General features: G+C 41.5%; 1 protein-coding gene across 1 annotated transcript; it reads right to left on the bottom strand.

Moving 5' to 3' along the window:
* Positions 1-45529: 45529 nt before the first annotated feature.
* PDCL3 (phosducin like 3) lies at positions 45530-71714 on the bottom strand. The gene is made up of 6 exons (XM_070751008.1): positions 71470-71714; positions 67232-67364; positions 53505-53595; positions 49972-50115; positions 48461-48669; positions 45530-46480 (listed from the first exon to the last, which is right to left on the bottom strand). The coding sequence occupies exons 1-6, from the start codon at positions 71473-71475 to the stop codon at positions 46335-46337; spliced, it is 729 nt and encodes a 242-aa protein (XP_070607109.1). The 5' UTR covers positions 71476-71714; the 3' UTR covers positions 45530-46334.
* Positions 71715-72089: the final 375 nt, after the last annotated feature.

Raw genomic sequence — 72089 nt, 5'->3', positions numbered from 1 at the left:
TGCCATCTAGTGGTCATTGGAACAGTAACGCTCCATCTCAGATATGCTATATCTAAACACCATACTTTCCTTCTGGAATTTATTTTTTTCTACCAACCGTCTAAGATTTTTCTTTCTTTCACGTTTCATATTGTTTTGATCCTGATGGTTTATTTTTAGTGTTCTGACTAATTCAGTGAAACACTGAGTTGGAACATGGTTGCTGGCAAGAGACTAAAGAATTGCTCCACTTTCTCCTATCTGTCCTGCTCCAGATTGTTTTCCCCAATGTGATTAACAGCAAAAAAAGAACATGTTAATTCCTAACAACCAACTGCAGACTAAAAATTGGCCAACTGGGAAAAGTAAATGGGACTTTTGGGATTCTGTAGGCTTCAGAAAGAGGAGATGACTGCTGCAGATTAGTCGCTTGTGATTGGCAGGCTGCAATACTCTACACACGCATTCAAAATTAAGTCCCATTGAGACCCACTGTGTGATTTTGTATTGAGTGAATGTTCTTACCGCTGTACTATAAATATTACAGGACTTAGTAGGACTCAAACTACTGCAGTCATCCATGTTTGTGACAGAAGATTACGGTTATTATTAATCTTATCAGGGAAGAAACCTAGAGGTCAAGGCATCAGTCCAGAAAGCAGAGGACCATGAGTTCTAGTCCTACCTTAGGCACAAACCCAGCTAGGTGACCTTGAACCAGTCACTCTCAGACCTAGGAAGAAGCAGGCAATGGCAACTCATGGTAAAATTTTAGCAAGAAAACTGCTTTGTCCAGGCAATTGCCAGGAGTCAACATTGACTCAAAGACATTCCCCTCCAAAATCTTCTTAGTCCTGGAGCAAAAGAAGACAATAAATATACAGTAGTCCCTCGCTATACCGCGCTTCACTTCATCGCGGGTTTCTGAGGAAGTCGATCGGCAGATTTAAACAGCCCGCTGAACTCGATTGGCAGGTTTTTCAAAAAAAAAAATCTAAAATTGTAAATACTGTATTTAAATACTGTATCTAAAATAAATACTGTGTGGGAAGGGTTTATAAACACTTAAAACAATGAAAACTTACCAAACAATTACAATATAAATACTTTAATAAGTACTATCAGTCGATAAATTCCCCATCGCGGATTTCACCTATCGCGGTCAGGTCTGGAACGTAACACCAGCGATAGGTGAGGGACTACTGTATTCTGTACAAAAGGGATATTAAAGTATGAACAAACCATTGCCAAAATGCAACCAGCCCTTCAAAGAGTTCCTAAAACAGCTGTAGATTTTTCAACTGATTTAGAAGTGCTTCAAACTTTGTGCAGGCAGCAAACTCTTTTAATGCTCATTAAATCACCAGCATCTTTTTTCAGGTTGACATAAAGACTTGGTTACTTTATTACTATTATTAATTTTATTGAGGGAGTTTTGAACAAAATCAAATCAATTGAATTGCTTTTGAATTGAAGAGAAAAAGAAGAGAGAAAAGTAGTAAGAAAATGAAAAAGATACTAAGTAAAAGAAATAGAAAAGAAAAAAGTAATAAAGAAGTGGCTTTTAATCTTAACAGCAATTATAAATACAGTACATTTATAGTTTACTTTATAAATACAGTATATTTATAGTTTACTTTCTCTAGTGCTAATATACAGTTATAATTTTTCAACTGATTTACGGTAGTCTACTTTAACTGATTTAATCTACTTTTTCTAATCATCAAATCCACCAGTTTATTTATTTAGTTTCAGCAAAAAGTCCATAGACATTTCCAGTTATTAATAAATTCAGTCATTGATTTTTCATTGAAGAAACTAATTTTGCCATCTCTGCTTGTTCATTTACAATATCTTCATCCTGTGGATATTTCAAATCTTCTCATTTTTGTCCATGTACTGATTATGTAAAAAATAATAATCTTTTATAATTGTCTGTTCATTCGTCCCAGCAAAAAGGATTCAGTTTCTAATATTCAACTGAATATCAGTTGCATCTTTGAAATACTTTGTACTGCATGTGTTTCAACAACAAGAAAAAAATTCTGGGATTTTTTAAAGTCCTCCAGGCATGGTTAAATAATTCTTAATTTGTCAAAACTCCCATCATAAATTAGAAGTTCCTTAGTAACAGTCTAGAATATTTTCCTGGAGTCTTATATTAATGGTACATAATTTTATTAAAAATCATTTTAAATTATAACGTAGGTAAATGTCAACAGTGTTTTCCCACTGTTCCAATAATATGTTATTACCATCCTTAGACCGTTTATCATATACTCTTTCACTTGTTCTTCTGTTTCAAATTTCAGCAACAGTTTATAAATTTCAGCAATTACAGGTTCACCATCTGCACATAACTGAACTTCAAATTTTATCTTCTGCTACTTGGTTCCAAATTTTCTATCATGATTAAATATAATTAAATCTGTCTTTTAATGTTGTGCACAAAAAACCTTGAAAACTAAATCTAGAATTGTTTTATCAAATTTTATCTTCTGCTACTTGGTTCCAAATTTTCTATCATGATTAAATATAATTAAATCTGTCTTTTAATGTTGTGCACAAAAAACCTTGAAAACTAAATCTAGAATTGTTTTATTTTTTACAAGCATCCACTGTTTCATCCAAACCAAACACTGGTAGCAGGCTGCAAAATACTTCCACTCAAGTAATCCTAATTCTCCTCATTTCTTTGCAACTTGGATGATGTATTATTTACCCTTTGGCTTTTTGCCTTGCCACACTAACCTAGATAAATAGCTGTTCTGCAGGCATGTTTCAACTGCCTGTAATTACAGGGTAATTAGTCCAGGAAGACACACACCACATGATAAAAGGAAAACCCAAAAGTTTTTATAAACAGAAAAACAGAAACAGCTCCCTTTTTAAATGTCAAAGGGATTTTCTGGTACACACAAGGCACAGGTTAAATGCAATCCAATTGCTCACCCAATAACTGGGAAATTGAGTCCAATTCTAAAGTCCAGAGAGTCCACACACAATCTTGAACAGCACAAAATCCACGATCTTGATGAAACAATGAATCAGATAAACTGCCATGAGGCTAAAACACCAGGTTGCACTTTTATCTGTAGCACTAATTACAGCAGCCCCACCCAACCACAGGTGGCCTCATTTTCTCTTGTAATAATCCTTCAGTTGTTGTCTCCTATGCATCACTCTACACATGCATGGATGTGTCATTAATTCTTGTTCAGAATCCAAGGATGATACAGATGATTGATATCCTCCTGGGCTGTCTGCCAAACTCCCCTCTTCCCTGTTATTCACGTTTCCTTGGTCAGAGGAGGCTTTGTCGGCAGATTCCACCAAAACAGGCCTGCGGCATGTGGATGTTTCCCCACATCCACCTACACATTCCTTGGGGCAGGAGCTGGGCCAGAGTTAACCACAACGAATAGGTAGTCCTCAGCTTACAATGATGACTGAGCCCAAAATTTCTGTTGCTAAATGAGACATTTATTAAGTGAGTTTTACCCCAATTTTACAACCTTTCTTGACACAGTTGTGAATCACTGCAGGTGATAAGTTAATAACATAGTTGTTAAGTGATTTTGGCTTACCCTTTGACTTACTTTGTCAGAAGGTTGCAAAAGGTGATCACATGACCTTGAGACATAGCAACAAATATAAATATGAAGCAATTGCCAAGCATCTGAACGTTGATCACCTGATCCCAGGAATACTTCAAAGTTTGTAACTGTGAAAAATGGCCATATGTCACATTTTTCAGTGCCACTGTAATTTTGAATGGTCACTGAATGAACTGTTGTAAGTCTGGGATTACCTGTACAATATCTTTCTGCTGTTCTTTAAATGATGCATCAGTTTTTATTTTATTTATTTATTTATTTGTTTGTTTGTTTGTTTTTTATTTATTTAATCAAACAAGTATGGTATTACAGTATTACAGTATGTATTAACATAACATAAGTAGAAAAAGCATAAAAAGACAGTAGGGCAGGGATGGTAGGCACCAAGGTGTGCTTATACCCACCCCTTACAGATCTCTTAGAAAAGGGAAGAGGTAAATTGTAGACAGGGATGGGCCTCTGCCCGGATGGGGGGAACACAGAGGGATAGCGAAAATGGAGCTCCACCCCAGAGCACCCAATTTGCAGTGAAAGATGAAAGAAAATGCAGGGCATCCTGCATAAGCCACACCTACAGTGTGGTAGTAAAAATTTTGGTAGCCCTTCACTGATTGTAGATAATGTAAGGTTGAAGATTTTGGGGTTAGGGTAAGAAACAACAGAGTCAGGTAATGAATTCCAGGTGGTGACCACTCTATTGCTGAAATCGTATTTTCTGCAGTCTAGTCTGGAGCGATTTACATTTAGTTTGTATCTATTACGTGCTCTTGTGTTGTTGTTGTTAAAGATGAAGTAGTCCGTAACAGGGAGTACATTATGATGTGTTCTGTCGAGCTCTCGGGCAGAATCCTCCTGAAAATTCAGATACAAATTTCAGACACACACACGTATGAAAATTCAAAACAATGTTCTTTATAATGAAAATTCACTTAAACTAAGCCCTGGACATCGTGAGTGGGGTGTAGTTTGAAATATTTGGCAGATTCTTTGGAAAACTAGGCTAGACTTTGTCTATTGAAGCATTTCATCTCTCCCTTTGAACATCTCTTCTGATGCATCTATAAATGTATTCATATAATATAAAGTACAGTACTACAAAACCTCAGTGCCAGTTCTCCAAAAGAAACCAAATCTTATACTTCAGAATAAGTGAATGAACACTTATAATAAAAAACCATGCATTTTTTTCAGCAGAACCTTGAGCAAAAGAAGTTCATTCCAATACAAATTTAATATGGGGCTATCATGGGGGGGAGGGGGATACGTACATGGTGTTTCCAGTTAATTTCATTTGGTGGGTTTTAGCTGCATAATCTCAGTTAGTCCCCTGGGAAACAGCCGAGTTTTTGAAGTTAAAGCAAGATACATTAATTTTATTGTAATGAGGGGAAAAAGCAGGACTTAATTTTCTAGGGCACAGGATTGTTGCTATCATCTGTAGCTTTACAATTCAATGAAATAATAATTACTAAGTAGACAGCTGTTGGCTCACCCTTCAGAGGTATTTTTTTTTACCTAAACAGAAAAACAGAATGATCAAGGGCAGGTTGCTATTGTTTTGATTGTAAAGTTGAAGAAGAAAACATCATTTAATCAAACAAGAAAAATGTGTGGCAAGACAAATATAGATATTTTTTCTTTTTTAAAAAAAAGTTTTATTATTTATTTATTTTATCAAGTATGTATTGGTAGTATACAAAGATATAACAATGTTTATATTTACTTTATTTATTTATTAGATTTGTATGCCGCCCCTCTCCGTAGACTCGGGGCTGCTAACAACAATAATAAGACAATATAAACAAATCTAATATTTAAGTTTAAGTTAAATTAAGAAACCTTAATTTGAGAAACCAATCATACATACAAAAGATCAAAGCAACAGAAAGATCAAAAGCAACGTGAGAAAATATTATTTCACTGAATGAGTAGTAGATCCTTGGAACAAACTTCCAGCAGACGTGGTTGGTAAATCCACAGTAACTGAATTTAAACATGCCTGGGATAAACATATATCCATCCTAAGATAAAACACAGGAAATAGTATAAGGGCAGACTAGATGGACCATGAGGTCTTTTTCTGCAGTCAGTCTTCTATGTTTATATGTTTCTACATACATACCAAGCATAAATTTTATAAGCCTAGGGGGAAGGGAATACTGTATCTCAATTCCCCCATGCCTGATGACAGAGGAGAAACGTTAGGACAAGGAAGGTAGGCATGTGATGCGCTTATCTATGCCCCATAATAATACTAGGGAAGAGCAGGAAAGAAATGTTTATATTAAATATACACATTATATGATGTTTATATTAAATATAAACATTAAAAAAGATGTTAAAACTACAAACAAACTTCAAACAAAACAAACAATACATTTACAAATATACATATAAAACCTCCTAAGTACTTCAATGGTAAATTGTCTTACTGTTAAATTTTCATTTATATATAAATCTTATGAACTGTACAGTTTTTCTCTATAAATCAATTAGTAAGTATATCTATCTATTATGTCCAAACGTATAGAGTCCTGCAGTCATTTTAAAGTAAATATCAATATACAGGTATACATTTATACATCTTTTTTCTTTCTATTCTTCCTTTCCAACCAATTATAGAATAAATTCCAACCCTCAAAATATTCTGAGTCCTCTTTCTGGTTTAATTCTATCATCAACTTATCTGATTCTGCACAATCCAAATTTTTAAAATAATTATACTGTCAGATGGTACATCACCATGTTTCCAATTTTGCGCCAGCCATATTCTCACTGCTGTCAATGTATGTAATATACGAGGGTCGCCTACTTCCATTTTTTCCAGCAAATGCCCATGGATTATTCCAGTGCTTTCTTTTCCCCATTGACATAAGCCTACTCTTTCTTACCCATCTTCACAGCACCAGTCCATCCACCTCCAGTTCTTCCTTTCCATTTCTTTTGACCTTCATTGTGTATTTTATTCTTCTTCTGCAAGTGATGCGATATGTATATATACACTCTTTGGGTTTGTGTATTGAAAACACTTATAGCCATAGTTCCCTCTAAGCTGAGCAGTGAGCAATCGCTCACTTAAAAATCATCATCAACTCAGAGTTTTCCAAACCTGCCCAGAAGCCGAGAGGGAAAGAGTGAGAGGGAAGGAGAGAGAGAGAGAGGAAGAGAGAGAAACAGATAGAAAAAAGAGAGGAAGGGAAAGAGAAAGAAAAAGAATGGGAGTAAGGAAGAGAGAAAGAAAATCAAAATTTAGTTTGAAACTAGCTCAACTATTTAAGTGGCATTTTGATATTGATAGAGTTGCCCTATTATGAGCTCACTGTTATAGACACACAGTACAGTATTTTATTTTGAAATTCTCTGAGGCAAAACAGGGTGGGTTTTTTGTTTGTTTGTTTGTTTATTTATTTATTTATTTAATATTTCTGTGCCGCCCAGTCCCGAAGGGACTGCCGCTCAGACACTATACTTTTCCGCCCACCCCCCAAAAAAATTAGAGGGAACACTGCAGTTATAGCTCTTGTAAATATTTTTAAACTCCCTTATATGTACAGAGTATGGATCCTCAAAGCACTCTTGGAATTTTTTTCAGCTGGGAACCTCACAATTAAAAAAAATGTTTTGTTAGGGGCATAATTTATTTTGGAAAAAAGATAATCCACAATTTTCCATCCAGTTATGCCTAGATGCCTGTATTAGTTATATGTATTAAGCTGAGTTTGTAAATGGCTGGCAAGGTCATATCAGACAAACAAGAACTGCTTTCCAATAAGCTTGGACTCTTTGATGCTGTGCCATATGCTAAATAAATGCATATTTAATGGGTTCCTCATTTGCCTTGGGTAGATCTTATAATAGTCAGAGGCCTTAGTGGGAACCAGAACGTTTATTGTAATCAAACATGCCAGAGGAGGCAGGTACAGGCTTAACCAAATAACACAGTAAGCAGCCTTTTATACTGCAGGCTGGCTGAGGCAGAAACCAATCCACAACAAGTAACTTTCCCGCTTTACATTGTATCTGGGTATGCGCGTCCAATCAGCACCCTGGATAGAGATACCAATCCACACGGCTCTAAGCAGCCGGCTGTTGTTAAGCAGACACTTCACTCCTATCCCTTTCGCTGATACATACATAATCTTTCAAATAGGCTGGCCTGTGATAAATCCTTCCGGAGTGCCGAGGCTCTGCGGATTGTTCGACCATGGCCTCTGGGGGCGGTACTCTAAGTTCGTTACCTGGAGCCGGAACGACCTCTGACCTCTGGAATTCGGCTAAGGGTGGTTCCTCGGGATCCCTAGCTGGAATGACTGATTCCCGGTGGGCAATATCAGGGTGGTCGTGGTCCATAGCCCCCCCGGTCTTCCTGCTTTATTTAGACGGATCTGGTCCAGGTGTCTCCGCCATATGTGGCCGTCGCTTAACACAATCTCGAACGAACGGGGCCCTAACTCCCGGCTCACCGTTCCCTTTTCCCAATTCTGCCCCCCCGAATAAGACCATGCAAACACAGTATCACCCACCTCCATCCTTCTGGCCGGCGGTTCCGGCCATGGCACGGCTTGCGAATATAAGGGGTGCAGTCTGTCCAAGATGATTCTCAGCTTCCGACCCATTAATAACTCGGCCGGAGTCTTACCTGTGCCCACACAGGGGGTGGAGTGTTGTGCCAACAATAAATCAGCCAACTTTTGTTGCCACGATCCCTGTGGCATTTTCTTTAGGGCATCCTTGACTGAGCGAACCGCCCGTTCCGCCTGACCATTACTGGCAGGATGCCAAGGCGATGCCAACGCGTGCCTGATGCCTGCTGACGCTAAAAATGATTCGAAAAGCACCGAAGTGAACTGCGGACCATTGTCTGACACTAAAAGGTCAGGGAACCCATGCATGGCAAAAATGGTCATTAGAGTGTCTATAATTGCCTGGGATTGGGTAGACCTGAGGTGGGCGACTTCCACCCACTTGGAATGGGCATCCACCACTATCAAGAAGGTCTGCCCCATAAAAGGACCGGCTAAATCTATATGCAGGCGAGCCCAAGGTCCAGCAGGAGGCTCCCATGCCAATGGCTCAGCACGGGGAGGAAAAGGCCGATTCTCCTGGCATAACGCGCATTCCGACACCCGCTGCTCCACTTCTCTGTCAATACCTGGCCACCATACATAATCCCGTGCCAGCCCCTTCATGCGCACAATGCCAGGGTGACCCTTATGCAGAAGTGCTAGAACCCGGCAGCGCAGACTACAAGGTATTACTACTCTGCTCCCCCTCAGCAGGGTTCCTTTTTCTATGGAGAATTCACTCCGGCAGCGGAAGAATGGGACAAAAACTTCGGCCGGGGCGGAAGCCGGCCATCCCCTCAGTGCCCATTGCTTAACCTGTGCTAAAATTTGATCGCGCCCCGTTTCCCTTGCCACATCGGGCGCTGACAAAACCAGAGGCCCCTCAGATAAGGCCAAGACAGAGCAAGCTGGTGCTGGGTCTACTAACAAATCGGAAAGAGGACACCTACTGAGCGCGTCTGCGTGCCGCCCTGGATGATAAGACAATGTGTAGTTATAATTTGCGAGAAACACAATCCAGCGTGACATGCGTGGAGACAAAACCACTGGGCTTTGGCGGTTGCCAGCTAACAAACCCAGCAATGGTTGGTGATCTGTCACCAATTCAAACGTTTGGCTGTATAAGTAATCGTGAAAACGGCGAACTCCCGCAATGAGTGCCAAAGCCTCCTTGTCAATATGATCATAGTTCCGTTCCGCCTTCGCCAGGGTGCACAAAAAGAATGCCAACGGAGCCTCCACCCCATTGGGCAACCTGTGACTTAAAACAGCGCCCACCCCGTACTGGGAAGCATCGCAAGTCAGAACCAAGGGCAGGGCAGGTGAGTATTGGGTCAACACACTGTTTGAGGTAAGTATTTCCTTAACCGTTACAAAAGCGACCTCCTCTCTTTCACCCCAATGCCAAAGAGTCCTTTTATCTAGCAGCCTGTGAAGAGGTTCCACTACCGATGCCTTGTGCGGAATGAAAACCGCGTAAAAATTTAAAAGACCTAAAAAGGCTTGGAGCTCAGCCTTTGACTGCGGTCTAAGGGCATCCCTAATCGCCCGCGTCTTCTCCGGGGTAGGATGGATTCCTTCCCCATCCACAGTAAACCCCAGAAACTCTACTCTAGGAACCCCAATCACACATTTTTTTGACTTCAATTTCAACCCCGCATCCTGGAATTTCGCCAAAACTTTCCTGACTCTTGCGAATAATTCCTCCTCGGAACTCCCTGACACCAGAATGTCATCGAAATAGGGCACTGTCCCATCAAGTCCATACAATAACCTTTCCATTAGACCCTGGAAAATTCCCGAGGCAATTGACACCCCGAATTGCAAGCGATGACACTTAAACACCCCCCTATGGGTAATGATAGACTGCGCCTCTGCCGTCAGGGGGTCGACTGGGAGCTGCTGATAAGCTTGAGAGAGATCAAGCTTGGCGAATACCTGACCATTTCCCAGGGTATGAAGTAATTGCTGCACCACAAGCAGCGGATACGAGTGGTGAGCCAAAGCTTTGTTCACGGAACACTTATAGTCCCCACACAATCGGATTCCCCCATCCCCTTTAAAAGCAATGACCACCGGGGTTTCCCAAGTCGCCTGATCCACCGGCTTCAAAACCCCTTGAGCGATCAGTCTGTCAAGCTCTGCATCCACTTTTGGCCGGAGGGGAATTGGGACTCGGCGGGCCTTTAAACGCACCACCGGAACTTGGGGATCTAAACTAAATGAAATCGGGGTCCCCGTGTAACAACCCAAATTATTATCAAATACCGTAGGAAATTCCTTGGCCAATTGATCAAACCCTGAATTTCCCCTTACAGCATTCACCCCAGTGACAGAGAGACCCAAAGATTTGAACCAGTCTAGTCCCAATAAGTTTGAAAAAGGTCCATTCACCAAAATCAGTGGCAATCTACCCACAAAAGTCTTGAAACAGACTGCAAACCATCCTTCTCCCAGGACCGGAATCAGAGCTCCCTGGTAGTCCAGGTTGCATGGCTGCAGGCGATATTTACTTAGACTAGGAAAACAACGTTTCAGGGTGGCCCACGAGACTAAAGAATGAGCCGAGCCAGTGTCCACTTGCATAGAGCACAGTGCTCTTCCTAGGCAAACCTCCACCGAAATTTTCTCCGAGGAGTCTGACGTCTCCCGAACATACGTGGTTGCCAGACGCAGACGGCTGAGGATGGCATTGCAATCCTCCCTTCGGGCCGAGGAAGATTTCCGTTGCCAGCAGGAATTGAAATTCTGGAAATCCCTCTGATCTCTGGTCGAGGCTGGCGGAGATCTGCGAAACCGGCAGACCCTGGCAATGTGCCCTCTAGCGCCACAGCGCCGGCACGCTGCTTCCCGAAAAGGGCAACTTAGCCTAAAGTGGTTTCCCCCACATCCGCGACACGGTGACAATGGGGGACGGGGACGGGCAGCGGGCGGATCACGGCTTCGACTTACTGCCAGGCGATTGACTTCCTCCTCCTCTCCCCCTTGGACCTCATCCACCTCTGGGGAAACCTTTGGATTGTCAGGTAAAGTCGGCCCCTTCTGAGTGGCATTTACCATGCTGTCCATGACAGCTAAGGATTGCGTTGACAACTCAAAAGCACGAGCCTCTGCCAATGCCACCTGAAAAGTTAAGTCCTGAATGGCAAGGAGACGGCGCTTGAGGCGGCCGTCTCTCACTCTGAAAACTAGCCTGTCCAGTAAATAGTCATTCAAATTATCGAACTCACAATATAACGCCGCCCGGCGGAGGGCAGCCACAAACTCGTTAATCGATTCACCTTCTGTCTGATTTCTATGATAGAACTTGTAGCGGCGTGCACAACGAGAAGGGATTGGTGCATAATGGTCTTGCAGCGTAGATAAAAATTCTTGCCATGGGACATTGTGGATTGAGACCGGAGCGAATAAAGCCCGAGCTGTCTCAAACATCTCGGTTCCACAGAATCCGAGAAAGTAGGATCTTTTCCGATCCCCCGAAATCTCCATATAGCCATTGGAAATCAAAAAACAATCAAAGCGGGCCACATAAGAGTCCCAGGTCTCCCCTTGTGGATCAAATGGGGCAAAAGTTAGCTGTGTAGACATCCTCACTTACTGTCACTTGCTATCAATAAGGCTCTCCGTGACATAGGCTCGAATGCTCGTCGCCAGTATAATAGTCAGAGGCCTTAGTGGGAACCAGAACGTTTATTGTAATCAAACATGCCAGAGGAGGCAGGTACAGGCTTAACCAAATAACACAGTAAGCAGCCTTTTATACTGCAGGCTGGCTGAGGCAGAAACCAATCCACAACAAGTAACTTTCCCGCTTTACATTGTATCTGGGTATGCGCGTCCAATCAGCACCCTGGATAGAGACACCAATCCGCACGGCTCTAAGCAGCCGGCTGTTGTTAAGCAGACACTTCAGATCTTAAAAAGAGGTTTGATGATTTGGAGGCCATCCTTGTTTCTACACCATAAAATGACTCTGAAATCAGCTCTGTAATACGAATAAAGCATGTGATGTGGAATTTGGTAGCAGTTCTGGCACGTTGGTGTATTGTGTGTGATTTGAAATCGCACAGAAAAGGACAGAGTCTATAGTCTTTTCCATTTTCTTCATTGGGAACCTCAATGTTGATTTAATACAGGACTTCAAAAATGTTTACAAGAGCTACAAGTATTTTCAAGGAATGATTTCTTGCAGCACATTTTAGTCATGTCCAATTTACATCACGTTATGTTTCTGTGGTTAAAAACTAAGTTTAGCTCATCACTAGGCTTTCCTCTGTAATGTTTCAGAGCACTCTAATAGTAATAACATTATACTCCAAACCCTTAGGAACAGTTCTAACAGAGGGTCACATTTTCTTTCATTTCAATTAACCTACTTGTCATGTACAAGGTTGTCTACATTCAGAAAAAAATGCCCAAAGTGTTTCTTATGCTCTTTTAGTGTGTTGAATTAAAAACTAATGATAACGTGTTGCTATTTGCACCAAAAATATAAGGGATATTTTTCCAGTTGGGCATCATTATTGGAAAGTCAGTTTTACTATATCCTGCTAACTTTGTTTAAAATATAACCCTTTTCCATATTATAAGAAAGTGGTTCCCAGACCTTTTCTGTTCATCACCCTGTGTGCTACAAACTCATCCTCATCGATCCGACCCACTCAGGAGGGCGTGGCTTGGTGGTCAGGTGATGGGTGGGAATGGCCAACTTGTAAAATGTGGTGAAACCCACTTAACAACTCTTTTGCTTAGCAATCAAAATGTGGTTATAAGTCTTTCTTTCTTTCTTTCTTTTTCCTTTCTTCCTTCCTTCCTTTCTTTCTTCTCTTTCCCCTTCTTCCTTCCATCTTTCTTTCTGTCTTCCTTCCTACCATCTTTTTCTTTCTTTCTTTCTTTTTCTTTCTTTCTGTCTGTCTTCCTTCCTTTCTATTAAATTTTTCTTTCTTTCTGTCTTCCTTCCTTCCTACCGTCTTTCTTCCTCCCTCCCTTCTTTCCTTCCTTCCCTCCTTCCTTTCTTCCTTCCTGCCTTTCTTCCTGCCTTCCTCCCTTCTCTTTGTTTTTCTTTCTTTCTTTCTCTTCTTCTTCCCTCCCTCCTTTCCTTTTCTGTCTTCCTTCATCCCTACCATCTTCCTTCCTTCTATCTTTCTTTCCTTTTTCTTTCCTTTTTTTCTCCCTTCCCTTCCCTCTGTCCTTTATTTTTCTGTCTGTCCTCCTTCCTACCTACCATCTTCCTTCCTTCCTTCCTATCATTGTTCTTTCATTCTTTCTTTTTCTTTCACTCTTTCCTTTTTCTTTCCTTGTTCCCTCCCTATTTTTCTGTTTTCCTTCCTTCCTTCCATCTTTCTTTCTTTCTTCCTACCATCATTCCTTTATCTTCCTTTCTTTTTCATTCTTTCTTTCCTTTTTCTTTCCTTCTTTCCTCCCTTCTTTCTTTTTCTGTCTGTCTTTCTTTCTTCCTACCTACCCTCTTACTGTTTTTCCCCCCAGGAGCCAAAACATTTATTAGTTATACAGGACATTATATGCTCGTTGAGGCTAAAATGAAGCTGCTGTGCCCTTTCATGGAAGGTGATTTTCACCTTCACCTTCAATGTCACTAGTTTAAATAGATTAAGAATTCATGAAAGACATTTGTTAGGTTGTGTAACAGTATTAATGTTAAGAGTTCCACTGTACACATGGAACATTTTATTATATGAAGTTATTGCATTTCTACTATAATCTGTCAAAAATGTTTTTCATATAAAAAGTCCCAACTAAACTTGTAAAAAGGCAGTAGTGCTATTATTATCACAATCCACAGCAACCTAACAAATGTTATGCAAATCATGCTCAGCACACAGATTATGGAAATCAGCTGTTCACCATAGTGTCAATGGCATTGAGCTAATTGTCTCTCTGACCATGAATTACAGTTAATGGGGATATGTTCCATTATGAGATATCTGTACTTATGAACATATGGAGGTGCTTGAGAATGTCAGACAATTGGTATGTTTTTGCCCACAATTACTTATTCTAATTGGCATCAGAATTTCAACAGTAAGATAACACAGTATTTGCCAAGTTATTCTTTCTTGCTAATAGAAGTAATTGACTTCAGTACTTTGAAAGACTTCAGTTCTTCACAGCTCATCGCAAATTAATGTCAACTAGAGTCATTTAAAGAAAAAAAAACAAATGGGATTTTCGATTGAGCTATAGTTAATCAAAGGAAACTTTAAATGGAAAGCAATTTATTTTCTCACATTTGGTGCATTTTCTGAGCTACAATACATATGTCACACAAAGAAAATATCATGTGGGTTCTCTCTGCTTGATCCTGAAGAGAAGATTAATCTTGTTTTCAAGTTTCTGTTATTCCTATTGCATCTGTGGGTGGGTGGGCGTGTTGGGTGATGAGGCAGACAGAGTTGATAGCTCATAAAGACATAACTTTTAAACTTATTTTTTCATTATATTGCTTTTATAATTTGCAAGACGATTTCCATTCTATGTAATATTCAGATGGACCAAAAGCTCTTAACTATGTATGGGATATATATCTTTAAAACACCAATAATTCCTGCAGTTTTATGGGCAAATAATAGGCACATAAACAAATACATTAGAAGATATATAAAGTAGAATAAAATAAACATCTTTCAGAGCAACAAACGCTCCAAAGAGTTTGCATAGGATATTCTTGTGAGCTAATTCACAGAATAGATTAAAGGGACTAATGCTGAATACCCACTGCAAAGTTGAATAGAGACATATGGAAAGGGGCAGCATACAAATCTAATAAATAAATAAATAAATAAATTTAAAGGGTAATGTTGCATGAAATTTTTATTTATTTATTTTGTCCAATACACAATGAGGGTTTTAGTGGGTATACACGTAATAAAATACATGATGAAGGTTAGAGGATATACAGTGGTACCTCGGTTCTCAACTACAATCCGTTCCAGAAGTGTGGTCGAGAACCGATTTGGTTGAGAACTGAATTAATTTATCCCATAGGAAATAATGGAAATGGATTTAATTGGTTCCCAGCCCATTGACTTGCTGGGAACCAATTAAATCTACAGTATTTCCTCCATTTCCTATGGGATAAAGATCTGAGGGGACGGGGTGAGAGGGAATGGGAGTCGGAATCCCGACACGCCCCTCCTGGCCGCCCAGTCTTACCCTCTTAACAGCCGCCCCTCTTAACAGCCGCTCAGTCTTACCTTGTAACTGCTCCAAGCTGCAGGAAGGGTAGGGCTGGCTGCAATACCGGCAGCTTCGGGGGGCTCCTTTCCTCAGCGGTTCAGTTGGTTACCTCCAGGCAGCTGCACCAACTTTTTCTTTCCCGGCGGCGGCGGCTCCGGCGGCTTCCCTTCATCACGTGACGTTCTTGACGCTGCTGCTGCTCCTCGAAGGGAAGCTGCCGAAGCCGCCGCCGCCACCAGGAAAGAAAAAGTTGGTGCAGCTGCCTGGAGGTAACCAACTGAACCGCTGAGGAAAGGAGCCCCCCGAAGATGCCGGTATTGCAGCCAGCCCTACCCTTCCTGCAACTTGGAGTAGTTACAAGGTAGAGACTGGGCAGCTGTTAAGAGGGCGGCCAGGAGGGGCGTGTCGGGATTCCGACTCCCATTCCCTCTCATCTCGTCCCCTCAGATCTTACATTTCGGATAGTAGACAAAATTTTCTGTTCAGTATCCGAATTTTTGTTCGGATACTGAAGCAAATTTTTGCAGAAAATTTTGTTCGGTATCTGAAATGTACGAAAACCAAAGCGTTCAAGAACCAAGGTACCACTGTACTCATAGTAAAATATATCTAAGAAAGAATAGAAGAGAAGTTATAGGAATAGAACATATCAATGAAAGAATAGAAGAAGAGATATAGGAATACCGCCCCGAGTCTGCGGAGAGGGGCGGCATACAAATCTAAATAATAAACAAACAAATAAACAAACAAACAAACAAATAAATAAATAAATAAATAGAAGAAAGGTATAGGAGATATAGGAGAGCAATAGGACAGGGGACGGAAGGCACTCTAGTGCACTTATACTCGCCCCTTACTGACCTCTTAGGAATCTGGATAGGTCAACCGTGGATAATCCAAGAAAAATGGAGAAAAAGAAGTCTCAAACCCCAAAGAAAAAGACTGTGTCTTGAAAGTTCTGTAGTTCTGGTTGGGCTGCTATGTGAATTATTTCTCATACTGACAGATACCAAAACAAAACAAAAAAGATATAAACTACTTCTTCCCCCCAAAAGGCACATAGTCAATCCTCCACGCAGAAAGATTAGGAGAAAGCGGACAAGATTTCTTATGCTCTAAAGTTGCCTATAGGGATGTCTCCTTTAAAAGTAAAGCCCTTGCTAGATTTCTCAAGTTCTAACTTTTATCTTCCTTCTAATAAATATTATCAGCTACACTTATTTATTTATTTATTGGATTTGTATGCCGCCCCTCTCCGTGGATACTTACTGTATCTTTCCTCTTGTTTCTTTCCTTTTCAGGCTGCAAAGAGAAAAGTATGACAATTACAGTTTTTGGGTTTGGGGTTGCTCTGGCGTTCAGCTTCAGCAATGTCTTGAGGATTTAGCAGCATAAAGTTAGTGCACACCAGGCTACTGGAAGATTTTAATGAATTTTAAAATTCAAGGGTTGGAAAAGGAAAGCCTTGAAAAGGCTTGAGAGGTGGGCTGCTCAACTGGATATGCTGTGCTTGAAACCAACTATATCAATGATAGTGGCAAAGACTACGCCTACTTTTGAGACCACTCCCAGCCCATCTTATCTGCACCTTAAAAAAGGAAGGCCCTATAGAGATTAGAGGATGTCGGCCTGTTGTAGATGCTATGATTGTCTCAATTATCCAATTACTACCCACCTTTCCAATCTTTCATCACATTCCTCACCCAGTCTTTTCAGGCATCCCTCAGAACATATAGAACCCATCCTGAATTGGAGAAGTTGAGCTAGGTATAGTTCTGTCGAGCTCTCTGGTAGAATCCTCCCGAAAATTCACAGATACAAATTTCAGACACACACACATTTGAAAATTCAAAACAATGTTCTTTATACCGAAAATTCAAATAAACTAAGCACTCTTTTTGTATAGCAAAGAGCACTCGTCTCCAAACAAACTGGTAATTTGTACAAGTCCCTTATCAGTTCTGAGATACTTAGCTTGCAGCTGTGAGGCAATTCACAGTCCTTCTTCTTTCACAAAGTGAAACACACTTTGCTCTGGTTTAGTTTCAAAGCGGGGGGAAATCAGCACACAAAGGTCGAAGTCAACAAGGCAGGCACGAAACACAACGACCAGATAATCCTCCACAATGGCCAAACCCACAGGTTGCTATTTATAGCAGCCTCACTAATTACCACAGGTGGCCTCATTTTCTTTGATAATAATCTCTCAGTTGTTGCTGCCTATGCATCGCTCTCCGCATGTGTGGCTGTATCATTAACTCTTGTTCTGAATCCAAGGAGGAGCTAGATAATTGATCTCCTTCTGAGCTGTCTGCCACACTCTCCTCCTCCCTGTCACTCATGTCTTCTTGGTCAGAGGAGCCTTTATCAGCAGATTCCACCGGGAGCAAAATAAGCCTGCGACATGTGGATGTCTCCCCCACATCCACAGTCCTTGGGGCAGGAGCTGGGCCAGACCTAACCACAACAGGTGTCATAAGGTATGTTGATGCTATCTCTCTGCAAACTCTTTACTTGGCTGCTAACCTCATATAATTATAAAAGAACATTGGGCACATCAAATTATAACTGCCAAAGAATAGGCACCCAATGTTATTCTTTGCAAGTGTGATTAGAATCATCTCCAACCCATTGAGAATAATACCAAGTCAACCATATCAAAAACTGCTAAAAGATCCATCTGATGAACAGCCATTTTCCTTCTATTTCTTACTGTTAGGAGGGCACCCATCAAGGCAACCAAAACATTCAATCTTAACCCAAATAACCCAAATAATTATTTTACAAGAAGGTGTGCAACTGTGCTGACACAGCACTCTGCTCAGAAATGGTCAATAGTTGTCATAATTGTGTGGATGCAAGGATGCTCTACATGGGGCTACCCTTGAAAAGTGTTTGGAAGTATACAACTGGTCCAAAACACAACTGCACGAGCTATTGTAGGAGTACCTAGGTACACCCACATCACACCAACACTCCATAAGCTGCATTGGCTTCCAATCGGTCTCCAGACAAAATTCAAGGTGTTGGTTATCACCATGTTGTTCCTATATGGCTTAGGATCAGATTATGTACAGGACCGCATTCTGCCGCATACCTCCCAGCAACTGGTTAGGTCCCACAGATTTGGTCTTCTCAAGGTCCCTTCGGCTAGACCAATGTTTCCCAACCTTGGCAACTTGAAAATATTTGGACTTTAACTCCCAGAATTCCCCAGCCAGCTTGCCAAGTTGCCAAGGTTGGGAAACACTGGGCTAGACAATGTCAACTGACAGGACCATATGCGGCTCTGGCTCCGTAGAATCAACTCCCCTCTGAGATCTGCACCATCTCCACCTTCCTGTCCTTCCAAAAGCTCGTGAAAATATGGCTTTGCTGGCAGGTCTGGAGCCAGTGAACTATTCCATCTCACTCCGGCTGAACTGATATGAATGGTTAATATTAAGTAAGAATTGTTACTTTGTTTTATATAGTTGTTTTCCGTCCAGAGTTCGTAAGGAGTTGGGCAGCCTATACATCTAAATAATAAATAAATAAATAAATAAATAAATAAATAAATAAATAAATAAATAAATGCATACATACATACATACATACATACATACATACATACATACATACATAAATGTTTCCTTCCCTCCAAAGAGTGAGCATATTCTGATTTTTAAAGAGTGTGAATTATTACTACATCCTACAAAGTTGAAGATATTTACATATGCTTTTTTATAATTAATGGCATAGATGTCTCCTGAGGACTTGAGATAAATTCTCAGGCAGGTTTTTGTCAGTTTCTCCCCCTTTCCTGCTCATTATTTCCTTTTTTCCTTGAATAGTTACTGGAACATTTAAATATAATGGGAAACTGTGTTCTCTTGCAAGCATCTAATCAGTACACTGTTGATATGCCCTAGAAGACATACAAACTAAAGCAGACACATTTGAAAGGCTAACAAGTTTATTCAGCTCAAGGACTGCTTAGTGCAGCATGCTCAGGCTAACAGAGAGTGGCAAAGTCAGTACCCTTGACAGCTCCTTATATAGTTCTGCCAGAACGGCTTTGACCAATCAGCTTTCAGCAGCAGCACAGCATCGGCTGAGGACCTGAAGAAAGCCTGGATGCAGTACTCCTCTGGCAGGCTTTCTTCAGACTCGGTCTGATCGTCGAAGGGTTGAAGTTACACTAGGCAGGACTGCCCCAGAAGCTCCTGCTACCATCTCTGAAGGATGAGTGTTGTTTGATTTAGACTGTTTCAGGATTTATAAAGACTTTTTGGATATTTCACAGTTAAGTACATTGCGTGGACTCTTGAAGAGGGGTGGCTGTGACGCCTTCACAGCTGCCTTTATCTGCTCTGTGTTGTTTTTGTTTTTCACAGCATTCAAGGTTTGTGGGAGAGCACTTTGGCTGTTTTAAAGTGCGTGTGTACAATACTTTTGTTTTGATAAACCGACTCTCTGATTTACTTTACAACAGCTTGTGTGTTTGAATTTACATTTCTGACTTAATTGGGGCTCGTAACATGAAGCCCGGCAGAACACTACTGGTACTATGGATCTGGGCCAGAAGGGATGCTAGTTTGTGGGATCAGAATCATCCCTATCTTGAATTCAGATCATTGGGGCAAGTTCTTGATATTAGCTTGCTTTTTTTTTTACATACAGTGCTTTTCAGTGCACTGGTTGTATGTAATGCAGAATAAAGAAAGTCCCCAATTTATGACTCCAATTGAACCTAATGTTTATCTTACTAAGTGAGACAGTTAAGTGAATTTACCCCCATATTACGATATTTCTTGCCACACTTGTTAAGTGAATCACTGCAGTTGTTAAGTTAGTAACATTTATAACTGTTGTTAGCTGCTCAGAGTCCATTTCGGAGTGAGCAGCATATAAATGCAATAAATAAGTAATAAATAAATACTGTTGCAAGTTTCAATGGTCACTAAACGAACCGTTGTATATTGAGGACTACCTCTTATTGAAGAATCAATCTACTACATCCAGACCTGCAAATTTCACAACTGTAAGAATAAAGAGCAAAAAGACCATCCACTCCATGCAAAGAGAAATAAAAAATATTACTTGTATCAGTCTCTTACCCCCAAAACACACAGTCCTTGTATCTTGTGTGCTGCTTTCATCATAAAGTCCCCTCGCTTAAGAAACAGCTGTTCTATATAGGAGAAATGAGAAGACATCAAATCATCTTAGCCTTGAAAGAGCTGGAGCATCAGAAGAATGGAAGACGAGTTGTTGAAACAGAGAATTGGATTCTAATCAAAATGATAACAATTTAAATGCAATGTGCAGCAGAACTTTTAACTATTAGGTTTTAAGCAACAATCTGTTCTTATTTCAAATATCACAGGGTTTTAAAAAAATTGGCAGACATGGCTTGCTGTTTTTCTAGATTCCCATCTTAAAGCCTTCAGTCTTTTTTCTTTTTGTGCTGCCCTTTCTAAAGTCATCATTACTGATTAAGGCTATTGTGCAGCAAGCAGAAATAGGTCAAGGATGAAATGCTCCCTCTTAGGGAGAGGCACACAAGGATTGTATAAAGCTATTTTCAACTTTTCATGGGATTACACAGTGGATGAATGCTGCCACCATTGACTTACAAATCAGTGCTCCACATGAAGGAGTGGGGAGTTAAACCTTTTCAGATTTCATAGTTTAAAGGCATTGGTTTGGGGGTTCTGTTTGAAGATATGATTCTGTGAGTCTTCAATATACATTGCATGGATTCCACCTTGCTCACGTACACCAACCCATACTTTCTGAAATAGAAAGAAGGAGTGCTTTGTGTTCTGCCGGGCTCTTTGGTAGGAGCCTCCCGAAAATTCAAGGGTACAAATTTCAGACCCACACACATTTGAAAATTCAAAACAATGTTCTTTATCACAAAATTCAAAATAAACTAAGCACTCTTTTTGTATTGCAAAGAGCACTCGTCCCAAAACAACCGGGTAGTCTGTACAATTTCCCTTAAACAGTTATTAAGTACTTAGCTAGCAGCTGTGAATAAACTTCACACCCCTTCTTCTTCCAACGAAGGGAGACACACACACACGTTGCTCTGCTTTGGTTTCAAAGGCGTGAAAAATCAACAAAGTCCAGAAAACAGCAACACGGGATTCCTGAAGAACTGCGATCAGATACTCTTCCACAACGTCCAAACCCACACGCTGCTATTTATAGCAGCAGCCCTAATTACTGGAGACCCACCCAAACACAGGTGGCCTCTCTTATCTCCTGTAATACGTCCTTACTTGGTCTCTTATACGCATAATTCTGCGCTTGCGTGGGTCCAAGATGTCTTCATCTGAATCAATGGAAGATAATGGGGATTGACTGCCTGGGCTGTGTGCCAAGCCACCCTCTTCCAAGTCACTTTCACCTTCTTCTTCGTCCAAGGAAACTAAAGTCTGAACTGACTTTCTCGGCAATAACACAGGCCTATGACATGTTGAAGTTTCCCCTGCATCCACCTCCCCATTCCCTGGGGCAGGAGCTGGGCCAGAGCCAACCACAACAGCTCTGTATACTTGAAACCAGGCTTTATACTAAAGGATGATTTCAGGTAATTGGTATAAGATTTGGGCTAGAGCAATAGTCACTTCTTTGTTCTCCAGCATAGCCACAAATGTTCACACAACCTTCGTGTATATTATCATCTTACTTCAGTATGCACTGTGTACTCTCACATTGTCATCTATGTTTGGCAGTTGAACCAATTTATTCCTGGTTTGCTTGTGGTGTACTTAGAATGGCAGAAAAGGCTACTTTCCATTACAGCACTGAAACCAGGTAAGTTATATATTTCATTCATTTATGTCATTTATTAGATTTGTATGCCGCCCCTCTCCGTAGACTCGGGATATATATATATAGATAGATCTATCCTAGTCTCCCTTAATTTTCAAATTCAGCAAAAAAACATGTGACATATTTATTTATTTATTTATTTATTTATTTTATTATTTGGATTTGTATGCCGCCCCTCTCCGAAAACTCGGGGCGGCTCACAACAAGTGAAAAGACAATCCAATACATAATCCAATTAATTAAAATATTATAAATTTAAGAAAAACCCCTATACTAACATACACACTCACAAGCATACCATATATAAATTCAACGTGCCCAGGGGAAGATGTTTAGTTTCCCCATGCCTGACGGCAAAGGTGGGTTTTGAGGAGTTTACGGAAGGCAGGAAGAGTAGGGGCAGTTCTGATCTCCGGGGGGAATTGGTTCCAGAGAGTCGGTGCCGCCACAGAGAAGGCTCTCCCCCTGGGGCCCGCCAACCGACATTGTTTAGTTGACGGGACCCGGAGGAGGCCCACTCTGTGGGACCTAATCGGTCGCTGGGATTCGTGCGACAGAAGGCGGTCTCGGAGATATTCTGGTCCAGTGCCATGAAGGGCTTTAAAGGTCATAACCAACACTTTGAATTGTGACCGGAAACTGATCGGCAGCCAATGCAGACTGCGGAGTGATGGTGAAACATGGGCATACCTGGGTAAGCCCATGACTGCTCTCGCAGCTGCATTCTGCACGATCTGAAGTTTTCGAACACTTTTCAAAGGTAGCCCCATGTAGAGAGCATTACAGTAGTCGAACCTTGAGGTGATGAGGGCATGAGTGACTGTGAGCAATGAGTCCCGGTCCAGATAGGGCCGCAACTGGTGCACCAGGCGGACCTGGGCAAACACCCCCCTCGCCACAGCTGAAAGATGGTTCTCTAATGTGAGCTGTGGATCGAGGAGGACGCCCAAGTTGCGGACCCTCTCTGAGGGGGTCAGTAATTCCCCCCCCAGGGTAATGGACGGACAGATGGGATTGTCCTTGGGAGGCAAAACCCACAGCCACTCCGTCTTATCCGGGTTGAGCTTGAGTCTGTTGACACCCATCCAGGCCCCAACAGCCTCCAGGCACCGGCACATCACTTCCACCGCTTCGTTGACTGGGCATGGGGTGGAGATGTAAAGCTGGGTATCATCGGCATATTGATGATACCTCACCCCATGTCCTTGGATGATCTCACCCAGCGGTTTCATGTAGATGTTAAATAGCAAGGGGGAGAGGACCGACCCCTGAGGTACTCCACAAGGGAGAGACCTCGGAGTCGACCTCTGACCCCCCCACTAACACCGACTGCGACCGGCCAGAGAGGTAGGAGGAGAACCACTGAAGCACAGTGCCTCCCACCCCCAACCCCTCCAACCGGTGCAGAAGGATACCATGGTCGATGGTATCGAAAGCCGCTGAGAGATCGAGGAGCACCAGGACAGAGGATAAACCCCTGTCCCGGGCCCGCCAGAGATCATCCATCAACGCGACCAAAGCGGTTTCTGTGCTGTAACCGGGCCTGAAGCCCGACTGCTGGGGACCTAGATAATCGGCTTCTTCCAAGGACCGCTGGAGCTGGAGTGCCACCACCTTCTCGACAACCTTCCCCATGAAGGGAAGGTTGGAGACTGGACGATAGTTGTTGAGTACGGCTGGGTCCAGGGAAGGCTTCTTGAGGAGGGGGCGCACAAGCGCTTCTTTATAGAGTGATGGAAAAACTCCCCTCCCCAAGGAAGCGTTGGTAATCTCCTGGGCCCAGCTCTGTGTCACCTCCCTGCTGGCCGAGACCAACCAGGAGGGACACGGATCCAGTAGACAGGTGGCGGAACTCACAGCTCCAATGGCCTTGTCCACTTCATCAGGTGTCACCAGATCAAACTCTTCCCAGACAGGTGGACAAGTACGTGCCCCAGTCACCTCGACTGACTCATTGTCAGTCGACTCTGTTTTACAATTGGAGTCGAGGTCGGCCCGGATCTGAGCGACTTTATCAGCGAAAAACGTGTTAAACTCCTCGGCACTACTCTGCAAGGGCTCCCCAACTCCCCCCTGGTTAAGAAGGGAGCGGGTCACCCTAAACAGAGCGGCCGGGCGGGATTCCGCTGATGCAATCAAGGCGGCATGGTACGCGCATCTTGCCGCCTTGAGCGCCACTTTGTAAGTCTTAATAAAAGCTCTTACAAGTGTTCGATCAGATTCAGACCTGCTCTTCCTCCATCGCTTCTCTAGACGTCTCTTTTGGCGTTTCAACTCCCGGAGCTCCTCGTTGAACCATGGGGCTCTACGGGGTCTAGCGCCACGGAGAGGTCGCAAAGGCGCAATCCGGTCGAGAGCCTCCGCAGCAGCCGTATTCCAGGCCTCCGCAAGAGACTCCGCCGAACTGTGGATGAGTGCCTCTGGAATAACCCCAAGCGCCGTCTGAAAGCCCTCTGGGTCCATCAGGCGTCTGGGGCGGAACATCTTCATTGGTTCCGCCTCCCTGCGGGGAAGGATTGGAGCCAGGAAGTCAAGCCGTAGTAGAAAATGGTCTGACCATGACAAAGGCACTGCTTCTAAGCCCCTTAGTCTCAGACCATTGCTCAATTGCTCGGAAAGGAATACCATGTCAGGTGCGTGCCCCCCCTCATGAGTCGGACCCCGTACTACTTGAGTCAGGTCCATGGCTGTCATGGTGGCCATGAACTCCTGTGCCAACCCAGAGGTTTCGCCGAGTGACGGCAGGTTGAAGTCCCCCAAGACAATAAGTCTGGGGAACTCCACCGCCAACCCAGCTACCTCCTCGAGTAGCACAGGCAGGGCTTTTGACACGCAGCTGGGAGGCAGGTACGTGAGAAATAAGCCCACCTGAACCCCTAAGTCCAACTTCATCAAGAGTGACTCGCAACCCGCAATTTCCGGAGCAATGAGTCCACGTAGGCAAAGGCTCTCCCTGGCTATAATAGCCACTCCTCCCCCCCTTCCCTGGGGTCGAGGTTGGTGCCATATCTGAAACCCAGTTGGGCAAATTTCAGAGAGAGGAACACCTCCCTCTGGGCCCAGCCAGGTTTCAGTAATACATGCCAGGTCGGCCTCCTCATCCAGGATCAGATCCCGGATGAGGAGAGCTTTATTGACCACCGACCTGGCATTAAGCAGCAGCAACCTGAGTCCAGGGCCAGAGTGTGTGTGTGTGTGTGTGTGTGTGTGTGTGTGTGTGTATGTATGTATGTATCAGTGATGGGCTCCTACAGGTACGGTCAGATATGCAGAACTTGTAGAAAAAAATTTGATCCCCCCCCCCTCTTTTCTTCCCTTCTGGGCTCTGGGTATGTTTTTCCTATTACAGTAAATGAGGTTGAATGTGTATAATTTTAGAAGAGCTGTGCATATGTGTGTGTGTACATACACATACAGTTTATATAGTAGTTAATGTATATTTTTGTGTGCCTGTGTATAATATGTTTGTACACATATGGCATATATACATAGAATTAAATAGGGTGTTCAGTAATAGTAACTATCTCCTTGAGGCGAGGAGAGGCCAGGCACCCTAACCCTAACCCAAATCCTTGATGTGAGTCACCCCCCGTGACATGATTGTCAAGCCACTCCCACCTGGTCACATGGTCAGCAAGCCACACCCCAAAAATAAGTGATGCCCACAATGTGGTAGTAAAAATATTTGCAACCCTTCACTGGTATGTTTGTACATATAACATATTTTTGCTTATAATGAAAAGGAAGGGAGTCTAGTATAGATCTATTTCAAGCTTATTTGCTCTTGTCAGCCAGCCATATCGTTACTGGGATTTGAGCCTGCAGCCTCTGCCTTGTAAGGCAGTGGCCTTAGCCTCTAGACTACAGGCTCTCCTCCTTATCAGCTTGTACCTTGTATATTTTCCTGGCCTATCTCATTCTACTTCTACATCATTGCCTCCCTGTGTTGTACAAGAGTCTGTTACTGGGGCATATCTATGCATCTTCTAAACAATATTGCTCTTTGCTCTTTTCAGCTGCCATAGCAACATGCAACCAAGGTTGGAGATACAGAGGAAAGGATCTAGCCACAAAAATGCCAATTCTGCTATCATTGCACATCACAGCTTGCAAAAGGCTTTAAAGTGGAAAGGAAAGGCAGGATCTGCAGTAAGAAAGAATTGCACCATAGCAAGTTATTCCCCACCACTACCACACACAGATGACCAGAGAATTTGATATAATGCATGTTCAAAGTATAAGATGGGCATCAGCAACTTGTTTTAATTGTCTTTTGACGCAGGAACACGGACCAGGGCAAAGGCCTGAAGTTGGCAAAAGTGAAGAACATCACAGGTCAGTTTCAAGCTGCCGAGTAATGAAAACTGTAGAATGCAGATGTGCCCTGAGAATGCCAACAATGATCAATGAACAATTATTACGGAAGCCTACAATTATCAATGAACCTAGAAATGCTAGTCTAAATTATTGATTATGATATGAATATGTGATCAGAATCATTCTATCTATCTATCTATCTATCTATCTATCTATCTATCTATCTATCTATCTATCTATCTATCTATTTATTTATTATTTAGATTTGTATGCCGCCCCTCTCCGCAGACTCGGGGCAGCTCACAACAAAGTGAAACAATTTACAACAAATCTAAATTACACTTTAAAAATATTTTAAAAACCCCATTTTCTAAACAAACATACATACAGACATACCATTCATAAATTGTATATGCCCAGGGGAGATGTCTCAGTTCCCCCATGCCTGACGACAAAGGTGGGTCTTAAGGAGTTTACGAAAGGCAAGGAGAGTAGGGGCAGTTCTAATCTCCGGGGGGAGTTGGTTCCAGAGGGTCGGGGCCGCCACAGAGAAGGCTCTTTCCCTGGGGCCCGCCAACCGACACTGTTTAGTTGACGGGACCCAGAGAAGGCCCACTCTGTGGGACCTAATCGGTCGCTGGGATTCGTGCGGCAGCAGGCGGTCTCGGAGATATTGTGAGTGATAGTTCTTATAAATTTTAGTTAGCTTATGAAACTTACCATACATAATATCAATGGAAACAAACTAGGACCAGAAACACCCAACCAGGCAAAGAGGCCTCCTCAAGTACAACATTAGCCTCAAATCTTGTGCAGGTGCAATAAATAATATAAATAATGCCCTATAATGCTCAGGGCCGGATTATTTATTTACAGGACCCTCTCTTGCCACATACCTCCCAGAGACCAATTAGAGCACACAGAGTTGGCCTCCTCCAGGTCCCATCAGCTAAATAATGTAGGTTGATGGGGCTGCGGGGGAGGCCTTTCTCTGTTGCCACCCTGTCTTTATGAAACCAACTTCACCCTTGAGGTCCGTATGGCCCCCACCCTGCTGGCTTTCGGTAAAGTCACGAAGACCTGGCTATGCCGGCAGGCCTGGGGGTCCTAAATCAACCACTAGCTTGTCCATATGTCTGAACTGGTTTGAATGACTTGTATGTATGGTACTGAACTGTCTTGCGTTTTAATTAGGATTTTAGCCATTTTTTTCCCTTGACTTCTTTTTATTGCTGTTGTTATTTGTAATTTTTATATTGATGTAAGCAATCCTGAGTCCTTTGGGATTGGGCGGCATAGAAGTCAAATGAAATAAATAATTAAATAAATCCAGAACAAATCCCCCCCCCCCCCCCCTTAGAGCCTTATCTATCTCATCCCAATTGAAGACTGGCAGCTAGGGAGTTTCCTGTATAATTAGCAGAATATAAATAATAATAATAATAATAATAATAATAATAACAACAACAACAACAACAACAATAATAATAATTTATTAGATTTGTATGCCGCCCCTCTCCGAGGACTCGGAGCGGCTCACAACAACAATACAACATGTACAAATCTAATGTTAAAACCCTTATTATAAAAAAGAAAAACAATCACACAACCTAACAGGCCATACATAAAACCATAGTAGCTAGGAGTATATTAATTGCCCCATGCCTGGCGACATAGGTGGGTCTTCAGGAGCTTTTGAAAGGCAAGGAGTAGTTGGCTTGAACTCTATAAATAATATAATAATTAAATAGTTGGCTTGAACTCTACATGTGAATATCTGGTTGCTTGCAGCAGACAAGAAATTGCCTTATTATGTTTCTTCTTTTCTTATGTTTGGCATGAATCTGATATGCATCAGAACTGCTATCATGAAGTAACGGAAGTGTCACTGGATCCTATTATTTTTGTCTTAAAGCTACACTTTTTTTGAATGGATGCAAGCTTCAATCCTTTTGAGCCATGTCATGACATATGTAAAAAAGTGAAAAGACTTCTGCTATATAACTGCAGCACTGTTTTCCTCCATCTGATGTTCCTTGACCCCCCTCAATGTCACCATTTAATAAATGCCTTCCTCACTGTAGAACATTAAAACCAAATATAATTGCTATTTATGATTTGATTTGATTTTTTATTTCATTTGATTTGATTTGATTTGATTTGAATGCCACCCCTCTCCAAGGACTCGGGGCGGCTCACAGCATATACCAAAAAACATAAGAATACAATTTGTCCAATTAATATACTAAAAATATTCTTAAAAATTCTAACCTTAAAACATTCATTTGCATTCATTCAATAAATCACACTAAAGACATTCATTGGTCAGGGGAAAGATCTAATGTCTCTAGGCCTGGCGGCAAAGATGTGTTTTTAAACTCTTTTGGAAGTCAAGGAGGGTGGGGGCGGTGCGAATCTTCGGAGGGAGCTGATTCCAGAGGATTAGGGCCCCCACAGAGAAGGCTCTTCTACTAGGCCCTGCCAGCCAACAATGTTAGGTCGACGGGACTCTAGGAGACCAACTCTGTAGGACCTCACCGGATGCTGGATTCGTGCGGCAGAAGGCGGTCTCAGAGATAATCTGGTCCTATGCCATGTAGGGCTTTATAGGTCATAACCAACACTTTGAATTGTGTCCAGAAACCGATCGGCAGCCAATGCAGTCCACGGAGTGATGACAAAATATGGGCATACCTTGGAAGGCCCATAACCACTCGTGCGGCTGCATTTTGGACGATTTGAAGTTTCCGAACACTCTTCAAAGGTAGCCCCATTATAAACACAAACACAAATCAATCTGAGAATATGGAGACCTAATTCTTGATCAAAATGGTCTCCTTTTCCTCCAGACTATTTGTTGTTTTAGATTTGTGCTGTTTGAAATACTCTTTGATTTCAACTTTTATCAGATCCAGCCAGAGATTTGGGGTGATAGTTTAAAGGTGTCCCATAATAGAGACATTGTTATTATGGTTGAATCAGCCAAATAATTAATCTGGGTAATCAGTTCTTGTATGTAGAACATTTCACAATAATTTAGAATCCATTAAATAATACATATATTAAGATGACATATATAATCAACCCTTTATGTGCAATTTAAAGAGTTAATATTTTAAAAGTAATCAATTTGACAACGTGTGTGTGAGAGAGAGAGAGAAGAGAGAGAAAGAGAGATGATTAAGGTTCTGTGATATTTTAAACATAGCTTACAAAACTACATTCCTAGTATTTTCACTTTTTATTATTTGAATTTGGAACGATATTCCAGGGAATGTTCTGCGTCTTAAAATATTTTAAATGTTTCTGTTCACATTCCTTCCATTAGTTCTTTCACAATAGAGCAGTTCAGAAAATCTATTTCAGTGCAGTTTTATATTTGTGACCTACTGACCTACTTTTCTGCTTCTGACTGCTACAAGTTGGTATCCCTGAAAAAGGATTTTTTTTCTTTTCATCCATGTTTGACATTTTGAGATAAAAAGCCATTAGAAGAATAACAATTTAGTTTAATTTGTTTTGTTCTGCTTTCTAATCAAGGCCAGTGAAGTGGGCTTGTTAATTTAGGTACATTCTTGATTAATTGTGAAATTGTTGTACTGTATAGAGCTATTTGAAATTTTACTTCTTTAGAATGAGAAATTAGAATGCAGCTTTGCTTTATACATAGTGAAGATGAGAGGAAAGAAGGTTTGTTGAATCAATCAGTAAGGGAAAGCAATCTTTGTCTTCTCTTGAATAACCTGTTGTTGAAATAATTATGTACAGAGGGGGTTGAAGGAATAAAAGACCACAATCTGCCAAAAAAACAAATAATATTTTCAAAGTGTTATCATAGCCAGAGAATATATTATATATGCATAGTCAGTGAGCTGGCTGACAACTTAATCTGTGATGAATTCTAAATCCCATCATTACTGGTTCACGCGCGCATGTGCAGAAATATCCAGGGTGGGTGGAGCTTCCCAATGCCACCTTTAACGGTTCATAGAACCGGTCTGTACCGGTAGTAACTCACTGCTGAACTTAATCCTTTCCATCCAATTTATGCTGTCTCTAGAAATCAGTTACCAAATACAGTAAAAAACACAGCAAGCCAATGATACAAAACATCAAATGTTTAAAGAAATGTCACACACAGACAACAATGAAATCCTTGGATCAAGTATATATGAAACCCTGTTTAAAACTGACTTCCACAAAAATACATTATTCACTTTCCCCTGCGTATGATAGAAGCGTACAAAATAGGAGTTTGGACGGTATTTTTAAGATACAAATTTCAAGTTAATCCCACCAGAGAATGTATTTCTTAATAAGCATGTCATTTCCCGAGTTACTGTTATTTTGTTCCATACAGATTTGAGGGATCTAGTCAGACCCCAATCAGTGCAGGATCTGTAATAGCAACTCTGACAAATGTTCAGCCTCTGTCTGATGAACTCAACAAAGTGTGCTCCACAATTGACAGTTCACAAAGCCAAGAAGTTCTTCCCATTCTCTAGCCTGAATCTGGTTCTTTGTACTTGAAGTCTATTAATTCTTTCTTGTTTATTGGATAGCAGAATAAATCAACTTCTTTTCCTTTGTGAAAACATTTGAGATATTTGAAGGTGTTCCAGTCTATCACTGTTTTTATCAACTGCTAATACACATCCAATAGCACTTTTAATGGTTTCATCATATTGGTGTCTATAAAAGCGCATTCAACAAGAACATTCCACTCCTTTTCACACATCCTATTGCCATGTTATGTCTTTCCATCCTATTCCTGAACCCTTGCTTAATTCTCCTAGATAATTTTCTTTTCTTTCTTTCTTTCTTTCTTTCTTTCTTTCTTTCTTTCCTTTTCCTTTTCTTCTTCCCTTCCTTCCCTTTCTTTTTCTGTTTGTCTTCCTCCCTACCTTTTCTTTCTTTCTTTTTTCTTTTTTTCTTTCTTTCTTTCTTTCTTTCTGTCTGTCTGTCTGTCTGTCTGTCTGTCTGTCTGTCTGTCTTCCTTCCTAAGAACCCCTGGCTCGCTCTACCCTGTTGCACATACTCCTGGTCAGTTGGAGGATGATGAAGAACTTGAGGACTCTGATACAGATAGTGTTTATGAATTAGTGGTGGGTCCAAAATTACAGGTAGTAGAACAGGTGGGAGGCCAGCCACAGGATGTTGCTATGAGTCCAGAATCTAGCGAGGAAGAATCAGACGTTCGCTGGGTCGATCCTAAATTCAGAAGGGTCCAAAAACGTAAGGAACAAGTGTTTGGAATAAGATATTAAGGGGAGGAATGGGTTAAATACTGGAGTGATGTATTTGATACGTCAGGGGGTCAGTGGGGAAGAAGGGTGGAGTTTCAATGTTGTAGAACAAAAATGGAAGGTGTTCCCGTTCAGCTTCCAAGCAAGCAAACTCACTCTGTGTTATTTTCTAGTCATTTCTGCTGTTTTTGAATCATGCTGTGAGTACATAAATCTTGGTGAACAGGGGAGGCTGGGAGGAATGCAAAAGGAATGTAATTAGGAGAGATAACAGGAGAACAAGAAATGTGCTAGTATGAAGTGTATTTTAAATACGGAAGGAAGAGGATAAAGATGGAGTTTCTTTGTTTATGAAATACTGCATTTAGTAAAAGTTACTTGTAATAGCTAAAATTCTACCAGAAACCAAAACACACCCCACCCATCATGTCACCCCCAAACTGTGTCCCACTCGAGATGGGCATTTTACTGGAGTTTAACAGCTCTGTGTGTCTGTCGGCTGGGGCCTTTAGGGAAAAGAAGCTTGCAAAATACAGAAACTCTTCTTGTGAGGGCAAGCAATTAACAACTTCTCACAGCTTGTATTTTGTAAGCTAATCTTTTAAAGATACCCATCTCACAGTAGGATGCAGTTTGGGGGTGACAGGTCTGGTGGGGTGGAGTGGAGCCAGGCGGGGGAAGGAAGGAAGACAGACAGACAGACAGAAAGAAAGATGGTAGGAAGAAAGGAAGACAGACAGAAAAAGAAAGGAGGGAAGGAAGGAAAGAAAGGGGGGAAGATAAAGAAAGAAAGATGAATGAAAGATGGTAAGAAGGAAGAAAGAAAAAATATGGTAGGAAAGAAGGAAGACAGAAAAAGAAAGGAAGGAGGGAAGAAGGAAAGAAATAGAAATAGAAATTAGAAATAGAAATATAGAAAGAAAGAAAGAAAGAAGGAAGGAAGGAAGGAAGGAAGGAAGGAAGGAAGGAAGGAAGGAAGGAAGGAAGGAAGGAAGGAAGACTTATGACCACAATTGAGCCTAACATTTTGGTTGCTAAGTAAGAGCATTGTTAAGTGAGTCTCACCACATTTTACAAGTTGACCACGCCTACCCGGTCACCTGACCACCAAGTCACGCCCCACCAGAGGGGGTCGGATCAGTGAGGATGAGTTTGTAGCACCAAGGGGACAGTGGACTGAAAAAGTTTGAGAGCCATTGATCTAAAGTATTAGTTAATCCTCCCAATTTTGTCCATTTGCAGACTGTTTGTCTCTCTTATCCAGGTCATTGATACAAATGTTGTACAGCACAGGACCAAGGACAGAGACAACCTCCTTCCACCCCTTTCACATTTCCGACCAAGCTGATGTAGAGCCATTAATAAGAACCTCTTCGGGTATAACCATTCAGCCAACAATAAATCTATCTAACAGTGATATACTGTAATCTAATCCACATTTCCTATTTTAAAGTGATTATTGACCTGCATTCTATCTGCTTTTAAGTATATAATGGAAAAAACAAGACAGGAGTTTGTAATGCATTAAAAATAAATTTCAAATTAATCCCACTAATTATCTTTATTCCTATAATTTGCTGGGTTATTATTTGGATGCTTTTTAATTATTAACCCACATTGCACTTGTTTACTAAACTATTTAGGGAACATGTGTTGATGGTGCTACTATTAGTGATTGTTTTATATAGCTGCCTATTAATAATTATTTTTATACTAAAATACATATGCAATCCTATTTCATTTTTTCTGAGTCTTCTCCATTAATTTCCACTGCAAGCTTTGGTCTGTTTTAGATATCCAGCATGAAGCAGAGTATATAATATAGTGTAGGTCACAGAGAGGTTACAGACGTGTCAAAGAAAAAGAAAGCTGTGAAAATGGAAGATTAGAAAACTAGTTTATTTTGCATGCAAACCAAGAGGTTCTATCTGTGCATTCTATAAAAACGCTTCTATAAAAATGAATCATTTGTTCTTGGCTCTCTATAATGTGGCAGATGTGATCCTTTAGATGCTAGTGGAAGTTTGTGGGAAGGCTGAGAAATGAAGAGAAAAAATGGCAGATGAGTCACAGAACTTCTCATAGAAATGACAACTCAGCTCAGGTTGGAGAAAAAAACTAGGAAAACTGTCTCAGAGTATTCAAAGAGACTCAGCCTGAAGCTACCCACTATAAATGAGGCTACATGTTTTATCCTATCATTTCCAAGGATCACTATTTATCCCAGATGGCCATTAAAGCTACCTTATTGAAATCTGTGCAGTCTTGTGTGGGCTTGACTGGGATCAAAATTTCAACCCTAAAATGTAAAGTAGGAATGGACAAAAAGCAGACTTAAAAAGCCAATTTTATGTGTTGAGTACCCCCAAAGAGTTGGGTCATCAACACACTGTGGGAATGGCCAGTTTGGAAATTTTCTTCGGTGTTTATATGTAATGTTCCAATTGTACTGCTTACATTATAGTTCTAGCATTTTTCAAAATAGCAGGAACCTCTTTTCAAAGGTTTTCACCCATTGTACTGAAGGGAGGTCTGACAATTAAATAAATTGTCTATCCTCTAGAAATTATGAGACAGAGAATTGCATAAAATAGAGGGCAAACTCTTTATAAAATGCATGGAGCACTTGTAGAAAAGACAAGATATAAATCCAATGAATGAAATGATGGAGAAATAAATTCAAAAATGTTTCAGAATTACCTGCATTTTTCATTGCTTAAAACCTGATATGTAGAATATTCAAAGAAAGCTCAATAGACGTAATGCCTAGCAGACCCGTGCATATTCTGAATGAACCGAATTTAAGGATATAAACAAAGTCTCAGTGATGGAGAGACGAAAATTAATGTGAGTAATTTCCAGTTGCAACTAGCATACTCCCAGGCTGTTGATCAGTCAGTTGAAAACAACCCTTTTAAGACAGTTGATTGAAACATATTTATGTATTTATGGAAATATTTATATTTCCATAAATTAAAGAGTGACTCAAAATAAAATATTATTTTGTTGTTTTAAAGTAAAAAATACTAAGAAAAACCAATTAAGCACTTCACATTGGCATCATCTTCATTTCATTTACCATTTAATATACCACAAAAAATTACTCAGAAGAATTTTGTTCCTAAATATTAGAATCAATTACTATAATTTCCATACCATAAAACCTGAATTCTCAGATTTCGTGCTTTATGTATTTAGTAAGTTCCACAAATGAAGTATCTGTGCCAAAGGCAAGCAAATTTAAACTAGCAACTGACACCTCCATAAGAATTATTCATCTTGAAATTAACTTATCCATGTATAACAAAGACAGAAACAAATTCTTGAAATTCCAGTTCCAAAGGGAACTGAAGATTATACCTGAGTTCCTGCTACATAGTCCTGCAGAGGGCCTGGCCATTGCCTGGAATGGGGAGGAGCCCAAAGCTATGGATGGGATTGTACAACCTATGGTTGGTCCATACCTTGGTCCATCACCCACAGAATTTTCCAAAGGTTATGAAGGATTTGAGGTAGCAGGAAAGGATCAGGAGATGTCTAGGAAGCCACTGGAGAAAGATGAAAGATGGATTAGTGCTGCTATTTAGATTACATTGTGGTGGTAAGAATGATAAAGCATTAAGATTTATGTGTTCTTATTGTATCCCCAAAATGCTATAAAAAGCCCTGTTTAAGGCTCCCTGGACCTTCCTGGGCAAGAAAGGTCTGGAGATTTACTTTCAAGGCAATGCAGAAAAATTACAGGTGCATCCGGCAGATAAAATTGCCCAGATTCACTTCCAGTGTGGGGCCAAGCATGGTGCAGGTTCTGTGGATATGGGTGGGGAGAAGACTTGCTCATTATCTAGGAACAATTTGATCCTTTTGGATCTTAGGAAGTCCAAAATTCTCAGTGCATGAGATTATCCATTTATAACTTCCTCATATACATCCATCTATATCAGAGGGCGCAAAGTATAACTATTTTGAGACAACCCAGGAACCAAATGCAGTAAACAGAGGTTTGTATTTCAAAATAGTGGTTTATCTACAAGGAATATATACATACATGTACTAAACAAAGTCAATCAATCAATCATCAACTATAGCAGTGATGGTGAACCTTTTTTTCCTCAGGTGTCAAAAGGGTGTGTGAGTATGCTATCACGAGGGCAAAAACAGCATCACCCACCCCCAGAGGCCTTCTGGAGGCCAGAAATGGCCTCTTTCCCAAGTTCTGGTGGGCCCAGTAGGCTCGTGTTTTGCCCTCCCCAGGCTCCAAAGGTTTCCCTGGAGCCGGGAGATATAAAAAAAGCCCTCCTCTATCCCCCCAGAGGCTCTCTCGAAACCAAAAACACTCTCCCAGAGCCTCTGTGCAAGCCAAAAATCACGTTGGATCTGAGCTAGGGCAACGGCTCGCGTGCCAGCAGATATGACTCCGCATGCCACCTGTGGCACCCGTGCCATAGGTTCACCATCACTGAACTATAGCATGGAAGCACACACAGAGAGAGAGAGAGACGCCCTAACAGGGCCTCTCTTATAATACAGTCTCTTAAAGCAGTAACACTCAAATAACCCTGCTGAATCATTACTACCATTGTATCATCATTCTGAGTGGTCTAACACATGGCAACTCCAAATCTCAACCAGCAAATGCTCCGTCCTACACATTGGGAAAAAGAATCTGAACTCCAAATACGAACTGAATGATCAAATTATCACAGATAAGCCCCACTCGATTAAAGACCTTGGTATATTAATAACAAAAGACTTAAGTGCCAAAGCCCACTGCAACAACATAGCCAAGAAGGCTTCAAGAGTTGTAAACCTAATCCCATGTAGCTTCTGCTCTGGCAATCTCTCACTACTTACCAGAGTTTACAAAACTTTTGCCAGACCCCTCCTCGAATAAAGCTCATCCATTTCGCATCTCAGACATTAAAACCCTAGAAAATGTTCAAAGATACTTCACAAGAAGTATTGCCCACAAGATTATATGCTGCAACATCCTGCCTGTTGGTGACTACTTCAGCTTCAACCACAACAACACAAGAGCTCACAACAGATTTAAAGTTAATATTAACCACTCCAAACTTAACTGTAAAAAATACGACTTCAGTAACCGAGTTATCGAAGCGTGGAATTTATTACCTGACTCCATTGTGTCATCCCCAAACCCCCAACACATTACCCTTAGATTATCCACGATTGACCTTTCCAGATTCCTAAGAGGTCAGTAAGGGGCGTGCATAAATGCACTAGAGTGCCTTCTGTCCTCTGTCCTATTGCTCTCCTATACCATTCTTCTTTTCCTATATTTCTTCTATTCTTTCATTGATATATTTTATTCCTATTTCTTTTCTAGTCTTCTATTCTTTCTTAGATATATTTTTCTATGAGTATATCCTCTATAACCTTCATTATATATTTACTATATGTTTACCCAATATAACCCTCATTGTGTAATGGACAAAATCAATCAATCAATCAAATCAATCAATCAATCAATCAATACAGCATTACAGCATAATGGCAGCTGGACAGCTCTTAAAGTATTTCCCTGACAATGTACTGTATTTTCTAAGGAAGTTTCATTTGTTCAATTTGCTCTACAGCTGTGTGAATGTCTGTTAGATTCTGTCTCTTGGACAACTTGCACAATATTAAAAGAAGAAATAAATTATCATCAACAGACTGAATATATGTTTCTGGCACTGTTTCTATGTTTCTGTTGAAGAAAAGATCTCTACAAAGTAGGCCAGGAACTCCAGAGAGACAGTACCATTGCCTTTGATTTATTTTTCTACCTTGAAGTTCAAAAAGCATAAGTAAGTTCTTTGCAAAAGGAAGTGCAGAACTCTTTGAAGGACTGTCAATACACTTACCGTGCAATATAAAGAAGGCTTCAGTAACACTAAATAATAAAGGACTCAGCAAGCACATGTGGTGTCACAACACTTTTATATTGCAGATGTTATATCTTGGGAATGCTTTTATTATTTGGAACTGCTTTGCTGTTGAGGTTAGCAATCCATACTTTACCTTACCTTACCTCACCTATCGGCTTCAAATTTTATTAAGGACATTTAGTGCCTCTTATTTATTGCTAGGAAGTTATACGTTTTAATCATATAATAATAGACAGCAAAGCTTATGTGTCAGGCGGGTGTATTTCTCCACCATTGTATAAACCATAAATTAGCATCATTAAACAGCCAGGGCTGGACTTTAAAGTGTTTGTATTTCAATGGCCAAGGCTGCCATAGAGAATACAATAGAAACATAGAAGACTGACGGCAGAAAAAGACCTCATGATCCATCTAGTCTGCCCTTATACTATTTTTTGTATTTTATCTTACGATGGATATATGTTTATCCCACGCATGTTTAAATTCAGTTACTGTGGATTTACCAACCATGTCTGCTGGAAGTTTGTTCCAAGGATCTACTACTCTTTCAGTAAAATAATATTTTCTCATGTTGCTTTTGATCTTTCCCCCAACTAACTTCAGATTGTGTCCCCTTGTTCTTGTGTTCATTTTCCTATTAAAAACATTTCCCTTAACCCTTTGACATATTTAAATGTTTCGATCATATCCCTTTTCCTTCTGTCCTCCAGACTATACAGATTGAGTTCATTAAGTCTTTCCTGATACGTTTTATGCTTAAGACCTTCCACCATTCTTGTAGCCCATCTTTGGACCCGTTCAATTTTGTCAATATCTTTTTGTAGTTGAGGTCTCCAGAACTGAACACAGTGTTTCAAATGTGGTCTCACCAGAGCTCTACATAGCAGGATCACAATCGCCCTCTTCCTGCTTGTTATACCTCTAGTTATGCAGCCAAGCATCCTACTTGCTTTCCCTACCGCCCGACCACACTGCTCACCATTTTGAGAGTGTCAGAAATCACTACCCCTAAATCCTTCTCTTCTGAGGTTTTTGCTAACACATTACAATGATGTAATCATGATAGCTTTGGACAGAAATGGTTCTTGTTTTCTGTTATTAATTATGGCAATTAATGAATTCAGTCCAGAGACATCCATCACACATTTGTGACTCTGAGAAGCAGATTTAGTTAACAACACTCAAAAACACAACCAGCACATAGTCCTCGACATAAAGCTATTTGTGTATGTATGTATGTATGTATGTATGTATGTATGTATGTATGTATGTATGTATTGGATTTGTATGCCGCCTCTCTCCGAAGACTCAAGGCGACTCACAACATAATAAATTGCAAAAGGCTGCTTTACTGGGATAGGCAAACATAATTCGGTGCGACATCACACAGTCCTAAGTGCTTGGAAAGCTCCCGACTGGTGATGAAATACGAAATCCAGCATAGTGATCTCGTTTGCTGTGTTGTATTGAAATAATAATAATAATAATGATAATGATAATGATAATGATAATGATAATGATAATGATAATGATGATAATGATAATGATAATGATAATGATAATGATAATAAAATATTAATAATTATTAATAACATTAATAATAATTAATACTTAACTCTTCTGATTTTAATAAAAAAAATGTGTTCAGAATGACTATGTGCTGTTTTGATTGTCTGCTGATCTCTCTTCTTTTTGCAATTCTTCCAGTAGGCCAGATGAACAGAGGAGAAATGAAAATATAATTAGCACTAGAGCAGCTGGAACTGTGTGTTCTTTTCTGCTTGGGCTGAGTTCTTTCATATTTCCCTTATCTTTCAGAAGAAAAAGCCCCTATGAAAACAACAAGGAGACATTAGGAATAATAACACAGCACTGTTTTATCTCTACTGTTCATGCCAAAACTGAAACTACACTTTGGTCTAACAATGTTACATTATACAGTGGTACCTCTACTTGCAAACTTAATTTGTTCTGTGACCAGGTTCTTAAGTAGAAAAGTTTGTAAGAAGAAGCAATTTTTCCCACAAAAATCAATTTCTGGCAAATAAAAAACCCTATAGTGAAAATTGGTTCACTTGAGGCTTGCTTAACGACTACTGTGAAAGTTAAGCGTGGTCACGTGGTGACACCCACCCCCCTTAACAATTGTCACAGCTTACAATTGAAATTGCAGACCTGTATCACAGGATTTCATTTCTGCTTTTAAATGTTAGGGGACTCCAACTTCAATCAGGGCAATGGCCAGCAGGAGAAATGTGGCACTTTTACTGCTCCTGTTTTGATGTATTGCTAGAAAAAAATGTAGTGTTCTTCTATCAATCATACACTTCATGGTGTCCCTATGAGGAAATTGGTGGGCAAAGGGTCTAATTAAGCCTTTGGGAAGAAAGCCAAAGGCTACACTGGGCAAACCAAAGATATTTATTTAACATTAGTACTACTCTGGGGTTTTTGAATTTCATCCTGGGTTGATCAGGGTGAAAAATACCTGCCAATGATACATATTGAACACCACAGCAAATAAAATAATATAATATATAAATAAGATGTCTAAGAGTTCAAAAAGGGTTTAGGGATCATTTATTTATTTATTTATTAGATTTGTATGCCACCCGTCTCTGTAGACTCGGGGCGGCTAACAACAATAAGACAATATAAACGAATCTAATATTTAAGTTTAAGTTAAATTTAAAAACCCTAATTTAAGAAACCAATCATACCTACAGAATACCAAGCATAAATTTTATAAGCCTAGGGGGAAGGGAATATCTCAATTCCCCCAGGCCTGAGAACAGAGGTGGGTTTTAAGGAGCTTACGAAAGGCAAGGAGGGTGAGGGCAACTCTGATCTCTGGGGGGAGTTGGTTCCAGAGGGTTGGGGCTGCCACAGAGAAGGCTTTTCCCCTGGGTCCCACCAGACGGCATTGTTTAGTCGACGGGACCCGGAGAAGGCCAACTCTGTGGGACCTAACTGGTCGCTGGGATTCGTGCGGCAGAAGGCAGTCCCGGAGATATTCTGGTCCAATGCCATGAAGTGCTTTATAGGCCATAACCAACACTTTGAATTGTGACCGGAAACCGATCTGCAACCAATGCAGACTGCGGAGTGTTGGTGTGACATAGGCATATTTAGGAAAGCCCATGATAGCTCTCGCAGCTGCATTCTGCACGATCTGAAGTTTACGAACACTTTTCAAAGGTAGCCCCATGTAAAAATTCTAAGAATAATGATTTCTAAGTCTCCCCATTTATTCATATTCCATGTTTTAAGTACGCGGCAATTTAAAATTTGATGTAATTACTAAGTTTAATATTACATTCATGAGTACTTGCTAATTACATTGCAAAGAATCCTGAACAATACTCATTACTCAGAGCACTGAATTTTCTGATATACAACTTTTTAAAAAATCCTGAATCATGAACTGCCTCAAATTAATGTCAGACACATTGTTAACTGTTGTATCTTTGCCCATTTACACTTAACCAAGACACAAATATGACATAGCAACCATATTTCTGCAATGTCTCCACAATGTTACTTTCATCTCTCACACACCCAGCCCAAGAATGAGTCAGACATAAGTAAGCCCTAGCTCTCTCTAGTGTTAAAGTAGTACATTCCTCTTTATCCCAATACTATCCAAGAGTTGAACATAAGGGGCTGTATAAAAAATCTGTTAAGCTTATCCATTACGTTGGAGAGAAAGTAATGGGCAATTGCTTGGAGCATAAGCAACAGACACAGAATAGACAATAGTAACAGCAATAGTAATTGTCTGTCAATAGCAGTAATTGCCTGTCACTACTGTATGCCAACTTGGCAAATGGAGAAAATCTATCATCTAATAAATACTGTATCTCCAGGATTGTTTTTAACAAGGCAATGGATTTTCCATAGTAAACAGTGCCATCTTCAGGACATTCCTAATTTCTACAATATTTCTTCACTAACTCAATGGCCTTTTTCACGGCACAGGTAAATTTTTTGAACTGCAATTCTACCATGAATAGAGCAATACACACACACACACAATGGGTGATATGTGTCTCTCTCAATGCCAAGTCCTCTACCTCTGGGAGCTTGAGGGTTGTTGTAGGATCTTAACTGTTCCTAGCACTGCACATTTCTGGACCGAGAGCTATGTTCTAGTGCAGTGGTTCTCAACCTGGGGGTCGGGACCCCTTTGGGGGTCGAACGACCATTTCACAGGGGTCGCCTAAGTTCATGGGAAAAGACAAATTCCCCATGGTGTTAGGAACTAAAGCTTCTATTCTGGCACCTTGGAACATATTTTTACAATTTGAACCAATCAGGCGTTTACAGTGGGGTTGTCCCTTTGACCTTCCTGCCAATTAGCTTCAAGCTATGTTGGGAGAATTGGCACTAGCCTTTTGGTTGGGGGTCACCACAACATGAGGAACTGTATTAAGGGGTCGTGGCATTAGAAAGGTTGAGAACTACTGTTCTATTGGGATCTGTTGGGGCCACTCCCTATCGCCACTAGGACCACTTTGACCTTTACAATCCATATCTCTTCTAGATCTTTCTTCAGGCCCTAATACTTCTCCAGCTTCTTCCTGATCATACTATCACTTGGTATCACTATATCTATCACCACCGTTTCTATCCATACAGCTTACTATGCATCTTAAAGGTATCTGATGGCTAACAAAGTATACATGTTGATGGTGTAAATCTATTCTTCTAATTAAGATGGGTCATCAGGACTTACCATAACTTGAGGTGGTACATATATATACACGAACATCTGGATTAAGAATTGCTGGATTAGGAATCTGGATTAGATGAATTCTCATGTTCTTAACTGCAACGTGCAAGTAATAAAAAGCTATGCTACCCTGTTTCCCCGATAGTAAGACGTATCGGGAGTTTCAGGGGGGTCGGCTAATATAAGCCGTACCCCGAAAGTAAGACGTATGTCTTACTTTCGGGGAAACACGTAGCTGCGCGCCGCCTCCTGCCCACGTCTACTCTACTCATCGTAGCTCCTACTATTACCCTCCCTCCGTCTTTCAGGTTGTCCCCACCTCTTCGATACCTTTGACGCCAGCGAGGCCCCTTCCCTCGGTTGCTTCCTCCAAGCTTGGCCTTCCGTGGGAAAAAAACCCCCTCCAACAAAGCCGATCGTTTGTAATCCCCCTCGGTTTAAAGTCCCCCAAGTTCTTCGCAGCGCGGATTTCAGCGAAGTCCCGTAATCTCCGGGATCTGCGCCCTGAGAGGTGGGAAGAGGAAACGAGGTGCAAGGCAGCGGCGCATACGTCGCCGCGTCTGCAGGAATGGGTGGTGGGGCGCCACGAAGGGCGGCGCTTGAAAGCCACCACGGCGCCGTTGTTGTCCTCACGGCGCAAAGCCACACAGTCCCGGATCGCTTGCTTCCCCGGCCAGCAAGCCGGCTGCCTGGGAAAGCGTTTTTCAAATGCGCTGCTTTCCTAGGCAGCAGACTTTGCTGGCCGGAGAAGGGAGCGATTCAGGACTGCGTGGCTTTGCGCCGTGAGAACAACGGCGCCGCTTAGAAGCAACAGTGGCCGGTGCCCTCCCACCGGGGCCCCAAAAGCTCACGCCATCACCGCTAGGGAAGCTCCAATATAAGACATACCCCGAAAGTAAGACATAGTGGGGCTTTTGGGGATAAAAAGAAAGTAAGACACTGTCTTACTTTCGGGGAAACACGGTATTATTTAAACTGAACACTCAAAGGTTTAGGGAATTTACATACAGTAGTCACTCTCTAGAGCAGGGGTAGGAAAAGTTGGCTCTTCTATGACTTGTGGACTTCAACTCCCAGAATTTTCATGATAGCATGATTGGCTCATGAATTCTGGGAGTTGAAGTCCACAAGTCATAGAAGAGCCAACTTTGCCTACCCCTGCTCTAGAGTATTTCTCAACCGTGACAATTTAAGATGGATAGCCTTCAACTCCCAGAATTCCCTAGCCAGGTCTAGATATGATTCAAATAGATAATTCAGAGTAATAAATCTCACCAGATGACATACCTTAAGGGACATGGTCCTAGTGTGTGCAGTTGTTATATTCCACGTATGGGCAGATAATCAGGAAATAGCCAGGCCCTGTGCCTTGAAGGATATTAAATTGTAATAACTAATAGCTTGAATTCACCTGGAAATAAATTGGCCACCAGTACATCTTATGAAACAGTAGTGTTACATGAAGGCCTACACTTCTGCACTCTGGACCATCTATATCTTCCAACTGTTCTTCAAATGCACCCCCAAAAGTACATGGCAATAACCTAGATGAGAGGTTATCAAGTTGTGGGTGACAATGGGTAGGACTTCCTAAGCCAGGAATGTGCACAGAATAACTTGGGAAACTCTGAACAGAAAGTCCTCCAATATGCTGTTCACTTGTCACTAGTTCATAAATGGTGGTGGTGGTTGTAGTGGTGTTCCCTCAAATTATGCACTTGATTGTCTGGATCTCATTTACAATCAAAGATGGAAAATCTCCAGATCAGGTGGTCATGACTACATCCACTTGGCATTACTAATATTGAATTTGACTCTATTAATCCAGACTCCCACAAACTTCAGGCCTTGTTCTAAAACTTTTCTTCAGAACAGAATTAGAATAGAATAGAATAGAATGGAATGGAATAAATAGAATTAGAATTAGAATAGAATAGCATGGCATAGCATAGCATACATTAGAATAGAATTCTTTATTGGCCAAGTGTGATTGGACACACAAGGAATTTGTCTCGGTGTACATGCTCTTAGTGTACTATAATTAAAATGGTTTGTGAAAATTTTTGTTAAGCAATGAATCTGGGATATAGGCTGAGAATATAAATTAAAACCTCATCCCTTAACCAGCCCTACACAGTTATTCCCAATAACATACTTCCTGCACTACATTATAATACAATCCAATTTAATTGTTTTACTCTGTGTATGGTAACTGTCCATTTGAGATCAGAAAGGACTGAACCTTGTCACTTTTACAGCGATATTTGTGCAATCTTGGTTATATCTTTGTTATGGAATTTGCCAGGAATGGAACTAAATCTCTTAATTAGTCCAGATCAAGCAGTTTGAAATCCAAATTCAAGCAAAAAAAATGAAAAATGTGATGAATTTGTAAACTGAATACATGCATTTAAGCTGATATCTTTTAAATACAATGTGTATGTTATCGGTGACTAATTAATTCTTGAGATTTAGAACATAGACTATCAGGGTTGGAAGGGACCTTGGAGGTATTCCAGTCCAACACCAACACCAACACTCCACCCCCTCCAGCTCTCCCCTCCGTTGAAGCATACAATTTCAGACAGGTGGCTGTCCAGTCTCCTCTTAAAAACTAGTTGATTGTTATGTCAGGAAATTTCTCCTTAGTTTTAGGTAGGATCTCTCTTTGATTAATTACCATCCATTGTTTCTTGTCTTGCCTTCAGATGCTTTGGGAAATGGGTTGACTCCTTCTTTGTGGCAGCCCTTCAAATATTGGAACACTGCTATCATGTCTCTCCTGGGTTTTTTTCCCCTATATTAATTGTAGGTAGTTCTTTCAGCATAGGAAACAAGATTTAAATACATCAGTATGCTTGTTTTACCAGTAAACAAAACATTTTATGCTTAAAATTTATAGAAAATGTAAATTCAAGATTGTTTACAACAATGCAATAGTGTATATTCCTATTATTATTATTCACTTCTAGTCTGAAAGATTCCAAGCCAATGTTTTCTGCACATTTGACCATAACTTAAATATTCAAAAGCTGGAGAGATAGTATTCTATAGTATAAATAGTATAGTACAAATAGTATAGTATAGTATAAATTCATTGTGTTTTAAATGACCCATAAAGTATAGTTACAGTTGTTATAAATTAACTCTAACTCATGAATACCAAAGAGGAAAAACAGACTCAATTTTTATTTCAGACTGTTCTGTATTTTCTTTACACAGTCCTCTACTTACAACCGTAATTGAATTCAAAATGTCCATAAGCCATTTGTTAAATCAGTCATGATTCTGGCTTATCCCATTGACTTTGCTAGTCAAAGCAAAGCAAGCAAAAAGAACAGCTGAGAACTTTACAAATGCTGATTACACATCCCTGGGACAGTGCAACTGTCACTGTCCAAATTTTGATCACCTGACCACGAGGATGCTGCAGCAGTCATATGAAAACTGGTCATAAGTCCCCTTTTCTATGCTGCTGTAACTTCAAAAAGTCACTAAATAGTTGTAAGTTGAGGATTAGCTGTAGTTGATCGAATTTCAGAAATTTTCAACAAATATGCAGATAAACCCACTGATTTAGATAACTTAATGTTGATATTAACCTACTGCAGGTTAGGTTAATCTGATCAATACAGACCTACAGTCATCAATGTAGCTCTTCCAAAATCTATCATACAATTTTTATCAAGTCCTTAAAGTGACACTGTAGTAGAGCAGAGAGTATACCACATAAGAGTAGAGGCAGATACCACATTTGTAAGTAAGATGGTCCATTACAGGTGATTTCAACGGCATGTCAAGTTTAAAAATTGCTTTTACTTTATTCCTGTATGAATAATGAAGTTTCTTTTTACCACCACTGATATTCGTCAGGCTGGAATCAAACACATTATTGTATAGCCTCAATAAATAGTCTGGTTTCATCGAAGAGTAATTGGGCACAGCAAAGAGCTGCCCATGAGGCTTTAATCCTCTTCTGAGTCACTTTCTTCTTTCTTTGTTGGAACAGAACACTTGATGGACGTCATCATCTGGTCTTGAATTTGTTTCCTGGGGTTCTCTTCCAGGTCTGTCTTAATGGCGCCTGACTCAGAAATTTTCCATTCTAATTCTAAATGCAAGGGATAAAACAACAGGGAGAAATGACACATTGTGAATGCCTTGTGAAGTTGGAAAGGAAAAAGTATCACCATGTTCCTTCTCCCTCTGAACAATTCCATCTGTTGTTTTCTTTTCCACTTTCATTCTAAGTTCTACACGAACTCCTTGAAGACTCAGGATATTAACTGACGTGCTAAAGCTAGCCAAGAATGGACACTCCATCTCACCTCCTTTATCTTGTTTGTAATTTATTTGGAACTGTGACTACTGTTTGGGCTGGAGGGGGGCATCTTCTGTAGAGCTCGAAGACATAAACACCCATTTCCCTACTTATTTCTTTACAGCAACAAAACAGACATTTTCCATGTAGCAGCAGGTTATTACCGCACATGTTCACACTGGCTTACATCCCAGAAATGGAAGCAAGTCAATAGTACAAGATAATCAGATATCACACTGTTAACTCTGTGGGCAACCTAATCAGCCGAATCTCATTTATGTTAGCTTAAAAGGAAAATTAGCCTGATCTGGATTTGCTACTCAGACTAGTTCTACAGATGTGATGATTAAAGTGACTGAGGGGAGGAAGGGATAAGAGAACAAAATGAAGTAGGTAACATTAAAGAGGGAGCACTTATTTCTATTGATGTGCTAGACAAGTACAGTAATGCCTCGTCTTACGAACCTAATTGGTTCCAGGGGGAGGTTCGTAAGACGAAAAGTTCGTAAGACGAAACATTGTTTCCCATAGGAAACAATGTAAAATCCATTAATCCGTGCAACAACAAAAAAAAAGCCGCAAAAAAACGATGACGCCCGACTGTCACCTTTTGAAACAGCCGGGGGTGCTTCCCAGCGTCTTCCTGAACCCGAACGCCAAACCCGAACTTCCGGGTTCGGCGTTCGAGAGGCCGCCGAGAAGCCCCCCCCCCCGGCTGTTTTAAAAGGTGACCCAGAAGTTGGGCAAAAGTTCGGGTTCGGGAGGCCGCTGGGAAGCCCCGCCGCTTGGCTGTCACCTTTTAAAACAGCCGGGGGGCTTCCCAGCAGCCTCCTGAACCCGAACGCCAAATCTGAACTTCCGGGTTCGGCATTCGAGGGGCCTCCGAGAAGCCCCCCGGCTGTTTTAAAAGGTGACAGCCGGGCGGCAGGGCTTCCCAGCGGCCTCCTGAATGCCAAACCCAGAAGTTTGGCAAAAGTTCGGGTTCGGGAGGCCGCTGGGAAGCCCCGCCACCCGGCTGTCACCTTTTAAAACAGCCGGGGGACTTCTCGGAAGCCTCCCGAACACCAAACCCGGAAGTTCGGGTTTGGCGTTCGGGTTTAGGAGGCTGCTGGGAAGCGACAGCCGGGTGGCGGGGCTTCGCGGCGGCGGTGGGTTCGTAAGAAGAAAAAAGTTCGTAAGAAGAGGCAAAAATTTTCTGAACCCCGGGTTTGTATCTCGGGTTGTTCGCAAGACGAGGGGTTCGTATCATGAGGTACCACTGTATATTCATTTTGCTTGTATAATACAGTTTATCTAACATGTACTAGAAAAGGACTGATGTTAATAGTCAGAGTTTCCATCCTACAAAAAAAGCATTGATTATGTGCATCACACACAATGTCACAATTGCCATGATGTGCCAAATATAACAAGCCTTGCATACTATATGCTGATACTATTTGAGCTCCCAAGAAAAGGAAGTCAAACATTTTTTTTATTACCTAAGATTCAAATCAATCAATTTTTTAAAAAATAGCACATTTATCCATACCAATTCTGCAGTTTCCATATATATAGTAACTGGTAAAGCAGAAGGAAAGGAGGACCACTATCTCAAAAAAGCCCAAAATCTATTTTATTTAACAGATTTATTTTTTGCAAGCTTAACTTTTTTGATGTGGAGATTATTTAAGGAAGGGAAATAAGAATACACTGAAGTTTGGTGGCAGACTCCCTTAATCAATTTTCTGTGCAGAAAAGTATTCTGTTTATTGCGAAATAAACACTCACCATCTCTTGTCAAATTCATGCCTCCAAATACCAGTGGCCCAATAAACTGGGCCTTGATGTCACCTTCCATGTAGACAAAGATTGTGGGGAGGTTTCTATCAGGATAGTTAGGTATGCAAGTTGTAGAAATAGCTTTGACAAATTTGACATCCAGGAACTTCTTAGCAAGTCCACTTAAGTGTTGGTTTATCAAGGCACAGAGGGGAATACTAAATTTGAAGAAAGAAAAACAAAGTTCCATATGCAAAAGAAAACAAATGTCCATAATGGGCAATATTCATGATCTGTAGCTACCGTTTCCAAACAGAACTGTATCTACAAGTCAGGCGGTAGGGAAAGCAAGTAGAATGCTTGGCTGCATAGCTAGAGGTATAACAAGCAGGAAGAGGGAGGTTGTGATCCCGCTGTATAGAGCGTTGGTGAGACCCCATTTGGAATACTGCGTTCAGTTCTGGAGACCTCATCTACAAATAGATATTGATAAAATTGAACGGGTCCAAAGATGGGCTACAAAAATGGTGGAAGGTCTTAAGCATAAAACTTATCAGGAAAGACATAATGAACTCAATCTGTATAGTCTGGAGGACAGAAGAGAAAGGGGGGGGACATGATCGAAACATTTAAATATGTTAAAGGGTTAAATAAGGTTCAGGAGGGAAGGGTTTTTAATAGGAAAGTGAACACAAGAACAAGGGGACACAATCTGAAGTTAGTTGGGGAAAAGATTAGAAGTAACGTGAGAAAATATTATTTTACTGAAAGAGTGGTAGATGCTTGGAACAAACTTCCAGTAGACGTGGTTGGTAAATCCACAGTAACTGAATTTAAACATGCCTGGGATAAACATATATCCATCCTAAGATAAAATACAAGAAATAGTATAAGGGCAGACTAAATGGGCCATGAGGTCTTTTTCTGCCATCAATCTTCTATGTTTCTACAAGTTTCAGCAGGCTGCCTATTAAAGTAGTCTTCAACTTAAAACCACAATTGGAATCTTCGGAGAGGGGTGGCATACAAATCCAAATAATAAATAAATAAATCAGAATTTCCATCGCTAAGCAAGATGGTTAAGTGAGTCATGCCTGATTTTACAACTTTTTTTTGGCCATTATAAATACATGGCAGTTGCCAAACAAATTGATTGTGATAACGTGACCAAAGGACACTGTGATAGGGATACTGTGAGGACTGGTTGTAAGTTACTTTTTTCAATGCTATTGTAATTTGGAATGGTCACTATATGAATGGTTTTAAGTTGAGAAGAAGGGAAGAGGATCTCTTATGTGAATAGGTAACCATCCTCATTTCCACAAAGTTAAGATGTAGGAAAGCTCTATTGCAATCTCTATTGATTTGCAACTGAATTAAGCATAAAAGGAGAAATTATACTTTTAATGTCTCTCCTTGGACAGCAATTAGCAGCATGATTGCCATATTGTAGCACAATGATCATATCTACAGGAGAAAAATTATCCAGGAAGATAACAAGCCTTGAAATGCTTGCTTACCCTTGCTTGTAAAGATGCAGTATCACCCAGATATTTTCACCAGCTTTTGTAATTTCCTGAATATAATCCTGTCCTGAGATCTCCAAAACCTGTCCAAATTTATTCTTTGCTTGGGATATTTTCCATTCAGCTATTCTCTGCTGTCTGCATAATATAGAATTTAAAAAAAGAAACATATACATATATAAATATTTCCTCTTTATAGAAAAATGTTTAGTTATTCAGAACAGAGCCAGCTTTCTGCAATATGGGTCCTTTAGATGCCTGTGGCTGCAAATCCCAGAACTTCTAGCCCTGTGATGACGAACCTTTTTTTTCTCGGGTGCTGAAAATACGTGCATGCATGCCATTGTGCATGCGCAAGTGCCCACACCCATAATTCAATGCCTGAGGGTGAAAACAACTTCTCCCACCTCCTGTAGGTCCTCTGGAGGCCAGAAACGGCCTGTTTCCCAATTTCTGTGGACTCAGGTATTGTGGTTAGCTCTGGCCCATCTCCTGCCCCAAGGAATGTGGAGGTGGAGGTGGGGGAGACATCTATATGCCACAGGCCTGTTTTGTTCCCAGTAGAATCTGCCGACAAAGTCTCCTCTGACCAAGGAAGCGTGAGTGACAGGGAAGAGGGGAGTTTGGCAGACAGCCCAGGAGATCAGTCATCTGTATCAACCCTGGATTCTGAACAAGAATTAATGACACAAACATGCATGCATAGAGTGATGCATAGGACACAACAACTAAGGATTATTACAAGAGAAAATGAGGCCACCTGTGGTTGGGTGGGGCTGCTGTAATTAGTGCTACAGATAAAAGTGCAGCCTGGTGTTTTAGCCTCATGGCAGTTTATCTGATTCATTGTTTTGTCAAGATTGTGGTTTTTGCTGTTCAGGATTGTGTGCATGGACTCTCTGGACTTTAGAACTGGACTCATTTCCCCAGTTATTGGGTGAGCAATTGGACTGCATTTAACCTGTGCCTTGTGTGTGCCAGAAAATCCCTTTGACATTTAAAAAGGGAGATGTTTCTGTTTTTCTGTTTATAAAAACTTTTGGGTTTTCCTTTTATCGTGTGGTGTGTGTCTTCCTGGACTAATTACCTTGTAATTACGGGCGATTGAGACACGCCGGCAGAACATCAGGAGGCACAGCTTTCGCTCTCCCCAGGCTCCAAAGGCTTCCCTGGAGCCAGGGGGAGTAAAAGCGCCCTCCCCCATCCCTCTGAAGGCTCTCTGGAAGCCAAAAATGCCATCCCAGAGCCTCTGTGCAAGCCAAAAATCAGCCGGACCGCACACATATACATGTTGGAGCTGAGCTAGGGCAACGGCTCATGTGCCAGCAGATACGGTTCCGTGTGTCACCTGTGGCACCCATGCCATTGGTGTGTCATCACTGTTCTCGCCATTCCTTGTTCAGGCCATATTTAACTAGGAGATCTAATATGTAAAATCACAATAAAACTTTGACAATTTTAATGGATGTGGGGAAATGCTTTGATCCCAATACTACAAGTACCCTGCTCAAAAAAATAAAGGGAACATTTAAACCCAATATAACTCCAAGTAAATCAAACGTCTGTGAAATCAAACTGTCCACTTAGGAAGCAACACTGATTGGCAATCAATTTCACATGCTGTTGTGCACATTCAACTTTGTACAGAACAAAGCATCCAATGAGAATATTTCATTCATTCAGATATAGGATGTGTTATATGAGTGTTCCTTTTATTTCTTTGAGCAGTATATTTAAAAGATAATTAGCTGTTTATAACGACCAGAAGTTCATTTATCCTCTGAAACTATGGTTTGCTTTTACAATGGAAAGTTAAACAAATCCCAGTAATCAGGCTTACCATTCGAATTATGTCATAAACCATAGATTTTACCCTTTATACATCAAAATAAAAGGGAGATTAAAATTAGAATAAGCCCACCAGGGAAAGGTTGAGTCTGGAGGCGACTTGGGACATCTGAGAGGGAAGTGAGAGGGAAGTGAGAGGGAAGCCGCCGGCTCAGGCAGGACACTTGGGCAGCGGGGTGTAGCAGGGGGGGCTGGGTCTGAGAGAGGAGCGCTGAGGAAAACAACGGGAATGGGAAGCCAGCGCCATCCAAAGTACGTCTCTATACTTTTAACTGTGAGAGCGAGAGATGGATCCATCGGCTTGGCTCATTTGTGGGTGGAGTGGAAGATGCCCCTCAGAAGGAACAATAATGTAGCCCTTCGAAACCTCTCCCCGCTGCCAAGGAAACAGGGCTGGGGCCTTCTGCTTTGGACTGACTTAACTGAGAGACTGCCTGTTATGGTCCACCAGCAGAGTCGGACAGCAAGCAGGCTGGGGAAGAACATGGGCCAGGCCTGGAGTCTGGAGAAGGCTCAGGGCTGGAAGCAGGGATCCAGCCCGAAACATCTGGGAGGTCTGTGCTGACTCCAGAGCCTTCAGAGACTGACATGAGCGAGGCAGAGGAACAGGGGGAGCATGCACGGAAGTGATGTGGCTGTTTCAGGATTTTGAAACAAGCTGTTAACACACAATCCTATATATTGCAAGCCATTCTGTTTTGCAAATGCTTTGTGCAGATGTGAGTGCCAGTGATTTCACTGCTAGATTTCACTTATGCAGGGACTATTTCTGTGAATTTGTACATACAAGTAGTCCTCATTTAGCGATAATTCAGACTGGCAACTTGGTCACTAATTGAGGCAGCTGCTAAGGGAGACCACAAGTATATGATCTAATTTTAGCTTTCCTTTATTGTATAGACCAGTGTTTTTCAACCTGTGTGCCGCGGCACACTAGTGTGCCGCGAGACATGGTCAGGTGTGCCGCGAAGCTCAGAGAAAAAGAAAGCAAGAGAGAGAGAAAGAAAGAAAGCAAGAGAGAAAGAGTGAGAGAGAGAGAAAGAACAAGAGAGAGAGAGAAAGCAAGAGAGAGAAAGAGAACAAGAGAAAGAGAGAAAGAGAGAGAGAGCAAGAGAGAAAGAAAGCAAGAAAGGGAGAGAAAGAGAGAGGGAAGGAGAGAGAGAGAAAGACAGAGACGGAGGGAGGGAGAGAAAGAGCAAAAAAGAGGAAGGAAGAGAAAGAAAGGGATGGAGAGAGAGAGAAAGAAAGAGGGAGGGAGAAATAAATAGAGCAAAGGGGAGGAAGAGAGAGAGAAAAAAATTTTGTGCAAACTTTTTTTAGCCACACAGCCCCCCACCCACCCCACTCAATGTGCCCCAGGGTTTCGTAAATGTAAAAAATGTGCCGTGGCTCAAAAAAGGTTGAAAATCACTGGTATAGACCCTCAAAGGTTATATTCCAAGGATTGTTTCTAAAGTTACTTTTTCATTGTTGTTTTAATTGCAAATGGCTGCTTTGAGGCAGTCTAAAAACAAGGACTACAAGTATACAAATGGTTATTTTATAGGTTATAGGAGAAACCTTGACTTGGCTAAAACTGGAAAGTTTATCCAGAGTTCTTTACCATACCTTATAATGTCAACAATAATTTCCAATTATCTATATCTTTATTTATGTTGCATTCAATAGAATATTCTAACCTGTACATTTCTATAGCACGTTCATCTTCCTCACTGAATTCATCTTCATTTTCTTCAAGTTCCTCCAGAGTCATATCTTCATAGGTCTTAACTGATATTGGAGAAATAGAGGATCATCAATAAAAAGAAGAGTTTAGTAACTCTTACCAATGACAAATTTTACAGACTCTAGACCAGTGTTTCCCAACCTTGGCAACTTGAAGTTATTTGGACTTCAACTCCCAGAATACCCCAGCTAGCAACTGCTGGCTGGGGAATTCTGGGAGTTGAAGTCTAGATATCTTCAAGTTGCCAAGGTTGGGAAACACTGCTCTAGACAATACAGAATTAGACACCTGTATGAATGTGAATGTGAAACCTGTAAGTTTTATGAATAGAAGCCTTTTAAAGACAGTTTGCATGCACTGATATGGGAGAAATACAGGGTCATCAGTACAAAAAAGAATTTGGTAACTCTTACCAAAGACAAATTTCAGACTGTAGTCAATACACACACAATGTATTCAATACACACACATACATGCACACTGTAGTCAATATATACACAATGTACAATACACACAAAGATCTCTTTGGAATATGAAACCTGTAAATTTTATGAATAGAAGCCCTTTAAAGACAGCTTGCATGTTATGTCAACAATTGTTTTGCTCCGTACACCTTTGTGTCGGCAGGAATAAATAACAGTCCTCTTTGAGAGTTTCTAATAAGTCCCAAGGAGCTAACACATGTAGAGAACCAAATCTTGTCTCTTAGCCAGCATAACCTTGCATTTACCTGATTCATCTGTTGCTTTCTCAACCTCTGCAAAAAGTCCTAAAGGAGAATTTTATTTCTCTGTTATTGAGTGCAGTTTAGAGTTCATACCATCTAGGGTTCTGATTTAACACAGATCCAGGTAGTGGTTTCTAGGCATTTTCACCTCTGGCTCCGAATAAATATATAATGTAAAGAGTTTTCTCTCCCTTAAAAATACTATAAATCATTCTTAGAAAAAAATAGGAGGTACAGGAATCTGCGGGTATCAAAGAGAATTTGAAGATTTACGATTTCAAGCAAAGACGGAGGTGCTTTCGCTGTAACAAGGAAGTGATAAGTGAGTACAATAAATCTTAAAATGGCAGAGGGAGGGAAAAAAGAAGACGTTTCCAGCTTAGCGAACATTGAAAAAAAACTGGATAAATTGCTGGACATTTGTAGTGGATTTGAACAGAGATTTAATAAAGTAGAAACTAAAATGGAACAGCTGGATTCAGAAGTAAAGCAAATTAAAAAGGACAAGGAATCCTCTGCTGGAAAGATTCTGAAATTTGAGAAACAAGTGATGGATTACGATGGAAAAATAAAACAAATAAATGATAGAATCGCAAATTTAGAGGACAGACAGAGAAGGAGGAATTTGCGTTTATGGGGGTTCAGAATGGATTCGGCCTCTGATTTAAACAGAAGCGATCTGTGCTTGGTTAAATAAACAGACAGGAGTGCATGTCAGCTTGGAGGAGTTGTTGCGAGTTCACTGGGCGGCCCCCAGAAGAGACGGGAGGCAGAGAGATGTGGTCATCGCTTTCCTCAGTGAAAAAAAAGCAGAGATGATTTATAAAACTTTGAAGACTTCTATGAGCCTTAAACAAGACGGAAATGAGATAAGGGTTCTGAGGGATCTTTCCTGGGAAACCCTGAGAGCGAGAGCTGTTTTGAAACCAATTGCAAACCGGTTATATCAAAGTGGAACCAGATTTAGCTGGGGCTACCCAGTGGCCATCTTGGTGTTCCAGGACAATAAAATGTACAGAGCACGTTCATTGGAGGAGGGAAAGGCTTCATTGGATCAACTGGGGATTAAGTTTGATGAAACTGGAGCACTAGCATATGAAGGAGAAGAGGCTTTTGACGGTCGGAGTACCCCAGACGAGGAGGAAAGACGAAGGGAAGAGCAGCTGAAGGAGTTAAGCGGGCAGGTGGAGGCCATCAGAAAGGAGCAGAGAAAAACACGGGCTCTGCGTGAGAAGAGAGCCAGAAAGTGATGGTATTTGGTCCCTTGTCTTGTTGTGAAAAAAAAAAAAGGAAAAGAATTATTACTATTACTATTATTGTTATTGTTATTAGTATTATTATTTTTCTTGGAGATGCCTTGGGATTCCTGTATATCTGTCATTCAGTGGGTGAAGTCTAGGGGGGAGAAAAAGGTGGTTTAAGAATTTAAAATTAAAGAAGGAATTATTTAAAGGAGAAAGGGGGGGGAGAAATTTTCTCTTTATTAAAATTAAAAAGGGTTGAAAGAGGAGCTAGTTGAGTGGGAACGCAATCCAGATAATGTGCCTCATGTATGGGCAAGGTTTTTTCTTGTCTTCTCCCCTCTTAGTGGGGGGAGCACAGGGGGAGGCACGTTGGGGGAGGTAATAGGGGTAAAGAAAGGGGGGGGAAATAAACCAAGGGCAAAACAAGAGGGGAAAAGGGTGATTTTTGTATATTATGACGGAGTATAAGATAATGGTTTTAAATGTGAATGGTTTGGGATCGGATTTGAAACGTTTTAGGATATTAAGGATGGCTAAGCAATACAAGGTGGATATTATGATTTTGACAGAAACACATAAAAGAAGGGGAGGAAGGGATAACTTGATTAATGATAGAAATTGGAAATGGGTGTTTGAGTCGAGAGGAACACAAAAAAGCCGAGGCACAGCGATTCTGATTCATCAGAGGGTTAATTTTGAAGAGGTGGGAATTCAGAAAGACAGAGAAGGAAGGTGGATATTTGTTAAAGGGAAAATAAATCAAAAGAAGCTGACATTAGCAGCAATTTATGCCCCAAATGTGAAAACAAAACAATTTATAATAAATACTAAGAAGTTAGACAACTTTACGGAGGGCTCAACTTTTTTGGCAGGAGATTTTAATATGCAATTAACAAATGGGACTGCAAATAGCAGGATGTTACATTTAAACAGACTTAATATGGTGGATCTACATGCAGATATTTTAAACAGAGCTACATACTATTCAGCAAGATATCATACATTTAGCTGCATAGACTATATATTAATGAATAGGGGAGGCAACATACAAGTTAAAAAAGTAGACATTAAAAGTATATGGATATCAGATCATGCTCCACTATTGGCAGAATTGGAAATAGGTCAGGAACGTAGTCAAAGAATTTGGAGATATAATGCAGTTGTAACTGCTAGGGAACAAGATAAAGAGAAATTGCAAACAGAGTTATCAGAATATTTTAGAATTAATGATGTGGGTGGTATTAAACAATCAATTGTATGGGATGCATGTAAGGCCTTCATGAGGGGACAATGTATATGTATGGAAGCGGATATTAGGAAGAGGTGGGGTAGAGAGAGGGAAAGGAAGATAAGGGAAATAGATTTGATACAAGAGCAGTTAAGATTAACGAAAAGTAGAGATTGGAATAGTTTATTGAAATTGAAAAAGAAACAGTTGATGGTGTATGATGAGATTAAATGGAACAAGATGAGAATGACGATGCGACAAAAAATACAGAGCTGGGGGACAAGATCAATGCAGCAAATGGCGAGATATCTGAAGAAGAGGAAAGAAAAATCATGTATTTTAGCATTGAGGGACACTAGTGGAGTGGTTAGATATGGTAATGACCAGTTAGAGGAGATAATGAGGAAATATTATGAAGATTTGTATAAAGAGGAGCAAGTGAAGATAGGAGTCCTCAAGGTTGGGAAAATAGTAAGTGAAGAAGATAAACAAATTTTGAATGCAGAAATTACACAAGATGAAATTGCTAGAGTAATTAAAGGGTTAAAACAAGCCAAAGCACCGGGCCCAGATGGGTTTACAGGGGAATTCTATAAAACTTTTGTGGATGTGTTGTTGCCGCATTTGGGGAAATTGTTTAATAATATATTGTTAAATCGTGATATCCCGCAGACATGGAAGCTTTCAGAAATTGTTACCATTCCGAAGATGGGTCGAGATTTAAGAGAGCCTGGGTCTTACCGTCCGATCAGTTTGGCAAATCAGGATTATAAAATATTTATGAAAATATTAGCAAATAGATTAGAAAATATTTTACCAAAAATAATTGAAGAGGATCAATATGGATTTGTGAAGGGAAGGAAAATAAGTGAACCAATTAGAAATGTAATGAATGTGATGCACCATGCTACCGCTACTAAAAGGAAATTGGGAATTTTGAAATTAGATGTTTATAAAGCGTTCGATAAAGTTAACCATAGCTATTTATATAAATTATGTAACGAACTAAATATGGGGGGGAAATTTTGTGAAACTATAAAAGAGATTTATAAAGGAAATGAAGCATATATAAGAGTGAATGGACAAAGAATGCAGAGTATTAAAATATTAAACGGCACCAAGCAGGGATGCCCTTTATCTCCAAAATTATTCATAATAGCAATAGAGATCTTAGTTAATAAGATAAGACAAGATAACACTTGGGCAGGATATAGAATAGGGGAATTAGAAATGAAAATAAATTTATTTGCAGATGATGCAATTATATTGACCCAGACCCCGATGGAGATGATTAAAGGTATAATAAATATTTTACAAGAGTTTAAGCAGGAATCGGGACTGTCGGTTAATATGGAAAAATCAGAGATTATGTGTTTAAATATAGATCCGAGAGAACAGATAGAAATTAGGAAAGAATCAGGGTTGAAATTAGGACTTTAAAAAAAAAAAAAATTGGGAATTTGGTTATTGAAAAACCCAGCGAAAATTGAAGAGATTAATTATAGATTAATATGGAGGAAAATGTTGAAACAGATGAGGAGTTGGAAAGATAAAAAGCTAAGGAGACTCTCTAAAATAAGAGCTTTAAAAATGATGATAGCTCCCAAGATGATGTACCTATTTCAGGTGCTGTCGGGGGGGCTATCGGTATGTAAGTTTAAAGAGTGGGACAAAAAATTAAATTATTGGATTGAAGAAGACAAGAGACCAAGAATAAGAAAAAAGTGGTTAATTGTGAATGAAAAAGAGGGGGGATGGGGAGTTCCATGTTTGGAGCTGTATAGGGAAGCTTTTCAAATGGAAAGGTTAATGGAGTTGCAATTAGGTGAAAATAAATGGGCGAAATTGGAGAAACAGATAAACGGGATGAACAATAGAGAATTAATTTTTAGAAAGTGGAATAGGAGTGATATAGGTAAATTAATAGGCCCAATGAAAGGGACTATGGAAATTTGGAAAAAATGGCAGGGGAAAATAGGATTATATAAATCTAAACTGTCATCGCTTTATGTAATAAATAGAGAAAATGAAATTAACTTAAATAGGGTTATAGGAGAGTTGAAGGGAAGAGGGATAACTAAGATAGAACAGTTATACGAGAAGGATGGCAGGCCAAGTAGAAATCGTATAGAATGGTGGTTAGGTAAGGGAAGGTGGCTACAAATAAATGCAATATGTAAATATCTAAATGAAAGGGAGAATAAAGAAATATTATGGAGGGAGGAGACAGGGTTAGAAAAAATAATAAGAGAAAAAAGTGAGGGGATAAAGGCGCAAGCAACTAATATATACAAATTGCTAGTGCAGTCAGACGGGGACACGATCGATGGATTGACTAAATGGTGGCAAAATGAGATATTAGTAGAGGCACAAGAAATGGTGAATATAGTAGAAGATATAAGGAAAATTAAAAATACAAGAATCAGGGAAATGAGAAGGAAAATATTACATAAGTGGTATTTCACTCCCGTTCAATTCGCACATTTTCAGCAGAATGTCAGGGGGAATTGTTGGCATGGTTGTCAAGACAAAGGAGTGTTTATGCATATGTTTTGGGAATGCCCGATAGCAGTGTTCCCTCTAATTTTTTTTTGGGGGGGGTGGAAAAGTATAATGTCTGAGCAGCAGTCCCTTCGGGACTGGGCGGCACAGAAATAATAAATAAATAAATAAGTAAGTAAGTAAATAAACAAACAAACAAACAAACAAACAAAAAACCCATCCTGTTTTGCCTCAGAGAATTTCAAAATAAAATACTGTACTGTGTGTCTATAACAGTGAGCTCATAATAGGGCAACTCTATCAATATCAAAATGCCTCTTAAATAGTTGAGCTAGTTTCAAACTAAATTTTGATTTTCTTTCTCTCTTCCTTACTCCCATTCTTTTTCTTTCTCTTTCCCTTCCTCTCTTTTTTCAATCTGTTTCTCTCTCTTCCTCTCTTCCTCTCTTCCTTTCTCTCTCCTTCACTCTTTCCCTCTCGGCTTCTGGGCAGGTTTGAAAAACTCTGAGTTGATGATGATTTTTAAGTGAGCGATTGCTCACTGCTCAGCTTAGAGGGAACTATGCCCGATAGTGCAGGAATTTTGGCAAAAAGTGAAAGAGGATATCAATAGAATGTTAAATATACAATGGACAACCACTAAGGAAATGGCAGTACTAGTAAAAAGCAATGCGATGGGAGAATTTAGAGATTTAGAGAAATAAAAAAAGCAGCAATAGAAAGCGCTCAGGCAGTAATAGTTCTGGGTTGGAAGGATGCGACAAAATGGACAATGCAAAATTGGTATAGGTACATGGTGGACCATATTCAATTTGAAATTATGGAAAAAAGGATAAATTTGGATAATGAAACTGAGTTGGGACAGCTGATGGGACGGTGGGACAAGGTAAGATGTTATATGATGAGCAGAATCCGAGACCAAGCTACAAGAAATAAATTGGAATCATTCTATAACATGTAAACAGATATATTGCTCTTGGGTTAAGTGGACTATACAAGAAATACCCCCAATTTGGTGGTGGGGAATGTGTGTATGTCGGGGTGGTGGGCACAATTCACTACGCACTGTTTTATGTTGTGTGATGTTAAATTGTTAAAAATCAATAAAAAATATTTATTTAAAAAAAAAAAAGATCCAGGTAGTAGGAACATTATTTGTTTTTCAGAAAGTCAGAAAGTAGAAGGGGTAGGACAGCAGGAGGAGTGGACACATTGGACTTCATCTCATCTTATGTATTTCATCCTTATCTTTTTCATATTTATTTGTTTAAATTGGGTAGAAGTCAAAGCCACCAACTGAATCCATCAATAAAAAACATCAGTATTAACCAATAGTTTAAATAAGCAAAAATGGTTTAAAGGCTTTTTCAAATGTTAATCGTTGTGTCAGGCTCGTCTCTGCAAGGGAGGCGCTTCAGATGAGTAACAGATGAGGATCAACTTCAATATCCCTGGTGAGTTTAAAGGGGAATCTCATTAAGAAACTTTGCAGTTGGCTAGTGTAGAGCAGGGTTGTCAAACTCTGTGCAGGTTGCCCCTTTAGCGAAGGGGGAAAAAGTCCTGATACGTTAAGTCCCTCCACTGTGACAATGCGATTTTGACAACGTGGTGGGGATCAACTACACTTGGAAACTTTAAGACCAGTGGACTTATTGCTTTGAGAATTCTGAAAGATGAACTCCACATATTTTAAAGTTGCTAAAGCTGGGAAGTCCTGGTACTGACCATGCTGTGAAAATGATGGTTTGTTAAATTAGGCACAGTCCTCTCCCCTAGATGTTCACACACTTGTTGCAAAGGGAAAAGTGAATCACTTCTACACAGACTTGAACCTAATTGTTATTGCCCTCAGAATGATGCCATCTCATTAACTTTGCTCCTGCGAACTTACTTGCTGGGAAGTATTCATTTGCTACAAGGCTATTGCTCCTACTGAGCCAATTCTTACTTTATGCAGCAATCATCTGTTTCTTTTTTAAATGACGTATAGTAAGAAAGGCAATTATAATCCTTGCCAAGAGCGACGATCTTGCTCAATAAAAGAATTTTTAACTCTGAAAAGAACACCCCGTGAATCAAGCAAATAGGTTCAAAAACAATCATCTTACTGATGATCACATGCTAAGACCATCTCTCCAGTCCCATGAACAACCTTACCAGTTATATTAGTTGATCTAAAGCGGATTTCCTAAATACGTGACTCTCCTTAGTTTGAAACAGGCCAAGCTTGGAAATTTGTTATAGAGGGGGCACTCTATAATGGTGGTAAATGATGGGGTAAGAGTGAATACCACAGTCCTGTGCTATCCATCCCCTTGGTTTATAATCTCTATTTAATTCTAATTAATTGTAATTGTTCTTATATTTATCTTTTTATCATTTCGTAAGCCATCCTCAGTTGCTCCAAGAGTGGGATGGGTGGCATATAAATTGAATGAATGAATGAATGAATGAATGACTTAATTAATTAATTAATTAATTAAGCAAGCAAGCAAGCAAGCAAGCAAGCAAGCAAGCAAGCAAGCAAGCAAGCAAGCAAGCAAGCAAGCAAGCAAGCAAACATGCCATTTTCAGGTCTCTGGAATTTTAAATTACCCATTAACCTAGGGCAGTTATGGTGAACCTATGGCATGCGTGCCACCAGTGGCACGTGGAGCCATGTCTGAGGGCACACAAGGCATTTCCATGTCAGCTCCAGCACGCATGTGCATGCTGGCCATCTGATTTTCGGTCTTTTGGAGGTGGAGAGGAGATTGTTTTTGCCTTCCACAGACTTTAGGAAAGTCTCCGGAGCCTGTGGATGGTGAAAAACAGCCCAATGGTCCAGCCGGAAGTTTGTTTCCGGTTGGGCCGTTTTTCACCCTCTTCAGCCTTTTAAAAAATATTTATATATTTATTATTGTATAATATAAAACACACACACAACATATAACAAGTGCTCAGTGATTAGTGCCCGCCACCAGACAACATTCATACCCCTCTACCAAAGTGGGGGCATATTTTGTATACAGTGATCCCCCGTTTATTGCGTCCCCAACCATTGCGAACAGGGTACTTTGCTATTTTTCAACCCGGAAGTCAAAAATACCATCTACGCATGCGTGCCGGGCACGCATGCGTAGATGGCAGCGGCTTCCCTGGGTCTTCCCCCTCTTGCTGGCGTCAGCGAGGAGTTTCCCCACCGCCCACGCAAACTCCTCGCTGCCGCCCGCCCTTCGCCCGCCCACGCCGTTCATTCTCGCCGCTTTTGAGCTGAGTCCGGGAGCGAATTCGCTCCCGGACTCAGCTCAAAAGCGCCGATAGCAAGCGGCAAGGAACGGCTTGTCTCGGCGCTTTCGAGCTGAGTCCGGTCAGCTCGAAAGCGCCGAGACAAGCCGTTCCTTGCCGCTTGCTATCGGCGGTTTTGAGCTGAGTCCGGAAGCGAATTCGCTTCCGGACTCAGCTCAAAACCGCCGATACCAAGCGGCAAGGAACGGCTTGTCTCGGCGCTTTCGAGCTGAGTCCGGTCAGCTCGAAAGCGCCGAGACAAGCCGTTCCTTGCCGCTTGCTATCGGCGGTTTTGAGCTGAGTCCGGAAGCGAATTCGCTTCCGGACTCAGCTCAAAACCGCCGATAGCAAGCGGCAAGGAACGGCTTGTCTCGGCGCTTTCGAGCTGAGTCCGGTCAGCTCGAAAGCGCCGAGACAAGCCGTTCCTTGCCGCTTGCTATCGGCGGTTTTGAGCTGAGTCCGGAAGCGAATTCGCTCCCGGACTCAGCTCGAAACCGCCGAGAGCCAGCGCCCCCCGGACCCCCAACCCGGGTTTGGGGGGCTGCTAGGAAGCCCTCCATGCCGGCGGCAAACAGCCGCCCCGCCCCCAATCTTCGGCTCCTCGCTAGCACTGTGGGAGTAAAAACGCCATCTGCACATGCGCAGATGGTGTTTTTACTTCCGCAGCGCTACTTCGCGAAAACCCGCTCGTTGCGGGGGGTCCTGGAACGGAACCCTCGCAACGAGGGGGGGGCTACTGTATACCATTTTAACTCAAGAGCAATGTACAGTGATACCTTGTCTTACAAATTTAATTGGTTCCGGGACGAGGTTCTTAAGGTGAAAAGTTTGTAAGACGAAACAATGTTTCCCATAGTAATCAATGGAAAAGCGATTAATGCGTGCAAGCCTAAAATTCACCCCTTTTGCCAGTCGAAGCGCCCGTTTTTGCACTGCTGGGATTCCCCTGAGGCTCCCCTCCATGGGAAACCCCACCTCCGGACTTCTGTGTTTATGCGATGCTGCAATTTCACTGAGGCTCCCCTCGCTGGGAAACCCCACCTCCGGACTTCTGTTGCCAGCGAAGCGCCCATTTTTACACTGCTGAGATTCCCCTGCTGGGATTCCCCTGCAGCATCACAAAAACACGGAAGTCCGGAGGTGGGGTTTCCCATGGAGGGGAGCTTCAGGGGAATCCCAGCAGTGCAAAAACGGGTGCTTCGCTAGCAACGGAAGTCCGGAGGCGGGGCATCCCAGCGGCGGCGGTGGGTTTGTAAGGTGAAAATAGTTTGTAAGAAGAGGCAAAGAAATCTTAAACCCCGGGTTTGTATATCGAAAAGTTTGTATGACAAGGCATTTGTAAGAAAGCCTCCTGAAGCCTGGGGAGGGTAAAAAACGGCCCAATGGCCCAACAGGAAGTACATTTCAAAACTTCCAGTTGGGCCATTTGATCCATTTTTCACCATCAACAGGCTCCAGAGGCTTTCCTGAAAGCTGGGGAAGGCAAAAACAATCTCTCTAAGGCCGAAAATAAGCTGAAATCCATTTTTCACTATCCACAGGCTCCGGAGTCTTCAGTGAGCCCTGCGCGCATGCGTATGGAGGCAGCACGGGGGCTGTGTGTGCATGAACGGGGGTGGGCACTGTATTATGAGTGTGGGCACATGCGTGAGTGTTCCCTTTTCACATCTGAGCAAATAAAGGTTCACCATCACTGACCTGGGGCCATGTTTCTAAAATTACTATGACTTTTAGAAACATGTATGCAGTTTGTTGCTCTCAGTCAAAGAGTATTGTTTACAAAATTGTTATTCATTTTGTCGCTTTACAAAACAATACCCTTTCTCTGAATTTCTATAAGGTTTTTCTCAAGAGCAGCTTGACTTGAATTAAAAACAAATCATAATCTACAGTAGTTGCCAAACGCCTTACTAAAAAAAAGACCAGAAGTACCATATTTTTCAGAGTATAAAACACATCTTAGTTTTGAGGGAGGAAAATAGGGAAAAATAATCTGTCTACCAGGTATTCATCTGGCTAGTCCTTAGTCTGGTCAGCTTCAGCACATTAGTTTGGTTTTGAGTCCACCTGCTTGCTTTTTATCCCCTGGTTGGAGATAAAAAACAGTTTCTAAAACACTTGGGGCCATTAGATCTTAGCCCCCTGACCAGAGTGTTTAGTATGTTTTGTTGAGTGAATAACCATGAATGTTTTTTAAATGACAGTGGTCCCTTGACCTTCGTGTGTCCGACTTTCGCAAAAAGTTTATGCCACGGGTTTTCAATAAATAAATAAATAAACGAATGAATAAATAAATAAATAAATGAAAAATTTTGAAATAAATTTTAAAAATTTATTTAAAGAAGCCATCCTGCTTCTTTAAATAAAAGCTCCGCTTCCGCCTCCCAATCCCTTCCCTTTAATTCTCGGAGCGTTGATACGTTCCACTTGAAGCCAGGGCAACGGGGCGGCAAGCTGGGGGCTTTGCTGCGCTCGCTGCTGGTGTCTGCCATGGCGGTGGCCTCTGCTCGGGAATTCTGCAGCTGATGGCCCTCTACTCGGAGCGCCGTCGCCGACCGCTGGGCCCTCCCACAGGCGCCCCCAAAGGTGGGAAATTAGGGTGAGGGCTGATATCTATCAATTATATATCCTGAGAATTAAATCCCAGCCTACAATGTAGACAGCAGTTGTAAATTCAGCTGAGTTTAACCAGTCATCAGAAACACAAACAGTTCCGAAAATTTCTCCTGGTCCTTATCCCAAAGGAGCTTTTTCAAGAGACAACTGGACTTTCTGGTTTTTCTTTGAAGATGTTTCATTTCTCATCCAAGATGCTTCTTCAGCTCTGGTGGGGAATGAAAGGATGGACGGAAGTTTCTTAGATGAGAAGCGAAACATCTTCAAAGAAAAATCAGAAAGTCCAGTTGCCTCTTGATAAAGCATCTTTGGAACAACCTTGACTTGGATGACTGAGCACCTCCATAGACACTCCTGATCCTTATTTTTCAAGTACATTGGTACCTCTACTTACAAACTTAATTTGTTCCATGACCAGGTTCTTAAGAAGAAAAGATTATAAGAAGAAGCAATTTTCCCCATAGGAATCAATGAGAAAGCAAATAATGCATATGATTGGGGAAACCACGGGGAGGGTGCAGGCCCTGTTTCCTCCCAGGAGATTCCTAGAGAGGCTCCATGGAGACTTCTCCCTGCCCTTTCCGGCCCTGTTTCCTCCCAGGAGTTCCTAGAGAGGCACCATGGAGGCTTCGTCCCACCTTTTCTGGCTCTGTTTCCTCCCAGGAGATTCCTAGAGAGGCCCCACAGAGACTTCTCCCTTCCTTTTCCGGCCCTGTTTCCTCCCAGGAGATTCCTAGAGAGGCACCATGGAGGCTTCTCCCCACCTTTTCTGGCTCTGTTTCCTCCCAGGAGATTCCTAGAGAGGCACCGTGGAGGCTTCTCTCCACCTTTTCTGGCTCTGTTTCCTCCCAGGAGATTCCTAGAGAGGCCCCACAGAGACTTCTCCCTGCCTTTTCCGGCCCTGTTTCCTCCCAGGAGATTCCTAGAAAGGCACCATGGAGGCTTCTCCCCACCTTTTCTGGCTGTTTCCTCCCAGGAGATTCCTAGAGAGGCACCGTAGAGGCTTCTCTCCACCTTTTCTGGCCCTATTTCCTCCCAGGAGATTCCTAGAGAGGCTCCATGGAGGCTTCTCCCCACCTTTTCTGGCTCTGTTTCCTCCCAGGAGATTCCTAGAGAGGCCCCACAGAGACTTCTCCCTGGCTTTTCCGGCCGTTTCCTCCCAGAAGATTCCTAGAGAGGCTCCATGGAGGCTTCTCCCCACCTTTTCTGGCTCTGTTTCCTCCCAGGAGATTCCTAGAGAGGCCCCACAGAGACTTCTCCCTGCCTTTTCCGGCCCTGTTTCCTCCCAGGAGATTCCTAGAAAGGCACCATGGAGGCTTCTCCCCACCTTTTCTGGCTCTGTTTCCTCCCAGGAGATTCCTAGAGAGGCACCGTAGAGGCTTCTCTCCACCTTTTCTGGCCCTATTTCCTCCCAGGAGATTCCTAGAGAGGCTCCATGGAGGCTTCTCCCCACCTTTTCTGGCTCTGTTTCCTCCCAGGAGATTTCTAGAGAGGCCCCACAGAGACTTCTCCCTGCCTTTTCCGGCCCTATTTCCTCCCAGGAGATTCCTAGAGAGGCACCGTAGAGGCTTCTCTCCACCTTTTCTGGCCCTATTTCCTCCCAGGAGATTCCTAGAGAGGCTCCATGGAGGCTTCTCCCCACCTTTTCTGGCTCTGTTTCCTCCCAGGAGATTCCTAGAGAGGCCCCACAGAGACTTCTCCCTGCCTTTTCCGGCCCTGTTTCCTCCCAGGAGATTTCTAGAGAGGCACCATGGAGGCTTCTCCCTGCCTTTTCCAGTTACAGTTTCGGAGGCTCAGGTTTGTAAGTGAAAAATCATTCTTAAAAAGAGGCAAAAAAATCTTGAACACCCGGTTTTTAATCTAGAAAAGTTCATAAGTAGAAGTGTTCTTAGGTAGAAGTACCACTGTACAAGAAAAAAGAAACCTTTTCACCCAAGACATCACAAACTCAAAATACGATTACACAAGGGCCCCTTAAGGTAATGAGGCCCATGTTTGCAGCGAGAAGGTTCCTATATTTTGAGGTGATAAATAACCCAGCAACCTGGGTAATGATAGTTTCATATTAATTCAGCATTCTAAACTAGAATACTTGCCAACTGATTGTTGCTGGAGGAGCTGCTGTTCCTTTTCTTCTTCCGCCTGTTCTTGCTCTTTCAGCTTTTCTTTAGGAGGCAGGATGCCTTTTTTACGTAAGATGTCATTCCATTCTGTATCTGCGTTAGGATCCTAGGATATAAAATAGTAAGGACACCATTCCCAGATGCCAATGTGACAACCTTATTCTGGCTCCCTACATATTAAGACTGTACCAACTTTACTACAAAGGTTGAAGATCCCTTTGAAAAACATGGTGGATTGCTGACAAGAAGGAATACAAAACCCCACGACTACAACCCAATATGCATGTCTGCATAGATACAGTGAATGGTTAATGAAATATTTCAGCTAACACAATAATAATAATAATAATTATTATTATTATTATTATTATTATTATTATTATTTATTAGATTTGTATGCCGCCCCCCTCCAAAGACTCGGGGCGGCTCACAACAATAATAAAAACAATGTAACAGTGGAACAAATCTAATATTAAAAGAGAAAAAGACATATAAAACCCTATCATTTAAAACCAAACAATACATACATACCAAACATAAAGTATAAAAGCCTGGGGAAGGTGTCTCAGTTCCCCCATGCCTGGCGATATAGGTGGGTCTTGAGTAGCTTACGAAAGACAATGAGGTGGGGGCAGTTCTAATCTCCAGGGGGAGTTGATTCCAGAGGGCCGGGACCGCCACAGAGAAGGCTCCTCCACTGGGGCCCACCAAACGACATTGTTTAGTGGACGGGATCCAGAGAAGGCCAACTCTGTGGGACCTTATCGGTCGCTGGGATTCGTGCAGTAGCAGGTGGTTCCAGAGGTACTCTGGTCCAGTGCCATGTAGGGCTTTAAAGGTCATAACCAACACTTTGAATTGTGACCGGAAACTGATCGGCAACCAGTGCAGGCCACGGAGTGTTGTAGAAACGTGGGCAAATCTGGGAAGCCCCACGATGGCTCTCACAGCCGCATTCTGCACGATCTGAAGTTTCCAAACACTTTTCAAAGGTAGCCCCATGTAGAGAGCGTTACATTAATCGAACCTCGAGGTAATGAGGGCATGAGCGACTGTGAGCAATGACTCCCTGTCCAAATAGGGACGCAACTGGTACACCAGGCGAACCTGGGCAAACGCCCTCCTCGGCACAGCCAAAAGATGGTGTTCCAATGTTAGCTGTGGATCGAGGAGGACGCCCAAGTTGCGGACCCTCTCTGAGGGGGGTCAATAATTCCCCCCCCCCAGGGTAATGTACGGACAGATGGAATTGTCCTTGGGAGGCAAACCCCACAGCCACTCCGTCTTGTCTGGGTTGAGTTTGAGCTTGTTGACACCCATCCAGAACCCAACAACCTCCAGGCACCGGCACATCACTTCCACTGCTTCGTTGACTGGACATGGGGTGGAGATGTATAACTGGGTATCATCGGCATATTGATGATACCTCACCCCATGCCCTTGGATGATATAGTCCTCTTGAAAGAAAGACAATCAAGGGAGACAATTAAGTTGAACCCAGGGGGACATTTTTTGCACGTGAGTAAATATCCAAGCCTGTTTCCATAAGAAAAAATCAAGAAAAAGCAACCAATAGCTTAAAATAATGAAATTGCAGTACAAATATATGCCTTAAGACCGTGATGGTGAACTTATGATACGCGTGCCCGAAGTGAGATGCAGAGCCATGTCATCTGGCATGATCCTCCCCTGTACGTCCGGCTGGTGCTGAACAAAGGATGACCTTGAATTTCTAGAAAGAATTTGTTGTGGCTATTATCTTTCCCTTTCATGCAGCCACCCCTCCCCAATTCCCACAATACTATTCTACTTGTGGCAGGCCAAAGTCACTAACTCAAAACGATGGCTTCAACCTGAGAGTAATGTTATTATCTTCTACTATGCTAAAGAGAGTTGTAAGTCAATGCCTTTTTCTTTCTTTTTCCCTCTATACCCTTTATTTTCTTCCCTTTTCTCGCTCATTTTCTATTTTATTTTGCATTTTATATTTTGCTAAACTGATAAAAATGTGAAAAAACCCCAAACCTCTGAATGGCTGAACAGCACTTTGCTGAAACGTTTATACTTCCTTCCGATTTCCTTCCCAAGTTTTATTATGTAGGCAAATAAAGACAGTATATTTGTCTTGATTAAATGTAATGAACTACTGGTAATCTGCTTGTAATGCTAAGCCAAATAGAGTGGGCTCAGGTTTATCATTTTGAAAGAAACTATACACTGGGTGAAGGCAACCAATCTGCTTGTGGACACAAATGTAACTCAAGAGTACAAACCTTTCTTTAACACATAACTTCCCACTAAGTACAGAATTCTTCCGGGTAGGGTAAAATGAGGACTGAGATTGTTGAGGGCAATATGCTGATGCTGTAAACTGCTTAGAGAAGGCTGTAAAAGCACTATGAAGCAGTATAAAGAGCTAAATACTAAATGCTACTCCTCCAAACACAGGAGCAACATTGCAAGAACTTAGGGAGAGTATGGAGGATAGAAGGAAAAGGGGGGACATGATCAAAACCATTAAATATGTTAAAGGGTTAAATAAGGTTCAGGAGGGAAGTGTTTCTAATAGGAAGTAAAAAAAGAACAAGGAGTCACAATCTGAGGTTAGATAATAATAATAATAATAATAATAATAATAATAATAATAATAATAATTTATTAGATTTGTATGCCGCCCCTCTCCGCAGACTCGGGGCGGCTCACAACAATAATAAACAATATACAATAAAAAAATCTAAGATTTAAAAGAAGAAATATCTAAAAGCCCATTATATAAAACCATACAACACAAGCATACCATACATAAAACTATATAAGCCTGGGGAAATGTCTCAATTCCTCCATTCCTGGTGGTATAGGTGGGTCTTAAGCAATTTACAAAAGACAAGGAGGGTGGGCGCAGTTCTGATCTCTGGGGGGAGTTGATTCCAGAGGGCCGGGGCCGCCACAGAGAAGGCTCTTCCCCTGGGGCCTGCCAGATGACATTGTTTAGTCGACGGGACCCGGAGAAGGCCAACTCTGTGAGACCTTATCGGCCACTGGAATTCGTGCGGCAGAAGACGGTCTCAGAGGTATTCTGGTCTGATGCCATGTAGGGCTTTATAGGTCATTACCAACACTTTGAATTGTGACCAGAAATTGATCGGCAGCCAGTGCAGGCCACGGAGTGTTGGAGAAACGTGGGCGAACCTAGGCAAGCCCACAATAGCTCTCGCAGCCGCATTTTGCATGAACTGAAGTTTCCCAACACTTTTCAGAGGTAGCCCCAGAGTGTTGCAGTAGTCGAACCTCGAGGTGATGGGGGAAAGATCAGAAGCAGCGTGAGAAAATATTATTTTACTGAAAGAGTAGTAGATGCTTAGAACAAACTTCCAGCAGACATGGTTGGTAAATCCACAGTAACTGAATTTAAACATGCCTGGGATAAACATATATCCATCCTAAGGTGAAATACAGGAAACAGCATAAGGGCAGACTAGATAGACCATGAGATCTTACACTAATAAAGGAGAGGGTTTGTATCTCAGGTTGAAATAAGGTACCCTTGGTGCCCTGTGAGTTTGGTTGTTTGCTTCCTTGCAGACGTTTCATTATCCAAACTAGGTAACATCATCAGAGCTCGCAGATTCTTAAATTACATAGTTTAATCTCTGTGTATATTCAGCCACAGTACCCGGAAAAGCGGTCTCGGAGCATGCGCTTAACGAAGGTTCACCAAGCGGGGAAAAAACCACAGGCGGAAGAGTCACCCCCCCCCCCCCCACACACACACCTGTAGTTTACTCCAGTGTTACACAAGCTTGGCCATTTGTAAATATGTGGACTTCAGTTCCCAGAACTGCCCCAAGCTGGGCGAATTCTGAGAGTCTGAAGTCCACAAATCTGCCAAACCTGGAGATATAAGTGGGTCGACTTAGCGTTGGATGACACACGCTAAATCTACGCAACGGTAGGCAAAGTTGGCTCTTCTAAACATGTGGACTTTAACTCCCAGAATTACTGAGCCAATCATGCTAGCTGAGGAATTCTGGGAGTTGAAATCCACAAGTCATTGAAGAGCCCACTTTGCCTACTCCTGACCCAACCCATGAAGCAGAAATCTAGCTAACCAAGGCATTCTTCCGGACCGTCCCTAGAAATCCCGCCACTATTACTCAGACACGCGAGACTTTCCACTTGGCGGGGGTGGGGGGTGGCCTAATTTTGCTTACCTGCATTTTGGAGGGAAAGTCTTGCTGCTGTTGTCGCCCCTGAAAGGCCCTGATCACGGCGAATCGAGCCGAGTACCCCACGCGGCGGATCAGTGGGAGAAACCTGAGCGGGCGTTGTATACACGCTACTACTAACCCGCCCACTGTTCCTCCTGACGTTTCCTTATTAGGCTTGATCCGGGCATTTCCCACCCTCCTCCCGGCCTGGGCGGCGAAGTAGTCTGGTAGCGTTTGTGCTGCTATGCAGAAGGGGAGGGGGGACTCGCAGTCGGAGGAGCTGCTTTGATGAGGCACTAATCAGAGGTCTTCAAACCCGACGACTTTAAGATTTGTGGACTTCAATTCCCAGAATTCTGCAGCCAGCTAGACTGTTTGCTATGCTGGCTGGAAAATTCTGGGAATTGAAGTCCACAAGTCTTAAAGTTACCACGTTTGAGGAGCCCTGCGTAAATGATGATATCCAAGAAATAGCGTTTAATGTCCACACTTTTTCTTAGCGTGCTTGTATTCAGCAGTAACATGGATTGATAAATCATAGGCACAATTCTCTTGTAGCTCAACTGTTTATTTTTTGGGACCCCAGAATTTACTGGTTAATGGTTACTGGTTATTGGTTAATG

Source organism: Erythrolamprus reginae, chromosome 4 (genome assembly GCF_031021105.1).
Source record: "Erythrolamprus reginae isolate rEryReg1 chromosome 4, rEryReg1.hap1, whole genome shotgun sequence".
Lineage (NCBI taxonomy): Eukaryota > Metazoa > Chordata > Lepidosauria > Squamata > Dipsadidae > Erythrolamprus > Erythrolamprus reginae.
This window is presented reverse-complemented; position numbering and strand designations above follow the sequence as displayed.

Coding starts and splice junctions, on each gene's coding strand:
- PDCL3 (XM_070751008.1), bottom strand. Junction 53,596..67,231: donor CCTCCAGCAACAATCAGTTG/GCAAGTATTCTA, acceptor CTCCAATATCAG/TTAAGACCTATGAAGATATG. Junction 46,481..48,460: donor CATGAATTTGACAAGAGATG/GTGAGTGTTTAT, acceptor CCTTGCATTTAG/AATTAGAATGGAAAATTTCT.